Source organism: Pteronotus mesoamericanus, unplaced genomic scaffold (genome assembly GCF_021234165.1).
Source record: "Pteronotus mesoamericanus isolate MK-2021 breed Mesoamerican mustached bat unplaced genomic scaffold, CSHL_Meso_final contig_246, whole genome shotgun sequence".
NCBI classification, from domain to species: domain Eukaryota; kingdom Metazoa; phylum Chordata; class Mammalia; order Chiroptera; family Mormoopidae; genus Pteronotus; species Pteronotus mesoamericanus.
The window spans coordinates 12,809,838-12,873,993 of record NW_026555104.1 but is presented as its reverse complement, the minus strand read 5'-3'; the positions used below and the strand labels follow the sequence as shown (position 1 = coordinate 12,873,993).

The window sequence follows — 64,156 nt, the reverse complement described above, 5'->3', positions numbered from 1 at the left end:
AGTTCTTTTAGAATATAGACCCCAGAGGCAGCAACTGAAGAAGGCAACTAACAGGAGCAGGGTCCTTATGAATTCTCTCTGTGCATTATAGTGAAGGGGCATGACTCCGGGCAACTAGCAAGGTAGGCTGGAAGTTGAGAGAACTGGCCTGAGTCTTGGGCCCAAATCCTTTTCCGAGTCTTGTGATATACTATATTTTGCCGTTCAAAATGTGCACTTTTTTGCCCAAATTTTTGAGAGAGAAGGATGCGCATTACTCATGGGTACAGCAATTACATAATCCCATGTATAATGCCCAAAAATGTGGGTGCGCATTATACACAGGAGCACATTGTGCATGCAAAATGGGTGACAAGATAAAGGAGAAAGCCAGACCCTATTCCCAAAAAAGAATGTAAGAAGAGGAAGTGGTTTGTTTAAATTTTTTGGCCGCATCTTTTCTCCCACTAGAATCAAGTTCTTCCTCTACTTTCACTTTTTTTTTTTAAATACTGCCCCAGTTTCTCATTTCCCTTGTTAGCCATGCCTGTGGGATTAGGTTTATGTCTGGACCAACTAGTTGCTGCTTGTTCCCTAAGCTCTGCCATATGATCAAGGGCAGTATTTTTTTGTTGTCATGGCAACCGACGTTTACATAAGCAAAAACTCTGGGGAAACATTTGTTTTGGAATGATCTGTGGTAAATTTCATCGTAATGGAAAGATACAGGACCAACTCAATGGGCTAGCAGCTAGAATTTGAAAAAACAGAATGGACTTCTGTGCCTTTGAATGAGATCTATTTGATAGGTAACACCTTTGGCTATCAAACTACAATACCTAGAAAAAATAAGAATGAGTGTGATGATCTTTAATTCTGTTCTTAATCACATTTTCTCTAGCAATTAGGTTGTGGTGTGTGTGTGTGCACGCCTGTGCCTGTTCTAAAACAAAGGTTATTGGTCCAGAATCTTTTCACCCGTATGGGACCAACAGATAGACCTCATAAAGGATTGCTTGTTCAAATCCCTGTTTTCTTCCTGTACCCACTGCTCACCTACATTCCCCGTGCTCCCTTGCCATGACATACAACTCTGTGACTGAGTTCAGCCGAGAGACTGTGCAGAAGTGACCACACCGCTTCCAGGCCTGGCCTGCGGAAACCTCCTGCAGGTGCTCCTCCTCGCTCGTCCCATCAGGCTGGAATGCAGAGGACACCCAGGACAGGGCCTTCATCCACCAGAGCCCCAAAGGACTGCATACTGCATGGAGAAGAGCCTCTCCAGCTTAGTGACTGGATTGGTTAGCAGAAAAATAAAGTATTCAACCATTCTGTGTTTTAAGGTCTAATAGTTCCAGCAGCTAGCATACTCTTGATTTACTGTACATACAAGGGAGTTGAGTTAGAGGTGAGAGGGTAACTGACTAGCAGGTTATGATCACATGATGCCAAAGCTTTGTAGAAATCAGCTGCTTCAGGCGCCTCAGATAAACTTTTTCTTTTTTTAAGTGTAAATATATCCCATGTAATACCTGACATGGGAATTTAACTGGGCATTCTGCATTTTCATTTGCTAAGTCAGGCAACTTTATCCCTGGCCTGCTTTCTCGAGAAGCATGGCTGCAGGGCTGCTGCTCTTTCCTCCAGTGGAATTGAATCCCTTGTGAAGCACAAACAATCCATACGGGGACAGCTGGGGCGAACCGGCTCATTCCATAGCTCACATTCCTGTCATCTCTGGTGACTGCCCCAAGTGTAAGTCCTCCTAGTCACCTCTCCTTTTGTTACTGGCATCCTCAAGCTGTTCCGAGTCTTCTCTTCCCTGCCCGTACATACCTCCATTTTTGGACTTGCTTCCATCTTTGAAGCTTGTGCCATCCATCCTGTCACGCCCCCTCCCGTCTTCACCGTCACCAACCAATCGTCCTCTCATTAAAGATTTTGACATCTGGTTCACAGAGTTTCTTCACCCCAACATCTGCTGTGATCTGGGATGACCCACTCATCAACTTGGCCTCTCATTTTTTTGAGCATCTCGGATTCATTGTCTAGTGCTGTTGCATCCCTGGAATCTTAAACATCTTATTCCCTGACCACCACCTCTATTCTTCCAGTTCTCTCACTGTTTTCCCAAAGTCTTTGTTCTTACATCTGGAGGAAACTTCTAGTTGCTAACTTCTCAATATTCAATCACCTTTTATCTTTTGGTTTTTTTCAGCTTGATAATAAATATATAAAATATTGTCAGGTCTTAGGTATAGCCAACTGCCTGCTGGACATCTCCATTTGGATGTCCTGAAGACACTCAAATTCAACATATTCCAGAGAGAGACAAATACCATAGACAATTTAATTAACCAGTGTCACCCCCAATAAATTCAATTTAAAATTTTTTATTTTATTTTTAGAGGGGAAGGGAAGGAGAAAAAAAGGGAGAGAAACATCAGTGAGTGGTTGCTTCTTGCACACTCCCTACTGGGGACCTAGCCTGCAACCCAGGCATGTGCCCTGACTGGGAGTAGAACCGGTGACTTTATGGTTTGTAGGCCAGCACTCAATCCACTGAGCCACACCAGCCAGGGCCCAATAAATTCAATTTAAAAAACTCAACATGTTTCCAACTGAATTCATCATCTCTTCCCCTATCTGTTCCTCTCCAGAGATTCCCTATTTCAGTGTCTATCACCATTTGGCCAAGTCAATCACCTGGGGACCATTCTTGGTTCCTTCCTTTTTTTCATCATCCCACTTCTAGTCATTTACCAAGCCCTAACTCCTAAGCATCTAAAATCAGCCCACTCATCTCCATCCCCACTGCTGCTGCCTTCATTCAAACTGCAAACTTCTCATTTGGATGATCTCAACAGCCATCTAACTGGTCTCCTGCCCTTAGTTTTGCACCTTCCAATTCTTCCATCAAATTGAAACCTTAGTGATCTTTCTGTAATACTTACTGGATTAGGTTCTCCTTCAGCAGATACCTAAACTTCCTGCAAAGGGATACAGAGCTCTTTATGTTCTGTATCCAGCTTCACCTCCCTACGCTCTCCCTCCTGTACTCTGAGCTTTAGCCGTACTAAATTTGTTTTCTTTACCTGAACCAACTAGTTTCCCCCTCCAGCCTTTTGTACAGTCTGTTCCTCTATCTGGCTCACGTTCTCCTTCACTTTATATGATGCTCTAATACCACTCTTATATGATGCTCTAATTTGGATTAGATGTCCCATAGCCTCTCTCGGCAACATGTGCTTACAGTTATAATATCACACTGAACTGAAATTGCCTGGGCATGTGTCTGTCACTGGATCAGGACTGGTTCATTGTTGTATTTCCAATACCCAGCCCAGCTTGACACAGCAGGTACCCAGGGTATGTATTTTAAATAAAAGAATGAAAAACAGGATAGGTGGGCTAGAGGTCACTAAAAACAAACTGAGAGCAGTGGATAGTAATAATCCTAGGGACTTAAGAAAATTATCAGTTAGCTTTTGCTGTAAAATAAACCAGGGCAATTCTTAGTGGCTTAAAACAATAATCATTTATTCATTTTACAATTCTGCAGTTCAGCACTTTAGGTTGGGCTCAGCTGGGCAGTTCTGGCCTGAGCTAGTCTCAGAAGTCTGAGGTCAGCTCCTTATTGTCTTGGTGCTGACCGGTCTTGGATGGCCTTCAGCTAATACAGTTATCTCTGGTTCTGTGATCCTCCAATCTCCAACAGGGTAGCCTGGATTAGATCTCATGGCTGTTGACAGGATTCTAAGAAAACAAAATCATGCAAGGTCTCTTAAGGCCTAGCCTTAGAACTGACACACTGGCAATTCCACTCTGTTCTATTGATCAAGGAGTGAGGAAGTAGATTCCACCTCTTGATGGGAGGAGCTGTGCAATCATATGTACAGCAAGAAACTCAAGAAGCACCACCTCTGAGACATTCAAATAAAAAAAAATCAAACCTGACTCTAATTCCGCTGTCAGTTTACAGGATATATGAGGAATAGAGGAACAAGTTAAATAAGTAAGTCAAGAAACAAATCTAGGATGTGAGACACACAACATAAATGGCTTAAAAAAGAAAAAGGGAGATTTGTTGTGGGTGAAGGAAACTTACGAGACCTATCAACTGATGCACGGTGTGTACTTAGTTTTTTTCCTGAGTCAGGTAAACCAGTTGGAAAAAGACACTTGAGACAATTATGGCAAATTGAACATGGACTGGATATTAGATAATAAGAAGTAAATGTTAATCTTGTTTGGTGTACTAATATTATGGTTGTATAGCAAAATCTGTTAGTGATACTATGGGAGACAAAATAATGGTCTTCCACCCTGACTAGTGTGGCTCAATTGGCTGGGCATCAACCTGCAATGTGAAAGGTCTTCAGTTCAATCCCCAGTCAGGGCACATGTCTGGGTTGTGGGTTTGGTCTTGGTTGCGGGGGGCAAACAAGAGGCAACTAATCGATATTTCACACATCAATGTTTCCCTCTCTTCCCTTCCCTCCAAAAATAAATAAAATAATAATGGTCTTCCAAAGATGTCTACATTCTAATTCCTGGAGCCTGTGAATATGTTACCTTACATGGATGGCAAAAGGGATTTTGCTGTTGAGAATAAGAGCTTTTACATGGGGAAATTATCCTCACGGGCCCATTGCAACCACACGTGTCTTTATGAGGGACGCAGGAGGAGTCAGAGTCAGAAAAAAAAGATGTGACCGTGGAGGCAGAGGTTGCAATGGGGCGCTGAGGGGGTGGAGGAAGGCACTGTGAGCTGAGGAACACAGGCTGACTCTAGAAGTTGGAAACAGCAAGGAAATAGATTTCCCTCTAGCGCCTCCAGAAGGAGTACAGCCTCGCTGACACCTTGACTTTAGACCTTATCCCCCGGCACTATAATAGATTTGTGTTGTTTTAAGCCCAAGCCACAAAACTTGTGGTCATTTGTTATGGTACTAATAGGAAAACATTACAAATTCCTTCATGAATATAGCCTCTTGGTTCACTGAATTATTTTTAGCACAATTTCCAGGAGTAGGATTACAGTGTCACGGCTATTACCACATTTGAATATACTGCTTTCCAGAGAGTGTTTATCAGTTGTCAACACTGCCAGCAGAGTAACCTGGAAAGTACGGACCATCATTCAACTTTTTAAAAGATAATTTAGAATATCTAACCACTCTGCTGTGCACCTGAAACTCAAAATTATATTGAGTCATGCCCCGGCGGGTGTGGCTCAGTGGACTGCGCGCCGGTCCATGGACCCGAAAAGTGGCCAGTTTGACTCCCAGTGAAAACACATTCTTGGGTTGTGGGGCAGGTTCCCAGTCGGGGACAGGCGAGAGACAACCAATCAATGTATCTCACATATTGATGTTCCTCTCCATCTCTTTCTCTCTCCATTCCCCTCTCTCTATAAATAAATAAAAATCTTTAAAAATTATACTGAGTCCTGGCTGGTTAGCTTGGTTGATTAGAGCATCATCCCAATCTGCCAAGGTTTCAGGTTTGATCTCTGGTCAGGGCACGTACAGGAAGCAACCAATGAATGCATAAGTAAATGGAACAATAGATAGATGTTTCTCTCTCTCCCTTGCTCTCCCTTAAATCAATTTTAAAAACATATCTCAATCACTTTATTTGTATATTTTTGTTACCAATGAGAATGAAGATATTTCTCTTTATTTACCCCTTAAGTTTCCTCATGAATGAGTTATCAGGTTATGTCCTTTGCATATTTTTTGGACTTACTACATATTAAAGTAGTCAGTTTTTGAATTTACTGATCTCAGAGAAGGGAAAGAGAAACTGAGGGAAAGAAACATCATTTATGCTCTCACTGGAGCTCGAACCCAGAACCTTGGTGTATTGGGATGTTGCTCTAACCAACTGAACTACAGGTCAGGGAAATAATCCACTTTTACTTTTATTGCTGCAAACACGTTCTTGTACAGATTTGACAGATACTTGATTCTATTTTGTACCAGTATTTCTCTAAGTTCTTAAACTTGATTAAATTAAAAGAATAATTGGCAAATGGCCAAAAGTGTAGACCTAAGTTTCTTTTTTGTTTTTTGCTTTCCAATATAAACATTTATTTATTTCCTTACTTTTAAATTTTATTTTTCAATTACATTTTAATTATTTTGTATTAATTTCAGGTTGTATGGCATAGTGGTTAGACAACCATGTACGTTACAAAGTGTTCCTCCTGATATTTCCAGTTCCCAACTGGCACCATACATATGCATAGTTATTACAACATTACTGGCTCTATTTCTTATGCTGTACTTTACCTCTCCATGACTATTTTGTAACTACTAATGTGTACTTCTCAATCCCTTCACCTTTTTTACCCAGTCCCCCACCGCCCTCTCCTCTGGAAACTATCATCAGTCTGTTCTCTATATCTATGGGTTTTTCTTTTTAAAAATTATTTATTAATTGATATTTAGAGAGAGAGAGAAATAGCGATGTGAGAGAAAAACATGGATCGATTGCCTCCCATACTAGCCTTGACTGGGGATTGAACTCGCAACCTGGGTATGTGCCCTTGCTGGAGATTGAACATGCAACCTTTTGGTGTGCAGGAGGACAATGCTCCAACCAACTGAGGCAGTTGGCCAGGGATATGAGCCTGTCTCTGTTTTGTTTTTTCATTTTTCATTTATATTCTTTAGGTTCCACATGTAAGTGAAATCATATGGTATTTATCTTTCTCCGACTGACTTATTTCACTTAGCATAATACCCTTTAGGTCTATCTGAGCTGTTGCAAATGGCAAGATTTCATTACTTTTTATTATGGTTGTGTAATATTCCATTGCATATATGTACTACAGCATTTTTATCCACTCATCTGTTGATGGAAAGTTGAGTTGCTTCCATAGTTTGGCTATTGTATAGACCTAATTTCTTTCTAATTACTATTGTCTTCAAGCCACTTATTTACAATCTTATTCCTATGTTATGGAATCTTGAGAGGTTTGGAAGCAATGGGTTTTACAAGAGCTTTGGAGAACAAGAGAATCTTAATCTAAGTCAGCCAGAAAAGTAGAAGGATGCGGATGTGGTGGATCGCTCCTGTGCCCGTGTATCCCCCGGGCACCTGACAGGAGGACTGAGGAGAGATGCAAGGGCCGAGAGGAGGCGCCGGGGGAGCAGTCTGTACTCCCATCTTTCAGCTTGATAAGAATGTGGGTATTTTTTTGAGTGTCAAATGGACAAAATAATAAGTTGATGAGCTGAATCTGCTTGCCTGTAAGCTACCTAGGAGGGAAGCCATGCAGAACCCTCCAAAGAACTCACACAGGTGCCCCCCGATGAGCCAGTCACTGGCTGCCTGCCATATATTTGTATATATGTATATGTGTGTGTGTGTGTGTGTGTATGTAACTAAGAAGAATTTACTCCAGCAATGCAAATATGATCCAATATTGGGAAATTTATTAATGTAATTAACTATACTCACTCATTAAAGAAGAAACCATAGTTCATAAAAATAGAGCCTGAAACAGCATCCAGTAAAAGTCAACATTAACTTTTAAGGAACACTCTTACCGAATTAGAAATAGAAGGATCTCTTTAACTTATGAAACTATCATAAATAAAATCTTAAAAATAAAAAAAGAAGCCCTGGCTGGTATGGCTCAGTGGATTGAACGCCGGCCTGTGAATCAAGTGTTGTCAGTTCGATTCCCAGTCAGGGCACATGCCTGGGTTGTGAGCCAGGTCCCCAGTAGGGGGTGCACGAGAAGCAACCACACACTGATGTTTCTCTCCCTCTTTTTCTCCTTCCCTTTCCCTCTCTAAAAAAGAAAAAATCTTAAGAAAGAAAAAAAGAAAATAAAGAAAGAAAAGAAAGAAAGAAAGAGAAAGAAAGAAAGAAAAAGAAAGAAAGAAAAAGAAAGAAAGAAAGAAACTATCAGCATCCTGGCCAGGTGGCTCATTTCATTGGAGCATTTCCCCATGCATCAAAAGGTTGCGAGTTTGATCCCCAGTCAGGCTGCATAGGAGCAAACAGTCGATGTTTTTGTCTCATATAGATGTTTCCCTTCTTTCCTTCCTCCCTCCCTCCCTCTCTCCCTTAAAAAAAAACCAACATAAAAATAGATTTTAAAAAATCAATAGATATAAACTTGGGCAAGAACAAACAAACAAACAAATAAATAAATAAATAAATAAAAAGTTCAGTAAGGCAATTGGATGCATAACTGTTCAAAAATCATTAATTCTCATATACAGGGTCTGGCAGAAGTTACACCTGCTTGAGTGCCGTTGATAGGGTAATATGGTGTAATAATTTATAGTTTTAATTTGAACATTTCACCTAAAATGTCATATGGTGTGCTTAAGTGTGATATTGTTTTTACAGAATTACTTGCTTATGACTTTGTAATAAAAGATTCTATAATAAAAAAGGGGCAGTATTTGTGCTGGACCCTGTATGTCAGCAATAATACTCCAAAATAAAAAGCAAGGGGAGATCCCATTCATAATATCAATAGCCTCCTAAATACTTGTAAACAAACTTAACTGGAAATACGTAAGACCTCTATACATCTAACTATACAAATATAATTAAGATCATACAAAATAGACTTGAAGAAAGTTACAGAGATGTATTTCTGAGTCGGTAGACTCATTTGGAGTCAAAGGTTTCCAATTCTCCCCTAATCTGTAAATTTTGAGCAACCCCTATCAAAATACAAAGTGGACCCTGTGGGAACTTTCAAATTAGTTCTCCAGTTCATATGAAGGTATCATAGCACAAAATGGGTGGAATTTTGCAGAAAAAAGGATTCTACTACATACGAAGATATTCTATAAAGCTATTGTAATAAATAATATATTGAAATAAGAATAGATAAACAGATTGATGGAAATAAGTAAATTCTAGAATCAGACAGAAAATTTGGTACTTTGTAGACATGGCCTTTCATATCAGTTGAAAAATGATGGATTTATTTTTAATGGCAATAAGCCTGTTGATTGTTTTCTGTATTTTTCTTGTTCCTTTGTTCTTTTCTTAATCTCTCATATTGGTTTTAAAAAAAAGAAAAGAAAAGATTTCTCCCCTGACCAGTGTGGTTCAGTAGGTTGGGCACTGTCCTGCAAAGCGAGCGGTTGTTGGTTTGATTCCTGGTCAGGGCACATGCCTGGGTTGTGGCCCTGTCCCAGGTCAGGAGTGTGTAAGAGGTAACCGATCAATGTTTCTTTCATATGAATATTTTATTTATTTATTTTTAGAGAGACGTGAATGAAGGGAGGGAGGGAGAGAGGGAAAGAAATATCAACGCGTAGTTGCCTCTTGTGCCCTGCCAACTGCGCAACCCAGGCATGTGCCCTGACTGGGAATTGAACCAGTGAACCTCTGGGTCATAGGCTGGTACTCAATCCACTGAGCCACACCAGCCAAAGCAATAAATAAACTCTTTAAGAAAAAAGAGATTTCTACCGAACACACAATTTCAAATACATTAAAGATCTAAATGTTCAAAGCAAAACTATAATTGAACAAGAAGAAAGTACAGGAGGATATTTTCATACTGTTGAATGTCTGGAAGGTTTTGAAAGCATGACAGAAAGTGGAGAGGCCCGAAAGGACAAAATTGAAGGATTTGACTACAAAATATTTTCAACTTTAATTTAAAAGGCAGCATAAAGTTAAAAGACAAATGACAAAGGAGAAGAAAATGTTTGAATCATATATAACAGCCAAAGGGGTAACATCCATAAAATATAAAGAATTCCTACAAATAAGAAAAAAATTCAGTAGGAAAATGAACAAGCATAATAATAGATAAGTTACAGACAAATATGCATGATAAAATCCTCAAACTCATTAAGAACCAAAAAAATGCAAGTTAATGACACATGACTCTCATTTCACTTATCAAATTGTTAAAAATTAAGAATATGATAATATTCTGTGTTGGAGAGGATTTGGGAACGTGGAAGCCTCAAATACTATTTGATTACTCATATTAATTGGTTTACTGTTTTTGAAAGAATTTTACAGTGATCATAAAAAACTGCATACACAGGAGGCTTCTGGGGCTTGAGTAATGTTCTGTTTCTGGAATTTGAAGCAGTCAACACGAGTTACCTTCATTTTGTGAAAAGTTCATCTGTGCACTTAGGATTTGTGCACCTGTCTGTTTGTATGTTACAATTCAATATAAAACTTAACAAAAATGTGTGCACACTCTTTGACTTAATAGTTTCTCATCTGGAAATACCCTTGTATATGTATAAATGTGTTTCTAGCGGTATTATTTATAATGGCAAAACATTTTAAAGACCTTAAATATTTATCAATAGAGGATTGATTAAATGATGTAAAATCCATACAAAAGAATAGCATAGTTATTAGAAAGACTAAAGTAGCTTGATAGGTACTGTTGTATTAGAAAGAGATTCATGATGTATTAAGAGCAAAAAGCAATCTGAAGAACAATATTGTATCAGAAGTTATTTTTATTTCTTTTAGTTCACCTTTTTACCCTCTATAAGTAACATGTAATTAAAGATATTTATGGCTATGGCAGGCTATCTCAGTTGGTTAGAGCGTCGTTCTGCTACAACCCAAGGTTGCAGGTTCCTTCCCTGGTCAGGGCACATGTAAGAATCAAGTAATGAATGCATACATAAGTGGAACAACATATCGATGTCTCTCTCTCTTAAATCAGTAAAAAAAGTTAAAGATAGTTATGAAAACACACACACAATTCTGAAAATAAAACACCTATAACCCCTAAACAAAACTTATTTAACCTTTTTTAATCATTGTTTTTTTAAATCCTCACCAGAGGCTATACTTTTTAATTTTTTTAGATAGAAAGGGAGGGAAGGAGAGAGAAAGAAAGAGAAAAATATTGGTTGCCTCCCTTTCCAGCTCTGATAGGGGATCGGCGGTGCTGGGGGAGGTGGGGAGGAGGAATGGAAACTGCCACCTAGGTGTGTGCCCTCTATGGGAGGACACTTCAACCAACTGAACCGCCTGGCCAGGGCTATTTAACCTTTTAGTGTGTTTTCTGATTTTTTTTAAATTGATATTTTAGAGAGAGGAAAGAAGAGAGAGAAACATGGATTTGTTGTTCCACCTATTTATGCATTCATTGGTTGGTTCTTATATGTGCCCTGTTCTGGGACCGAACCTGAAATCTTGGTGTATCTGGATGATGTTCTAACCAACTGAGCTACTCAGCCAGGGTCTTCTGATCTTTCTTTCTAAGTATAATTGTATTTTAACAAAGCGATAATACTGAAATGTGATTTGATTTCTAGGTTTTTACACTGAATCATACATTGTGAGAATTTTTCATATGACTACGTATCTTCATAAATACATTTAAATTGTAAACATAGTATATAGTGAAAGATTAAATTCAGAAAGGTATAAAATAAAAATAGCCCTGGCTGGTGTGTCTCAGTGGATTGAGTGCTGGCCTGCGAACCAAAGGGTTGCCGGTTTGATTCTCAGTCAGGGCACATACCTGGGTTCATGCCAGTCCCCAGTTGGGGGCATGTGAGAGGCAACTGATAGATGTTTCTCTGACACATCAGTGTTTCTCTCCCTCTCTTTCTCCTTTCTCACCTCTCTAAAAATAAATAAATAAAATCTAAAAATAACCTATTTTTTGTAAATGAAAACACAATAACTTTTTCCCCTCCAAATAAATACTAAACTGCAAGATCCTGGAGGCAATGACTAATCATATTTTTTTAATGTCTTATTTCCTCTTGTAGTGCTTAGTACACTACCATATATCTGTGGATAGTCTACTCAAGACAGGCCAAGTGAGTTATTGTTTCTTTTAGAGCAAATTCTTTATAAAGTTGGGAGACTTGTACTTAAAAATGTGACCTAATGACCTGGTGATTGTTTTAAAGGATTTTTGATGGACTGTGACATATCCATCAACACAGCAACAGAGAGAAATGCAGCGCCATACCATGAGAGCCGCCTCAGTCCCGCACCATGATTTTTATATCTGCCTATAATCTCAGATGCTATATCCAAAATTTGTGTTTGTATTTCTGTTGCCCTGTCAATGATTTTTGTCCCTTTTAATTGTTTGTTGAGAGAACAGGCAGTACAGTCAGAGAATCAATCTAAGTTTAAGGTTTCTGCCTTCTCAGCTGTTTCCTAGGAATAGTCACCTTCAGTTAGAGTTCAGCCAGTCGTAGGAGACACAATTCAGGAGAGAAGACCCAGTAGTCATGGGACAGTCACCCCTAATATCTGCATGTCTGAAACAGCCCTGTAGTCATCCTGGCAGCAGAGCCAGCTTTGCAGAGTGGGGCGGGTGTTGTGACATGTGGACCGACGCTATTGTTTGGCCGTCCTTATTGGCCATTCATCTCTTTTGACCCCTCTCTGCCTCTGCACTGCTACTCATCTCAAGAGAATCCCACACTTCCACTTCCACTTTCCAGCTTTCTTAGTTCTTCAGCCAAATGCCATCCGGCTTCCAACATGCTTTCAAAACTGCTCTTGAAGGTCACCAATAACCTAATTGCTCTATCTAATGACTTTTCTTCAGTGCTAATCTTGATATCTGTGCAGAATTTAAAGTGACTTTTTTAAAATTCTTCTCACTTGTAGTTTATGACACGAACTTGTGATTCTTGCTGAAGCAGGGACCATAGAAACATTGATAAATACAGCTAACATTCACTGAGTATCAGGTTCTTTACATGTACTTGCCCTATTCTTTTTTGTATGAGGGAAATATCATTCCCAGTCTATAGAAAACTAAGATATGAGAAAACTAAGGCTTAAAGAAATGGAACGATTTGTTCCATTTCACGAGTGAGAAGCAGCCATCCGTTGCAAGGAGTCCAAGAGCAGAGTTCACGACTTTAGCTGCTGTGGTATGTCCGATAGAGTTGGAATGGATTTCTAGAGGTCAGCAAATTTAGCTGCCTCACTGTTTCTGCCAAAAAGTGCTATTGTGATTTTGATAGGAACTGCATTCAATCTGCAGGTCACTTTGAATAATACTGTTATCTTAATGATACTGAATCTTCTAATCCAATGTGAATGCTTTTCCATTTATTTTCATTCATTCTTTAATTTCTTTCAGCAGTGCTTTGTAGTTTTTCACGTGTAAGTCTTTCATCTCCTTGGTTAGTTTATTTCTAGAAATTTTATTCTTTTTGATGCTATTGTATTAAAAATTGTTGTTTTTTTAAAGATTTTATTTATTTATTTTTAGAGAGAGGGAAGGGAGAAAAAGGGAGAGAAACTTCAATGTGTGGTTGTCTCTCTCCCGTGCCCCCTACTGGGGCCTGCAACCCAGGCACGTGCCCTGACTGGGAGTCGAACTGGAAACCTTTAGGGCCGCTGCCAACACTCAATCCACTGAGCCACATCAGCTGGGGCTAATTTATCTTCTTTAATCACTATTTTGCCATACTTATTAATCTTTTTTTTAAGATTTTTTAAAATTTGTTTTTAGAGAGTGGGGAAAGGAGGGAGAAAGTGAGGGAGAGAAACATGATGTACAAAAGAAACATCAATTGTCTGCTTTTCTCACGCTCCCATCTGGGGACCTGGCCGGCACCAGGCATGTGTCCTGACTGGGAATGCAACTGGCAAACTTTTGTTCTGAGAGCAGGCGCTCAATTCAGTGATCCACACCACCCAGGGCCCATACTTACTCATCTTTATAAAGTTCATGTTATTAGATAAACGACGATGGTCATCATCCTCCATGAAAAAATCATTAAAAAAATTGCTTTCTTGTGCTCACTGAATAAGGTGCAAGCTTCTTAGCTTGCTATCCAAGGCTCTGAATAATTTGGTTCTAAGTTTTTTATTCCACATTTATTGCAGACCTTACTACACAGCTTATGTTCTAGTTACCTGAAATTTAGTCCTGCAACCTATATCATATTGAGTACAAGGTGCTGGGAATCCCCTGGATTGCAAAACAGACCAGGTCCTCATTCCTGTCTCCTCAATCCCGATGTGATGTTGGTCCCAGTCTTCTGCACCTTGCTCTTCAGACCAGGCTCCTTTAACAACTACCCTGATTCCTACCGGGGTGGGCCTAAATGGAAAGAAAAGGCCAAAGCGCAGGAAGAGAAAAGAAAATTGCCCAGGGCCAAGGTGAAGCTGAGGTGTGAAAAGGGGAGTTCCTCTTCCCCTACCAATTATAGCGGGGCCCAACTCTTTACCCCAGGGTTAAAAAAATCTGGAAAAGGCCCGGGACTGGGCTCGGCTGAGAAAACAAGGGCAAGGTAGAAGGGGAGATGGTTTCCTGAAGGCAGGCTTGGCATTAAAAAACCGTTACAGCCTTTCGCTTTCTCTGGCTTCGCGAGCAATCCAGGCCGGCCTCGCCTTAGGCCTCCCTCGTTCCCTAGAGGCCGCTCTCCCTTCCCGCAGTCTCAGTTCCCGCCTCGGAGCTCCCGCACCGTGCAGCTGGGCCCCCCGGAGGAGGGGAGCTTAGCTGGTTCCAGCCTCTTCGGTCGCCGAGCTCCCGGACCGCCCCCCGCGCCAGTTGCCAGGGAGCGGTTGCCATAGAGCTGAGCAGTTGTCCGCGTGCGCAGGCGGAAGTCCCGGATTGAGGCGCCGCCATTTTTGCTGCTCGGACGCGGAGCAAGAGGCTGAGAGAGTCGGAGACGCTATCCGCTTCCATCCGTCGCGCAGACCCTGCCGGAGCCGCTGCCGCTATGGATGATCGGGAGGATCTGGTGTACCAGGCGAAGCTGGCCGAGCAGGCTGAGCGATACGACGGTGAGTTGGGGGGTCAACCGGGGGCTGGAATTCTCGGACCCTCTGCCGCCGCCCACAGAGACCGGGAGCAGGAGACAAAATGGCGGCATCGTCTCCAGACCTGGCCCGGGGACGTGGATTCGGGAATCAGGAAATGGCCTGTGGTCTCTGGGAGCGGTGGGAGGCCCTAGGCTTAGGAATTTGACCCCTTCAGTGTCCTCAGTTGCAGACACTTGCCAGCCCAGGAGCACAGGCGATAGGGTGGAGGAGTTGGTTGTAAAATGGCGGCTGGGGGGAGGGCGAGTCCCCGGGCGAGGGAGGGGGGAGGAGATGGCGGGTACTGTCTCCGGGCGAGCAATCCTCCGGGGAGCTTCTGGCCGATCTTGGGAGGTGGAGAACAATTGAGAAGGGTGATGGGGGAAAGAAGCACTCGCCACATGGGGGAGAGTAGCGACCTGGAGTGTAGCGCGGGCGCCTTTCAGGGAAATATGGCGGGTGGGGGCGGTGGCTTTTCCCCGGAGGCCCAATGTGGGGCGGCGGCTGTGGAGTCTCACAAAGGAGAAGCCTAGCGAGCGGAGGTCTTCCGTGGGCTTGTAGTGGGGGCAGTCTTGAATGAGGCGGCGGATGGGGAGAGGGTTGGAATCACTGCAATTCATCCTTGGGCGGAGGCTGAGATGCTGCGATCGTGTATCTCCCCTTAGGCCGCCACACCTTGTAGTGAGGGTTTACGTTCAATCTCGCCTTCTGGGGAGGTCTAGAAAAACCACCCTCACACCCCTTTTCCTTGGACTTATCCCGAAGAGCTCGAAGTTCCTGTAATTATTTTCTGTCTCTGTAAGCTGTGAGTTCTGGTGGGTAGAACAGGAAACAAGGAGACCATGACTCTCAGTCTTTTCCCAGTGCCAGTGTCTCAGTCTACCCGTTAGTGAAAATAATGACTTTCCTGTTTCCACGCACCATTATGACAAATGGAGAAAGACCTGTTGAAAAATAAAGTTATTTCAAATAATGTTTAGTAACTGCATTTTGGTTGACTGCCCGGGCTTGGAATGTGTGTTCGTACCTCATTTGGGATCTTAATTTATCCCAAGCACTCAACTGAGGTTTGGGTTTTGGGATCACGAACAGAGGGAGTCCCGTTCTCACCATTTAGAATGAATGATTTTGTGTATAGATTTGAACAATTTTTCTTTGTTCATTGCTTCATTGGCCATAAAGATTCTTTCGTCGTTTTCCAGAACTTTATCGAATTGTCCATTGTGTCTGTGTGGTGAGTTCAGGCTGCTTCTTTTTAAAAATTGCCCCTCCCCCCATTTTGGACCGAGGTACTTGAATTATCCCCGCATCCGTTAAAATGTAGTATTACAAAAACGAGAAATCATATATGTGGTTTCTCCGGTTTTAATGCTGTTGGGACATGGTTGGAATCAAGTGCCATTGATCTTTAGGTTTTTCTTAATTACTAAACCACTTATTTTTCAAAATGTTCTGTAGGACCATTGCTTTCCTTGAATGCGTGTTCGGCACGTGAATCGCCTCAGGGCTAATATCATACATTAGGATTCAGGAATTTGAAAAGCAGGAAAAAAGGATTTGACCTCAAACTTGGGAAAGATACTGCACTACATTTTGTTTTGTAAATCCTTAAATTGCCATTTGTATTGAACAAGGTTCCTGTTGAGAGGGGGAGGGGGGAATAAGATGGGAAGTACAGCTCAAGGTCAGATTTGTCTTTATTTCAGTGTTTAAAAGTCAAACACAAGTGGGTGTGCTAGTAATGGAAGTTTTTTCTTCTTCTTTTCCCCCCTCTTGTTCCAAATAGGTTCCCCTCTTGATCTGCTAGTGCCCTTGGGAGGAAACTTGAAATTACATTTGAATGCTTTCTGTTCTGTAGGGATTTTAGGCCCTGATGGCCAAAAAGGACATGGAGGAAAGTGTTTTTTTAAACTTGTTTAAAGAACTGATTTGGAAGCTCATGATTGTAGTTTACAAATAAGTGACAGTTTAGTGCTAATGATATTTTTGGAGTTGGATGCTGAGGATTTTTCACCAAATCTATTACTGGTTATTCAGCATAGCACTTTCAAGATAGAGCCACATCATTACATGTACTTTGGGTTTCTCTTTCAGAATCTAAAGGGGGAAGGAGATAGGTTCTACCAGGTAGAGGGGAACTCTGGTGATTGTTGGACACAAGATAGAGAGGGATTCATTGGAAAGGAAGAAGAGGAAGACAGTTATCATGAATCAGACTCTACCTCTGTTCGCTCCTTTATTGGGTACAATAATTCAGTGTTTGCGGTGACAAAAAATGATCCCATAGTTTTAGTCACCATTTCATCAAGTGTGGTGAAAGAAGGTGAGAGAGTGTATTTGAATGATTTCATTTTGGGTACTTGGATATAAATACTGTTTTTTTCTTACTGTTCCTGTAGTACCTTCATCTTTTATTTCATGTGCTCTTCTGAATCTACTACTTAAACTTCTTTGTGGCATCATTTAACTCTATCCTGGCGAATTGGAATCAACTTGTATGATTTATTTAAAGGTACTGAAGCCCTGGCCAGGTAGCTCATAAACCAGAGGGTTGCTGGTTTGAACCTCGGTCCTGTCCGGATGCGCACCGGAGGCAGCCAGTGCATGTTTGTCTATCACATCAGTGTTTCTCTTTCTCTCTCCTTCCCCCTTCCTCTCTAAAATCAATAAACATATCCTTGGGTGAAGATTAAAAAAAAAAAGTGCTGGAGGAAGAGCTAAGATGTGTTCAAGAAAAAGGACAGTTTTGGGTTACAGTTAGGAAGTGCTGGGTTCGGGGCTATGGCTGTTCACCTTGAAAATTAAATCTAGCATCGCATCACTTAAGTCAGCAGTCTGGGGGACAGATTTTATAGCATTCCTAGCCATAGTAAGGAAGTCTGCGACCTTAGAGCATTCCTGAACTAAGTCTTACTGTCCCATCTATATGAACCACAATAGTAAAGAAAAGTGGGCAGTACGGGGGCAGGGGGAAGTGAGTACTTTAACATTTTTTGAGAGTAGAGCAGTCAGCATACATTACATTTGGGTTGTTGAGAAGGTAGTTACTGGTTTTGTCATTTCACCATCTCCCTGTGATGATTGGCTCCATATGATGGGGTAAGGTTTTGGTGGTCCATTTTGATTTACTCTGGGTGAATGTATCAACATGAGGAATACATCTTTTCTGAGTTACTACTTAGAGTTGTCCTTTAACAATACCACAGCCTCACCTCTAACTTACAGTGTTGATCAGTGAGGGGTTTTGAATTGCCTCATTAATATATGTAACGTCAGGAAGAAAACGGGATAGTAAATTAGCTTTAATAATGAGCTAAAAAGGTTATTATCAATTCTTGACTGTAGGGCAGTAATTTTATTGATATTTTATTGAATGATGAAATTAATTTTTATTTCAGTTAATGGAGTTAACTTTATTGAGTGCAGTTTTTTTCTTCTAAATATAAGCAAAATTGGCTAATGGAATTTTTAAAACTTCTCCTACTGGTAGCTTTTAGTCTTCATATTTAAAACAGATGCTTTTTAATGTATATTACAGACTTTTATATAGTATTGTACATATTCCAATTATGTTGGCTTACAACCCTGGAATATAATGTAATCACAAATCATTGCAGTTTGAGTCAAATTCTTACTACAGTGGACATTCTTAAACACCCCTTTTCACCTTAAGATGAAAAGATCTCAATTTGAATTCTAGTAGGGAAAGAATACTTAATAGCAAGTATTAAACTGAGCAAATTGTGGATTCAGTAAGTACAAGGAAACACATTGAAAGTCTATATAAACAGGCTTTTTTAATCATTTCATAGCTTGGTCAAAGGAATATGTTTTAAAAATTTCTGTAACCTGGTATAGCAAGTGAATTTCAGCCCAGTAAATTAATATATCTAATTTTGCAAGTGAGGTTTAAATTTGTGAGAAGCCTATCTGTAAGCATATATATATTTTTAGTATTTTTTATTGTTCAATTACAATTGTCCCCATTTTCCCCCATTACTCTCCCCTGCCCAACCCCCCCACCCCCGAAAGCACATACATACATATATATATTTAAAGAGGGCTGTAAGGCTGATATTGTCAGACTTTTATCTTGTATTTAAGAAAAGTGTATTTAAATAGTAATAACAGGCATAGGATAAAATTTAAAATTGTAATTACGTAATGCCTAATTTATATAGAACTTCACTTTTCACGGACTACTTTCACAAAAATTTTTACTTATTTCATGTAACATTGATGTAGGTAGTGTTACTTCCATTTCATGCTGTAGGATAGTGAATTTGAGAATATTTAGTGATTTCCCCCCATATCACATGACTAGTAAATGGCAAAGCCAGAAATTGTCCGACCTTTAGACCAGTACTCGTATTTCTCTTGAGCCACTCACAAAAGACCTGTGTGTGATTAAGATGGAGCCCTGGGGATGGGGGTGTGGTACTGCATATTTCTTTTGCAGTTACTTCAAATAATAACCTCTTTGTGCTTATGACTGACTAGTAGCTATCGAAATAGTAGATAAAATATCTTCATGCTTTTTCAAAAGCCCATCTCACAGCACAGTGAAGTTAGAATAAGGATTTTAGGTAATTTCAGAATGTGCGTTTACATACAGGTTCGTTGGTTTATTACAGTGCCTGTATTGGGGTATGACTAAGGCCGTGCATTTCTGTAAAGTGCTTTTAAAACATTCCCCCTTCACCTTTGTCTTAATGGATTTAGCCCTTAAGTTACTGATGTAATTGGAAAACTTAGGGGAAGAAAGGTTGGCGAATGATTCACAAACGTTCTAAGTAGTAGCCTAGGTAGCTGTCAAACAGAATCCATTAAGGGTTAGTGAGGAACAGCAACAGAAAAAAGTTGTTTACTGTTTATTTAAAACATTTTTATTTAGCCCTGATTGGTGTGGTAACAGTGGGTTGGGCATCGTTCCAGAAAACCTAAAGGTCACTGCTGGTTAGATCCCTCCCTGCTCAGTGCATATGCCTGGGTTGTGGACCAGGTCCCTTGTTGGGGGTGTGTACAGGCAACCAATGGATTGTTTCTCTCACATACTGATGTTTCGCTCCCTCACTTTTTCTGTCCTTTCCCCTCTCTCTAAAAACAAAATACTTTTTAAAGTTTTTAAAAAATTTATTGATTTGAGAAAGAGACATCTGTTTGTTCCACTTTTAATGTGTTCATTAGTTGATTCTTGTATGTGCCCTTACCGGAGATCAAACCCACAGCCTTGGGGTGTCTGGACAGTGCTCTGACCAACCTAGCTACCCAGCCAGGATTGTTTACTGGTTTTGAAATGGTCAGTTAACAGTCTGATACAGTTAAATACTGATATCCAAGTTTTCAAATTGGTTTGTCAACATAACTTTATGGTTGGAACTCATTAAGTAAATATTCATGCTAGTCATATTCCTAAAACAATTTCAGAAGCTCATTTAAATTTACTAAATTGTATTGTAAAAGTCCATGGTTGTTTTTTTTCTGTAACATAGATACATTTTTCATTTTTACCAATTTTACTGATTTGCATATCTTATGTTGGCTATCTCCTGTGTGGTATAAGGTTGATTGTTCTCAGTTAATGTCTTGATTTGATTGCTATCAACCTGAACTGGTCTGCCCTACTGTGGAGCATCATACAGTGAGAAATCTCTGGCACAAAACTTCGCAAACCACTTGACATGTTCGATCAGGCACAGCACCTTTTCCATACCCTGTGTGTCTTATTTTGCGTTTCAGTTGCGTTTTTACCTTTTTTGAAATAATAAAGCATAATATGCTGATAATGTTGCGTATTTTTTTTCATTAGTATTTAGATGGCTACACAAAAGTTCAATAATTTTAATGTTTTTAAAAAAATGCATGCTGAAATGACAGTTGTCACAAAGTAATCTAACAAAACTGTTTTGAATGAACATGCTAAAAACAACTAGGCGGTTAGAGCCATCTTAGGGAAAAAACCAAATGAACTCTTTGGCCAACCCATGATGACAGCTATAATAATAATAGGGTCATAATTTATTGGACGAATCTGGATACCTTGAAAAGAAGGGGTACCAATTTATAATAGTGCTATATGCATAAACTGGGATTGTCCTGAGCTGCAAACTTGTTTTGTAGTCAGCCTTTTTTAAGACCATTTGTTACTGCTAATTGTCTCATTTACAGATTCATAATAAAAGTTTCTGAAGCTTTGTCCATCCCCCTACCACAGAGATATCTTACATCTAAGTCCTCAGGTTGGTTTTTCTTCTTTCTTAAATGAAGTTAACATTTGGCAGAACTTAAGACTGATGAGAGGCAAAGTAAAGGATTTCCTCCTCCCAGTCCTCCAAATGGGAACTGGAAAAGCCAAGGATATGGTAGTTTGCTGAAAATAGAACTTGCTGGCATATGAAGTAGTCGCTGAGTGATACTGTCAAAGCCAAGTATGTTGGTTTTACGTATGTCTACCTTGAACAGATCTGTGTTTAAAAATACTTGACTTAACCCTGACTGGATGTCTCGGTTGTTAAGAGTGTGTTTTCGCCATAAACCTAGGTTGTGGGTTTGATCCCTGGTCAGGGCCCATAAAAATATCAGCCGATTAATGCATAAAGCAGTGGAACAACACAATAGAGCGCCACACTCTCCCAAATCAACAAATAAAAATTTAAAAAAACAAAACAACTTAGGTTTTAGCAAGTGTCTGTCCTAAGCTCAGAAATTTCCCCTCAAATGCATTTTTACACTCTCACCCACACTTCATTATAGCCATTGTGTTTAGACCACTGAATCCTGTGTAGGTAAAACAAATGACAGTGGTCCTGGTTTATCTTTTTTGACATTTAAGTTTGACTTTATTACCCTTCTTCAGTGATCCATCGCAATAGCTGGCAGATCTGTCATTGGTAGGCCTGATTTGTGATGAGGTCAGGATTTTCTCTAGTTGAAGCAATATGAAACGTGTTAAACTTTTTCGTTTATATGTAACATTGAAAGACACATTACACTGTGAATGAGAGCTATGACTATTTCATATTTTGTAAGATGCAAAGGCCTTGATATCTGAATTCCTTGTCTGTAGAATAGGGATCAAGGATGCCTGCCTTCCCTGCTAATTTACAGGGTTGTCATGAAATTGTAAGGTTTTGTAAACTGTGAAGAATAATACTTGTCAGGTAGCACTACTACTTGTGAGATAGTCCTAGTCAGTGTAAATGATGAAGTAAATGTCCTTGCTACTGATCTATTGTGGTCAAATTACAAGATAACCTACCTTTTTTGAGTTATTCTTAGCAAATACACTCTCATGGGTTTAGTCTCTATAGTTTACATAAATGTAGATAATTCTCAAAATAAAATTAATCTTAATTTATACTGGACATTTGCATATCCAGAGAGTGAAGGTTGTTTAAATTTATTCCCAAGCAGTGTAATCTATACTTTGGACATGTTGAGCTGATATGTAGTTCCTTTGGTATTAATTCTGGAGAATGCAACACCTGTTGTCTATGGGTTTGGAATGAAAGCTTCCATAGTATGAAAGTGCTAAAGTAAATCAGTGTTAAAATATTTGCATATTAGCAGTCTCATATTACTGACTAGGCAAATGATAGTACACCTACCTGTACAGTTGTCCCACTCCCCCCCCAATCTGAAAGCAGTATTCCTGTGAAACCTTTCATAAGCTGAAATGGCTTAAACTGAAGAAGCAATTACCTTAGGACACATTTTGCTAAGGGATGCACAAAATAAATGGAGACAAAGCACTTAATGTTCATAGGCAAGATTCAAAGCTTGTGGCGGTTTGATTCTGAGTGTAGTTCGCAGGAAGGAGCTTGTCTGCCACTCTCCCTGCCCTGGGTGCCTCCTGCCTCTACAGTGGCAAGCGCTGAGTGCTATTTGCTTTTCGCTCTTTTTCCAAAAGTGAAAATCCTTCCATTTTTTTCACTTAGTTACCATACTAATGTAATGTAAGGTACTACTAATGGAAGCCTTTCTTAAAAGTGAAATGCTGTTGCCTTGGCCGAATGACTTGGTTGGAATGTTCTGTACACCAAAAAGATTGTGGGTTGGATCCCTGGTCAGGGCACATACCTAGGATGCAGGTTCAATCCTCAGTCGGGGTGTGTACTGGGTGGGGTAACTGACTGATATTTCTCTTTCTCTCCTTTTCTTTTCTAAAATCAGTAAACATATCCTTGGGTGAAGATTAAAAAATAAAAAGGGGAAATGTTAACATGAACTTTCAAAAAGGGAAGGAGTACCTGTACACTAACTGATTTTGTGGAGTGTGATTCTAAAGGCTTATTTAGTGTAAGCCCTGGGCAGTGAGTGAGTTCTGATTAATAGAAAGCTAACAATTAATACTACTTAATATTTGGTGGTTAGTCATTTAAGGATTTTCTAGGACCTTGGAATGGTTTTTGGTGATTACCTTTGTTTTGTAGAAATGTGTTCTTTATGATTAGTTATGTAAGGACTCCGTAGGAACTTGGAATTGCGAACCCCTTTTGTGTTACAGAAATGTTAAATGTCCTATTTAAGAATTTGTGGTTTTACTTGATCAATATAAATTAAATTATAAACTAATTAGTAAAAATTATAATAGGATTACCATGGAAATTTCAAAACACTGCTCTTTGACTAGAAAATGCCACAACAACTGTGATTTTTGTCTTTATAGATTTTTTCAAAAGGTATTAATACAAAATATTTTTGTGTGGAGTGAGCTTTTTTCCCCCTTCAACTTTTAAATGTTATTACTATGAAAGTACTGAAGTATTGATAGGAGTTTCTTAGTTGTTCAAAGACTTAGAGAAATAAGTAAAATAAATAACATAGAATAGCCCTGGCTGATAAGGCGCAGTGCATTGAGCCCTGGACTGCAAAATCAAGGGGGTCACTGGTTTGATTCCCAGTCAGGGCACATGCCTGGATTGCTGGCCAGGTCCCCAGCTGGAGAGGCATTGATGTTTCTCTACCTCTCTTTCTCCTTCCCTTCCCTTCTAAAAATAAATAAATAAAATCTTAAAAACAAAACATAGAATAAATAGTATAACCCTTCTCCTGAACTGTGTAAGGGTCATTTCTGATCATTTTTTCCTGTTGTATTACAAACAAAAATTTTCAGATTTTTTTTGTTTGTTTAATTCTAATTCTACAAAAATTATGAAAAGAGATTCAGACTCTGAGCTCTTTTTCTTTTTCCCCCCCATATGTCAATGTCTTAGGTCACTTAATCTCTCCAATCTTTTGCTTTCTACCTCATTTCCTCAGCACCTCATCTTTTTGGTTCTACTATAGCTAAACACATTTGGCTGCCTGACAGAATATCTTCATAAATTGTAAGAGGAGAAATCTCTTAGTTTTTTTTTTTTTAAAGATTTTATTTATTATTTTTAGAGAGAGGGGAAGGGTGGGAGAAAGAGAAATATCAGTGTGTGGTTGCCTCTTGTGCGCCCCCTGCCGAGGATCTGGCCGGCAACCCAGGCATGTGCCCTGACTGGTAATTGAACCGACGACCCTTTGCCTCACAGTCCGGCTCTCAATCCACTGAGCCACGCCAGCCAGGGTAGAAATCTCTCAGTTTTGATGAAGTAACAGCAATTTCTTTCCTGTTCCCCCATCTTGAGACTCATGGGGACGATACCTTTCTGCACGCAGGATTGTAGAGTCTGCTGTATCTTAGGACTTTTTTCATTTCAGAATGCTAATGCCAGTCTTTTTTAGTCATTTTTGTCTTTACCTTTTATCCTTGTTTATCACACTGCGTTAATGGTTTCCCAGTTTAATTTTCTCCATTTCTAAAAGCTAAAAATTTTGGGACATTGGCAGTATTCTGTTTAGCAGTCTATTTTAGTTCTGTCTGGTTTTGAAGACATTAGGAGAATGTTTGGTTTGCGTGTTTGTGTGTGTGTGTACACAAATGTTCTCATTCCACTTAGGTATTGTACATGAGATTGGACTTGCTGGGTCATATGGTAACACTATTGTTAGACTTTTGAGGAGCAATCTTCTAAAGCAGTTTACATTTTACAGTGTATAAGGACTCTGTCTTAGTCCATTCTGATTGCTATAACAATATCACAGATGGGGTAGCTTATAAACAACAGAAATTTACCTCTCACAGTTTAGGAAGCTGGGAAGTCCAGGATCATGGTGTCAGCAGATTTGGTGTGATGCTTGGTTAGGACCCACTTCCTGGATAGTAGATGGTGCCTCTTTGTTGTGTCCCCCTCATGGTGGAAGGGGTCTGGTTTGTTCTTCTTTTGAAGGTTAATTCTGGGTAGACCAGGTAGGCTTACTTCACTAAAAGCAAGATGTGATTTAAAGTATTAAAATATACTTTCTTCTCTTATTTTTGTTTGACATTATTCAGGTTTTTAAGCCTAAAAACCTGAAACTGATTAAAAAAATTTCCTGACACTTGTAAAGCACAGAGGAATTTAGGAGGACAATCATTAATAAAAATAGAAGCTGTGGTTAAATTGCATTAAAATGACTTGAGCAACTTGGATATTTTCCATCTATTCAGTACTGTATATTTTCTTTTTAAAATATTTATTTTTAGAGAGAGGGGAAGGGAGAGAGAAAGGGGGGAGAGAAACATTATTGCGTAGTTGCTTCTCATGCACCCCCCACCAGGGACCTGGTGTGCAATCCCTGCATGTGCCCCAACTAGGAATCGAACTAGCATCCCTGTTTGCAGGCGGGCGCTCAATCCACTGGGCCACACCAGTCAGGGTTATTCTCTGCATTTTCAATATAAATGTATGTAGATACTCATGGGAAATTGGAAAAGTCAAAGATGGGAAGAAAACTTAACATTACCTGGTATTTTCCATGCAAAAGTTTTTTGTCTTACTCTTTTGTTGTTTTATATACATCTTTATATATCTGGTTTTGCTTAATTTTGTAGTATGGACTTTCTTCTTATATCATAAACTGTAAATATTTTTGTTGGCTATGTAATGTATTCATTAACCAACTATAAATGAGTTTTTGGCTAGAATATGCCTAGTAATACTGCAGTGAAACTTATATCCAAAATAAAATTTTCTGTAATTTGGGTTGCGTAGGGGAGATTCTGAGAAGTGGAATATTTCTGGTCAAAGTAAGTGAACATAGAGGTTTGGCTTGTGTGTTCCCGTTGTTCTCTTGCATAGTACCACCAATTTATGGATGTATAGTAGGCAATTTTTTTGCTGCAAAAACTCAGGCACTTAAAAATTTTAAACTTTGGTTAAAATGCGTACAGTTTTTCCCACCCATTTTTTTATTACAAAAGTGAAAATTAAGTGTAAAAATGAAGTTACAGCCATGTCAAGTAAATATTGACAAGTATTCTGCCCTTACAGAAATACCTGTTAACTGTTTGAATATACTTTTAGAACTTCTCTTTGCTCGAGTGCCAATGAGTTTATAAACAAAAACATACTTATCATCATCATCCCTTACCTGAGGACATGTTTTTCATTGCTTTTAGTGAGGGAGGGAGGGAGAGAGGGTATCAGGGAGAAGCATCGATTGGTTGCCTTCCATATGTGCCTGGACTGGGGATCAGAATTCCAAAGTAGGTGTGTACCCTCACCAGGAATTGACATACAAACTTTCCGTTAGGGGACGATGCTCCAACAAACAGTGCCACACTACCCTGGGCCATACCTCATATTATTGACTCCAGTATGCTATTGGTATAACAGGCATCAACAACATCATCATCATCATCATCATCATTATTATTCTTTTTTGCTACACTTGCATCAGTATTTTACATAACACTAATAATGATAAATGCTGCCAATTGCACCTTGACACACCATTGACTAAGAAAAAAAGTAGGATTTTAGAGATGCTTAATGTGAATAAGTTTTCTAATGTGGATAATATATACTGTATTCTGTCATAGAAGTAACATACATGTTGCTCAGCAGTATGCCTTTTTCTCTCAGTGATACATTGTGGATATTAAAGAAGGAAACCTTAAAAACAAAAGTGGACTGTTTTAACTAGACTAATACAAGAATTTTAAAATGTGGATTTTTTAATCTGGGTCAGCTTACTTTTTAAAAAACCTTCCTGGGGATTTTAGTGTGCAGCTAGGGTTGAGGACCTCTGGAATAGATCATTGTTTTTCAAATGTTTGCTTGAATTAGAATTACTGTGGGTGCTTATTAAACATTTAGGCTTTTGGCCCTGGCTTGGTGGCTTGGTTGCTCAGTTGTTTGGAGCATTATCCTGTATACCAAAAGGTTGTGGGCTCGATCCCTGGTCAGGGCACATATCTAGGTTGCAGGTTCAATCCCTGGTTGGGGTGTGTACAGGGGGGCAACCGATAGATGATTCTCACATTGATGTTTCTCTCTGTTTCAGAAATCAGTAAACATATTGTCAGATGAGGATTAAAAAAATTAAAATCTTCAAAAAAAATTAGGCTTTTGACCTGTACACTAAACTTTTTATTTTATTATTTTTAATTGAATTTATTGAGGTGACCGTACTGTAAGTTTAATGCGTATCTGTGGGTATACAGCTAGGTTTGCCTGGCTGACCTTGTAAAGGTCCTGTCTAGAGGCCATCTCAGCTATTTTTTTCCAGCAGTCAAGGAATTGCCAGAAACCTGAGTTTGGGGATATTTCAATCTCTGTGGCAGTACTGCATAGTCTTTTCTAGTTTTGTCTGTTAAACTTTCTAACAAACAATGGTTAATGATTATATAGATGTACTTGCCCAAGTGCAGTATTAGAGAGTTACTACTGTTTTGCAGGTGATTAAATATTTAATACAACTTTACATTTAATTTATAAATGTTAATCAGATTTAACCTGATTTTTTAAACTTTTATTTATTTACTTTTAGAGAGGGGGAAAGGGAGGGAGAAATAGGGGAGAAAACATCAGTGTGTGAGAGATCGCAGTGATTACTTGCCTCTCCCACGCCTCCAACTGGGGACCTGGCCTGTGCTCTGACTGGGAATCAAATGAGTGACCTTTCAGTTCGCAGGCCAGCACTCAATCCACTGAACCACACCAGCCAGGACAGATTTAAACTGGTTTTAAAAACATCACTAACTATCTTGGATTAAGTTGCGCTGCCTAACTTACTGATTTCTTAGTGTTTTTGTAGCTTGTTGATCCTGTCACTTTTCCTTTTATCTGCCTCTGTATTTTTATATTCTATTTTGACTAGTTGATATGTTTAGGAATTCCCCTAATTTTCAGAAGCATTCCCAAGGATTCCTCCTATAAGTCCATTCTTGGACTTTTAAAGTAGTAGGTATTTATTTTCTATGTCTTGGGAATGAGTTTCCCTTTGTGAATGAATGATAAAAGAATGTACGATAATAACTAATATAGAGGAGTTGGAAGACTAATTTAAGGAGAACTGTGGCTTAAAACAGGAATGATCCTTACCACATTCTGTGATGCAGGAATTTTAGAGAAGTGTAACCAAGGGCTTTACAGGCTTGTAGCTGTCAGGGAAAACTGTCCTACATCCTTTTGAATTTCTGTGTACGTGATTTTAATCTTGGAAGACATGCAAGCAAAGAAATGCTTTTAACACATTGTTGACTACCTATTATGTGTCAGAAAATTTACTGTGCAATCTCATTTTAACCTTCATAACAGAGGTTTCTCCCAAGTTGTGGGTGAGGAAACGTGTTCATAGAGGTTAAGTGACAGAGGTCAAATAGCATGCAGTTAAACACCTAAGTAAGCAGGAATGAAAATCTAGTCTGAGTCTTTTTGGCTTATAAATCTGGTGTTTTTCTATCATGCTGTGCTTCACAAAGTGTGTGTGTGTCTTTTGGTCCAGGAAGACTAGAAGTGTTAGGTAGATATGATAAGAATAGTGAAAGTGTTACTAGATAGAAAAGAACCTCTTTAAAGAGGCTTCCCAGACCTTTTACTTCACCATCCTGTTTGTTTCTGTCATAGTACTCAAAACAAAATGTACTTCGATGTCAGTTTATTAATTGTGTTCACTTTAAGCCGTTTAAACCGTTGCTAAAAAAAATAAAAAATAAAAGTCCCAGGACTGGTTTCCAAATCTTGCCAAATTATTTAATTCAAATTACTCCTTTATAATACTTTATTTTTAACACTCTTAAGACACATCTCAAGATTTTGTTGATTTTACCTAAACATAGCTAGTGATTACTACTGTGGTATGTTATCTCCATAGGAAAATATAAGTGATACATTTCTCTTAAATCTACAAACCTCAGGTTTTTATTGCAGCCTTAGATCCTTTCCACCTTCATTACTATTGGAAATAAATTAAATACTTTAATAGGTGGAATTAGAATTTTGAGTAATGTAAAATCTTGTTTTAGCATCCCATAGAGCTTAGAGATTTGGAGGCTCACACAAAAGTGCAAATAACCTTTTAAAGTGATGGTATTACAAACTTTGAGCAGATTTAATGCAGTTAAGTTATTCATGATAAAACTAAAATTGTAAGGTTTGTCAGGGATTTAATGTGTAACCACCAAGATAAGTCAGTTTAGCTGAGAATGTTTTGTAACCAGCTTAATCTGATGGGTTCATTAGAGTGTAGCTGTCAGAAATCATGTTCCATAGGGAAATTACTGAATTTCTTTTATGGTTAACTGATAATACCTGCCCTTAAAATTGTTGAAGTCAAATTTCTTTTCCAACTTTTATGGTATAAAACTTATGTCTCCAGGAGACTATTTGTTGGGGTGATAGAGAAAGTACTTTCTTCAGAAGAAATTTAGTTACTATCTATATATTCCTAAATGCTAACAACAGTCTTTTCTACCAAGATATTTGGATCTTTTAGAAATCTGTAAAACAGAATGTTGATTGTCACTGAATTGTCTATGAATCGACACTGTTTAGTGATTTTCCAAATTTGCTTAGCTGATAATTTCACTCATTCCTTCGAGGTTGTCTTAAGTCCACCAGATCATTTGAAAGCAACAAAGCATCTGGACATTAACATACAGAACTTTTCTCAGAAATGTCCTTAATGGTTTCATGAGATGTAAAGTATCCATGTGAAGACTTCTTCTCTTGTGTAAATGTAGTCAAACATTTTTTGACTATTCCTTAAGTAAAGACCTGTATGGTATAAATTTCCTCTTACAATTCACTACCTTGGGAATTTTTTTTTTATCCTCACTGGAGGACATGCTTACTGATTTTTATAGGAGGAGGAGGAAGGAGAGAAAAGGAGAGAAACGTTGATCCGTTGCTTCTTGTACTGCATACCCTGACCAGGGACGAAACCTCAATCTGGGCATGTGCCCTGATGGGGAATTGAACCTGCAACCTTTCCATTCACAGGAAGATACCCTAAGCAATTGAGACACACCGGAAAGGGCTTTAAAATTTTTATTTATTGATTAGAGACAGACATCAGTTTGCTGTTTCATTTTGTTAATGCCTTCATTGGTTGATTCTTGTATGTGCCCCGAGTGGGGATGGAACCCAGAACCCTGGTAAATCGGGGTGATGCTCTAACCAGCTGAGCTTCCCAGCCAGGATGGTATCTTGGAATTCCCCCCCCCCCCAAAAAAAAACTTTAATGCTTTTTAAAATTAAATACAATAAAAGCAGTTTAACTTGGGATATTTTAAGTTGCTGCTTTGATCCCATTAAGCATAGACAAAATTTGTGGAATGTGTTATTTGACCATAGTTCCTATGTGTATCTCTGCTCTTTTAAATAATATCTGATTTTACTTGACAGCCCTCTATTTAAATGTGGTTTCATTGTGTTTTTATTTTTTTAAATATGTTGAGACACTGTAGTGTTTCTTCCCTCTTTTTCCCAACTTCTACTTAGGCATCAGGGTTGTGTTTTGGCTAGTCAAGTGTGAGCAGAAATTATATAGGGATTGGCAAAAGTAAGTTTACAGTGTGAGTACATGAAAGTTTATTCTTGTATTATCTTACAGGTAATGATGACTAGTAATTTAATTAAAAAATAAACGTACTTTTGCACACCCTTGTGGGTGTAACTGTAGAGGTGGTGAAAACCTGTTCTGGATTCTTACGTTTCTTCCTTTGCTTTTTCATTAAAAAAATTGATTTTAGAGAAAGAGAAACACTTATTTATGCATTCATTGGTTGATTCTTGTATGTGCCCTGACTGAGTATCAAACCCCAAAATGCTGGTTTATTGGGATGATGTTTTAACAAACTGAGCTACCCAGCCAAGGCTCTTCCCTTGCTTTTTTGACAGGGAGAGCCTCAAGTATCAAATGGTACAACTCCATGATGCACGATCCTCACTTAAACATTTGAGTGAGAAAGAAACCTTGGCTGTGTCAACTGTCTCGGATTTAGGGGATTAGATGGTTTCCAAGTGCACTTAGTCTATCCTTCAGGCATACAGAGTCATCAGTCACAGGTCACGACTCTTGATTCTTTAGAAAAGGTTTAAAACATGTTTACTGTCTCTTTTGTGCTTTTAATTTTGAGATGTAAGTAAATTATATCCAGGCTTCTCTGCTTTTCATAACCTTAAGGGAGGTAGAGTTGTTTCAAAATTACAAGTTTTTCTAAAGATGCATAAAATCATTTTCTGGTTGGTATGTTAAATATGTGCATGCCATATGAAGGACATTTTGCTTTCATGTCATGCCTTAGAGTATGAATGAATCATAATACTTTCCCCTTCTGTGCATCCTTAGTTTCTGGCAGAGGTCCTTTTTCAGTTCCTGATTTCTAAACTACATCTTTTGAAAACTAAGTATTCAGATTTTAAGGGAGACATTTATCACATTACGTTATCTGGCCATCCTGAGCTCTTTTATCTTGGGTCTGCTTGTTCTCCCTTTGGTCCTCAGTATAGCTGTTCTGCCAGTACTATTGCTGTCACAGGTCTGGGTTTCATTTTTTTTTATTGGGACCCTTCCCCCATCCCCTATTCCCCATATGCAGACATCAGGTGTTCCTTTGCTGCCATACTTCTCTTATTCCCTGTTAGCCCAGAACACACACACATTTTTACTATATACGCTTCAAGAGTCATTCATCTTACTATTATTTTTATTTTGAGGATAGAAGGAAGCAGCAACAAAAGAGAACCTAGGTGAGGCTGCTTTGTCAGCTCCCCGGGAAGTCAGAAAAGAGGCCTTGGAGACAGCTCCAGGGAGTTTAGTATAGGACGAGCTGCCAGTGCCTATTGCTCCCCTGGTTGCAAGTTTCCTGCAGACCCTTAAAGTTTAGGAGAAAGATAAATCACTTGAAAAGGAGATACAAGTGGAGAGCATGCCAAGAGACAGTCATCTTTATGGAGGGATTCTAGCTCTCAGTATTAACAACTTCTCTGATAATCATGAAATGGGAACATTCCTAAAATCTTAACTATTGATACTCCCTTCCTAAGTTTATCTTGCCTTTATCACCAAAAGATAAAATACTCTTTTCCATAGCACCTTGGAATATGGCTTCAATATGTTTGTTCTTTTACTCTTGTGTAAAATGGCTCTTTGCGATGGTGAATCTTTTCTCTTTATTGTGTTTACCCTTTTTAGTTATTTTCTGAAATGTTTATAAGGTAATCATAATGTGATAATGAAAAAAATCAGTGTGAGGGAAAGATGGCAGCATTTTATTGAAAAGTATAGGTCTTACTCTGCCACTTTTAATTTAACAGCACATCCTCTTTCGAAGTAGTACTTTCGTTTACTAGAACTATTACATTTATCTCAGAGGGTAAAGACTCCTCTGTATGTCAGTCCAGGTGTATGCATATAAAATACATTCTGTTAGATCCCATACTAACAGTTTCAAACAACCATGCCTGATAACTAATAATTGGCCTAGTGAGTTTTTTAGTGTCTATAAAGTTAAAAAAAAAAAATTATTACTGGTGACACTGGAGATTTTTACTGAAGTGAGTTTTATAATTACAAGGTGAATTTTATAGAGTTTTACCGTGGCTTTCCCCCCCTGACTTTTCCCATGATAGTGTTGTGTTACCCCTAAGATAATTTTGCATTCTTTCCATTTGACATAGTGATTTGGAAAGCTTGCTTTCATGCAAGCCAGAAATAAATTTATTGTCTTAAGTTTCTTTTCATGTTGGATCTTTGGAGGAATTTCTTTGCAGCAGTCTCCAGCCAACTGAAGATTCCTTTGTCATTATGTCTGTCATCTGGATTACTTTTCAATGACAAAGGGGACTTCAGAGCTACTTAGTTCCTCTTAGTTTTTTTAAAATTGTGTTACAATACACAATTTACCATCTTAACCATTTTTAAGTATACAGTTTAATGGCATTAAATGCGTTCACATTTTTGTGCAGATATCACCACTATATCCCCATAACTCCTTTCATCTTGTAAATCTGAAACTATACCCATAAAACAATAACTCTCCATTCTCTTCTCCCTTCATCTCTAGTCAATTTCCATTGTACTTTGTGTCTTTATGATTTTAACTAATCTAAGTACCTCATGTAAGTGGAATTGTACAGTATTTATCTTTTGTGACTAATGTCCTTAAGGGTAATTCATGTTGTAGCATACTGCAAAATTTTCTCTTTTTTTAAGGCTGAATAATATTCTGTTGTGTGTCTATGTGTGTCTTCCTTCCACATTTATCCATCAGTGGACACTTGGATTGTTTCCACCTTTTAGCTATTATGAATAATGCTGCTATGAACATGAGTGAACAAAGGAAACTTAACAAGTGTGGTGAGAGTATGGGGAAATTGAAATCCTCCTATATTGCTGGTGGTAATGTAAAAAATGGCGCAGCCTCTGTTAAAAACAGTTTGGCAGTTCATCAAAAAGACCCAGCTTTCTTTTTTCTTCTTTTATATACCCAGAAGAGTATATTGCTGGGTTATATGGTAATCCTGTTTTTGAAATTTTTTTGAGGAATCAATACACTGTTTTACATAGCAACTGCCCTATTTTACATGTCCATCAACGTGGCACAGGGTCCATTTTCTCCACATCCTCACCAATACTTGTTTTCTGTTTTTTGGTTTTTTTTGTAGTAGCCATCTTAACAGGGGTGTGGTGGTAGATCATCCTAGTATTTTAAATGGAAAAAAAGAAAGAGCATTTTTTTTCCTTTAACTATTTTGCTCTAAATGAGCCATAGGAGCTCTTGATTGGGAATCAAATCTGGTTATTTTATGAAGTGCCATTTTTCTATCCTTTGTATAGGTTGCTTTGATGGGCTTATTCTGCCCAACTTTTTTTTTTTTTTTTTTTGACACCAAGCAGTCGCTTTTTTTATGTATAAGACAGGTTATAGCCCTGTACTTTTTGCCTGCCACTTATTGACAATATGCAGCAGATGAATTAGACTACAGTATACTAGATTGTCAGAATATCCACAAATGCCTTGACTCTTAAACTGTATTACGAGATTGTGTGTTATGTTTTCCTTTAAGTCACTTCACTTACAGGATTCAACATCAGGTTATGTAATACTAGGTATTTCATATTTTAAGTCTGTAGATGCCATAGTCGTTTGTTAGTTGGGGGTGTTATTTTAATTTGTGGGCATTTTGTTAAAAAGTGTGATGACATAGGGCACCTATACTAAATTCCCTTTATATATTTAATTAACAGAGCTCAGACTTTCAGGATGATTCTTTGGGTCTCAAGAGTTCTTTAGGACAGATATAACAAAATTTTCTGCCAAATAAAACAGGCTGCAGCAAAAGGGCCTGTTGAAATTGCTGAGAAAGAACTATAGAATCTCTGGTTCTATCTAGAGGGGATGTTTCAACAGGTTTTGTTTACTTAGGACATATTCAGTCAAGCCCACCAGGATTTATTTCTCAATCTATTTAACATTGTTTTACCCTCAAGGGAGAGAGAGTGGGAGAGAAACACCACTCTGTTGCCTCTTGCACATCTTCAGCTGGGTACCTGGCCTGCAACCCAGGCATGTGCTCTGACTGGGAATCGAACTGGCAATCTTTTTGGTTCACAGGCTGGCACTTAATCCACTGAGCCCCATCAGCTAGGGCACCCTCTTCATTCTTTAGTCAAGTGTTAGTGTAGTGTTAGTGTGCTGTTTGTGGCATTAACTGCGCTCTTCTGGAAATAGAACGACATGGTTCATGCCCTTTTAAGAAGGTAATATTTGATGAGATACACGATCATGGATTTAAGACGGCAGGAAAGCTTCACAGAATAAGGTGTTTGAGTTTGATCTGGAGGGGTGAATAGTTTCCTGACAAAGAGGAAAAGGTCATTGACCAGCTGATTGATACCTTTACGTAAAGCCAAGATCCCTACAGAACCTGGAGTGGCTGAATTTTTTAGGGCAATGTGTGACACTAAGGCGCCCCCCCCCCCCCCGCTTTGGCCAGATGGCAGAATTTTAAGGTTTTATTAGCAAATACAATGTGTGTACAATCTGTCTATTTGTCTTCCCGGCGCAGCCTGGCATTGGGATTGATGACTCTGATGGCCAGTTGGGCTGCTCTTTTCACAATGGCTTTGCGGTTCTTTGAGGAGACGTTTTGAGCAATCTCAGCAACAGTAAGATTGTTGCACATCAGCAGCACTTCAGGCACCTTGTCCTTGTGGACCAGGAACTTTCGAAAACCACTGGGCAGCATGTGCTTTCTTTTCTTGTTGCTCCCATAACCAATGATGAGCATCAAGATTTAGCCCTTGAATCTTCTGCGCACCCTGTTGTCAATATCTCTGGGTTTCCACCAGTTCCCCTTAATTTTGACATATTGGTCTGACTGGTGCCAGATGAACTTCTTGGTCCTCTTTTTGACAATCCTGGGTTTCGCAAGGGATTTGAGGGCAGCCATGGCGCCAAGTAAGAGATGGCTGCGACCTCCGTAGGCAGCGCCAAGGAAGGTTGCAAGGCCCTTTTCTTCCCATGGGGTGATTACCTTCAGCATTCTTGGACTTAAGAATTTGCACCCTGGCTTGTGTGGCTCAGGATTGAGTGCTGGCCTGCGAACCAAAGGGTCACCAGTTTGATTCCCAGTCAGGGCACATGCCTGGGTTGTGGGCCACATCCTCAGTAGGTGATGCACAAGAGGCAACCACACATTGATGTTTCTCTCCCTCTCTTTCTCCCTCTTTTTCCCTCTCTCTAAAAATAAATACAGTCTTAAAAAAAATTTGTTTCTGTGCGCACTTGGGAAATTTAGTTGAATGTGGTTAAGAGTTCTGGCACTTACGTTTGATTGGCTGGGTTTGAGTTCCGAATAGTGTGACCCTCAGGCAAGTTACTTCTACCTTCAGTTTTAAGTGTTGTAACAGCTGCCAAACATTTTTTCCCCCCATGTTGGGAAAAATTATGGTTATAACCTGGTATGCTTTAGTACAAAGCACATTAATTCTTATTGAAAAGTTCTTATTTTAATTTATAGGTTTTACAGAAAGAGAAACATTGATTTGTTGTTCCACTTATTTATGCATTCATTGGTTGATTCTTGTATTTTCCCTAACTGGGGATTGAACCTGCAACCTTGGTGTATTGGCACGGCACTTTAACCCACTGAGCTACCTAGCTGGGGCTGAGGCACATTAAATCTATCAGCCAGTACAGAGCCCAGACTTCATGTACCAAACTGCCTGTGCATCCACAAGTGGTTTAAGCCATGAGTCGCAGTTCACTTGTTCATAAGTTATAAACAAACTTGCTGTAAACAGGTTTGACAGTCTTTTCTGTCTCAGAAATGCTTCAATCACATTGATGAAATTTAGTTTCTGCTAAGATGATTTCATGAAATTCTAATTGTGTTGCGAAATTTATATGAATATGATTGGTGTTAACCCTTTGCTGATGGGGGTATTGAGAATGTTGTCAGTCTAGACTTTTGGATAAATCAGAGCTTTTAGGGGTATGCTATATAGTTTGTATCATGTTTATGTTGCTGGTGTTAGTTAAAACGAAAAGGATAACATCAATGTTATAATAGCTTCATTATAGTCATAATTGGTATAAAGCACTGGTAGAACTTTTAGGAGTAGAAGGAAGGGTTTTCCCTCTCGTCATTCATGCTACTATTCCTTAATATTCCTTCAGGAATGGAGAAATTCCTGAAGCTGAGGTGCTAACAAGAGAAGTTGGAGATTTAATAGTAAAGAATTCCTATAGTTCCAGTAATGAAAAGGCAAATAATTTAATTTAAAAATTGGCAAAGTGTGTGAATACAATCCAAAGAACATACCCAAATGGCCAATGAGCATGTGAAAAGATGCTCACCATCATTAGCCATCAAGAAAATGCAAGTAAAAATCATGAGCTACCACTTCACACCCACTTGAATGACTTAAAAAAAAAGGAAACTTAACAAGTGTTGGTGAGAGTATGTAGGAATTGGAATCCTCCTTTATTGCTGGTGGTAATGTAAATAAATGGGGCAGCCCCTGTTAAAAACAGTCGCAGTTCCTCAGAAAGTTATCGTATGACCCTGTAGTTCCACTTCTAGATATATTTGTTCAGGAGACTCGAAAGCATATTTATATCAATGTTCGTAGCAGCATTATTTTTAAAAGCCAAAAAATACTGGAAATTCAGCTCAAATGTCCACGAAGTGTTGAACGGATAAGTAAGTTCTGTGTAGTAAGTGTTGACAGGTGCAGCACTGTGGATGAACCTTGAAACATGCTAGGTAAAAGAAGCCAATCACAAGAGACAGCATCATGTGGTTCAGTTTATATGAAGTACGTGAAATAGGTAAATCCATAGAGACTGTAGTTTGTTGGTGTCCTATCACTGAGGGAATTGGGGGTAACTTAGGGAGTGACTGTTAACAGGTATCTGCTTCCCTCTGTCCCTCCTTCCCTTCCTTCAAGAAACACCTTTATTACATGAGCTAAGATAGGAGGGAGTGGGAGTAAAAAAAAAAAAGGGGGGTTTTATTTACTTGCGTTTCTGGACCTTGATATTTCTTAGAACTCCAGCTTCTTGCCCTCTAGCCCATAACCATCTGTTCAGCCACATTGGCCTAGTCTTGAAGCAGTGCGTACAAGTTTGCTCTGCTGATTTTGGCATTCTTTTTCCTTCATGTTTCTTCTGAAAAAAAAATTTTTTTTAATCATTGTCCTTCAGGAGTCAGCTTGGTCCCCTTTGTGTGGCTCAGTGGCAGTGCCTAGTGGGACTCAAAGAGTTGTCAGTGAGCATGATGCAATTCATTATTGGGGTCTTGGCGAGGGCCAGTTTTTGTTGTCGATGCATCAGTAATCCTTGTTTTGTGCGTACAACACTTGGAACCCCAGAAGTTACCCACATCCAACTTCGAGGCACTGTTCTTATTGCCTCCTTGCTTGGAGGGGCCAGTGTTAGTGTTGGCAGCAGCAAGGTGCCCCAGTTCATATTTTTGCTTCTTGAGGTAGTGCTTGCTTTTGCTTCTAGTCTTGTGCTCATTGTCCTGAGAGATGGCGATGGCTTGGTGTTTGCTTGAAAGAGCTGGAGCTTTTCTGTGTCAAGTGATGAAAATTGATTGTGGTGATGGTTGCAAAGTCCTGTGAATATGTTGAAACCCGTAGAATTGTACACTTTAAATGGGTGAATTGTATGGTATGAATTACAGATCAATAAAGCTGTGTAATGAAAGTGGGTAGCTGCTGCTTTTGAAGTTATACCAGTCTTTAGTGCATTGTTTTGCATCTTTCTAAATGCAGGGGATTATTGTATACACAATTGAATCTGGGATAGTAGAATATCAGAGTGTTTTATTTTTTAATATATTTTAAAAATATTTTATTTATTTTCAGAGAGAGGGAGAGAAACATCGAGGTGCGAGAGAAACATCAGTTGGTTGCCTCTTGCTTGCCCCCAACCAGGGGCCCAGCCTGCAACCCAGGCATGTGCCCTGACTGGGAATTGAACCCGTGACCTTTGTGTTCACAGGCCAGCGCTCAACCCACTGAGCCACACCAGCCAGGGCTCATTGAGTGTTTTAAGTATATTTTCACCCCCACGTTGTAAATATATTGAATATCCATTATTGAAAAATTTCAAAGCATAAAAATGTGAAGAAATCTAAACCACCTGGAATAATATCTAGAGACATAGCATTGTTAATTGCTATGATGGTTTTTGATGGTTTTAGATATTTGTGTATAGCTTTCACATATGTAATGTTGCAAAGCCTTACAATTTTAAAGAATGAATGTTCTTTTTGGTGTAGCTAGGCTTTTTCATTGGTTTCTTGGGAACAATTTAGAAAAGTGAATTACAGGTTCAGTTTTTAAAAAAATTAACATTCAGTATTAGTTTTAGGTGTACAGCATAGTGCACTGTTACACATTTAAGTAACTTAAAAAGTGATCCCCCATAAGTCTAGTACCATCACCCACCTGACACCATAGGTAGTTATTACAATGCTGTTGACTATTCCCTGTGCTGCACTTTACATCCTCCTGACTGTTTTGTAACTGGCGGTTTGTACTTAGTCAGTCCCTCCCCCCCTTCCACCCAGTCCCCAGACACCCTCCCATCTGATAACCATCAGTTTCTCTGTATCTGTGAGTTTGTTTCACTTCTGAGGCAAGTTTGATTTGTGTTAGTTTTTTAGAATAAACTAGTATATAAAAGTGAGCTTGAAATCATACACTTTTTACTTTACTGCCCCTAAATTTAGCCTTTTTTCATGACTAGGATTTAAAAAAAATTGGATGTTTTATTTTTATTTTATCTTACCCGAGGACATTTTTTTCATTGCTTTTTAGAGAGAGAGGAAGAGAGAAACATCGATGCGAAAGAGAAGCATTGATTGGTTGCCTCCTGTACGCGCCCGGACTGGGGACCGAATCCGCAACCCAGGCATGTGCCCTGACTGGGAATCGAACCCGCAACCTTTAGGTTACGGGACGACGCTCCAACCAACTGAGCCACACCAGCCAGGGAAAAAAATTGGACGTTTTAAATGAATGCCTTCAGGCTCTTATAAATTAGTGGTCTTATTACCATACTCCCTAATTGTCCTTTTTTAATGCTTCAGAGCTGCATTTTTAAAAACTAGCTTTATTGAGGTATAATTTATATATGATAAAATATACCACTTTTAAATGTACAATTCAGTAAATTTTAATAAATGTATTTATTGTGTAACCACCACAGTAGAACATTTAATTCTATCCCCCCCCCGCCCCTGGCCAAATTTGTCTTGTACTCCTTTGCACACAAGCCCCTCATTTCACTCCCATACCCTGGTAATCACTTAATTTGCTTTCTGTTCTTATAGTTGTGTATTTTCTGTAACACGATTTAAGTGGAATCATACTGTCTTTTTTGGTCTGGCATTTTCAGTTGGTAATAATGTTTTTGAAACTCATCTATGTTGTTATTTTTGAGTATCAGTAGATAATTCTTTTTTATTCCTGAGTAGTAGTTCATCATATAGATGAACATTTGGGTTGTTTTCATTTTTTGGCTATTATGAATAAAGTTACTGTGAACATATGTGTAAATGTCTTTGTGAAGATACTTCTTTTTCTTGGGTAATACCTAGGAGTGGGATTGGTGAGTTCTTAGTGTTGAACTGTATAAGAAAACTACCAAACTGTTTTCCAAAGACTTTGCCGTCTTAATATTTTTATTAACTGATATTCCTGAAAGGATAATTAAAAAAAAGAATCCTCGCCCGAGGATAGTTTTTCGTTGTTTTTAGGCAGAGAGACAAACAACAATGTGAGAAAGAAACATTAATTGGTTGCCTCCTGTACACATCGTATGTGCCCCAGACTGGGGATCAACCAAACCTGCAACCTAGGTATGTGCCTGGACCGGGATCAACCCGAGGCCCTTGGGTTATGGGATGATGCTCCAACCAGCTGAGCCAAACCGGCCAGGGCCTGAAAGGATAATTTTTTGAAATATATTTTCTGGGATTACATGTGATTTAACATAACTATTAGTGTTTAATAAAGTCAAAATTCACATTATTTTCTAAGGTATGCTCATGCTTAGAGTGTTAATATATGCTAGAGGTCCTTGTTAAAATGCAGGTCCTTTCGTCTCATCACCAAAATTCTCAATCAGTCAAGTTGGACAGCCACATGGTAATATGACATTTAGTTTTTCCCTAAAAGCGTAGTTTTCTTTAATATGTGTATTGAGTTAGTGTTTATTGAGCCATTTCTCGTTCTGCGCATTTACCATGCGTAGCATTTCCTTTTCTGTGCTCTACTTGGGATCTCCCAAGGTTTATCTGGGCCCCTTTCTTTGCTCGCCACCTAGTGGTAATAAATAGGAACCATCAAAAGTTTTGCCCCTGAATGAATTCATGAGGGTGGACAGTGCCTTTATAAGAGGAAGAGACCATTCAAAGGTTTTTGCTATATGACTGAATTCCCCTTCCTTCCGTGACTGTTGTTTGGGAAATATAATTTATTGTATTTAGAAATTTTTTGAAAGGAAATATACTTTAGAGCCTATAAATTTTTAATCTTTGCCTTAAACTTCCAGCTCAGTTATTTTTACTGGGAAATGTGTAGGTATGCATTCCTAGTTACTTACCTTTAAAAATATTTTTTTGAGTTTATTTTTAGAGGGGAAGGGAGAGGGAAAGAAACATCGATGTACAAGAGAAACATCAATAGGTTGCAGGCTTGCTCTCAGTCCACTGAGCAACACCAGTCAGGGCTATTTATTTATTTTTAGAGAGAGGGGAAGGGGGAAAGAGGAGAGAAACATTAGCCAGCTGCCTTGGGTGCGCCCCCAACTGGGGACCTGGCGCACAACCCAGGCACGTTCCCTGACCTGGAACTGAACCAGTGATCTTTTGTTTCACAGGCCGGTGCTCAGTCCCCTGAGCCACACCAGCCGTGGCTCTAGTTACCTTATTTAATATGAGAGATCACTCTAAACCATACTGTGCTAGGTACTATTCAAAATCGTTCTGGCTCCATACAACAGAGTCTCTTGTTCTAAGTTCTTAGTTTAATTTTCTTATACATGATTTTAGTTTCTCACGGTAATTTTGATAATTGCAAAGGTATTTTTATGTTAAAATTTTAGTATTTTGTTTTACATTAGCTTGACAGAAAAGACATATGGAAAGGATGTGTTAACAAAACTTTTAAGGTCTCATTTTTACTTTTTTGTTACAGAAATGGTGGAGTCAATGAAGAAAGTAGCAGGTATGGATGTGGAGTTGACAGTTGAAGAAAGAAATCTCCTATCTGTTGCATATAAAAATGTGATTGGAGCTAGAAGAGCTTCCTGGAGAATAATCAGCAGCATTGAACAGAAAGAAGAAAACAAGGGAGGAGAAGACAAACTAAAAATGATTCGGGAATATCGGCAAATGGTGAGATTATTATATTCTAGACATCTTTCAAGAAAGGTGTCTTAGGTGTTAGATACTTTAGATCATAGCTTAGTATATCCATGTGTTGTATACATATGTAACATACATTTTACATTTTAATGGGCCTGCATCTTTTGCTTACCTGGATTAGGAATATACACTATACAGTATTTCAGGACAGAGATAAACTCTTTTTTTGGAAGCTACAGAAGGTGGTGTTCAATTTTGAGCATCACATAGAGAATTAAGTTAATCTTTGTTTTTATTGTGGTAACTTATATAGCGATTTGCAATTACTACCCAGGGCAATTTAACAAGTATTTGTATGCCTCTTCTGCATCATATAATTTGCTAGGTGCTGTGGGTGCAAAGATGAGAAAGATAGTTACTATCCTTATGGATCTTTGGTGTATTTTTTTTTTTTAATAGAACAGTACCAGAGGGCAAAAGGTATTGTTTCAGATATTATATATGCGTGTATATACATTTATGTAGTTCTATTTTTACTGTGAATTTTGGTCAGAAAAGTTTGGTAGCCATTGATACAGTGGTTGTCAACGAGAGAGTGATTTAACGCCTCAGGACATTTGGCAATGTCTAGAGACATTTTGGGTTATCACAACTTGGAGGGTGCTACTGGCATATAGTGGGTAGAGACAGGGATGCTGATAAACATGTGCTATGCATAGGACCACCTCCTACAACATGGGATTATGTAGCTCAAAATATCAGTGCTGCTGTTAAGAAACTGAACCTAAAAATAAAAAAAAATTCTGCCTGGTGTGACTCAGTGGGGCATTGTCCCGCAAAGTGAAAGGTCTCTGGTTCAATTCCTGGTTAGGTCACATGCCTAGGTTGTAGGTTCGGTCCCTGGTCAGGGTGTGCATGAGAGGCAACCAGTTGATGTTTTTCTTTCTCCCTTCCCTCCCTCTCTAAAAATAAATAAATAAAATTTAAAAAGTGATCCTAATGGAAGAGATAGGCATATAACAGTACAGTGAGAGAAATTACAGAAGCAGGCACAAAATAGGATTGGGGAGTGAGTTTAATAAGGGGAGGGCGGGGGAATCACATTTATGGACTATTTACAGTTCTACTGGGCACTGTTCTGAGTGGGGAGATACAGAATGGTGTAAGATAATTGTGTCGTATGTTGCTGTGTATAACGCGCACTTTGTTGCCCAATTTTTTGAGGGAAAAATAAGGATGTGCATTATAATCCAGTGTGTAATGCATATAAAAATGTGGGTGTGCATTATACATGGGAGCACGTTATGTGCAGCAAAATGTTACTTAATAAATGATCCTCTATAACGGGTATTTCAGTTTATACCTGGGAGAACTGAGGGTGTTCTGAGTGATTAACATACCTGGGGTCACGTAAAAGAAGGTGGTGAGCTGGTGTCAGTATGACTCTTACCCTCAAATGTGTTGGAACAAAGAATACGTATGGATTGTCAGTGGACAAATTTGGTACATCAGAGGGGTGAGGAAATGAGAAATTTGAAAGTGGAGAGAGAAGTCTTATGTGCTGGAATGAGGGTTTGGGCTAAGTAGGAAAGGAATCAGGAAGCAAAAAGGATTGATAAGTTGAGAGAAGATGAAAGATTCAAGATGCTGAATGTCATGGTATGTCCCTAGTATGAATAACAGAGAGTAAAGGAACTAAAAAAGGAAGTTAGAAGTCTAGTAGTGAAATACTAGAATTTAAGATGTCTGGGATAGAGCAGCTACAGTTAGTGGTACTGAAAAGTGAAGGCCATGGAGTTGAGATCAAGGAACTATGTTGAAAGGAACATGGGTAATTAATACTTTGGTGTGACAGTAGGAATTGGAGGGGTAGGCTGCATATACTCAGTGAATGTGAATGACAGGGCTACAGATTTCTGTTGATTACAGAAATGGAGAAATAAGAACTGAAAGGGTAAACTTGCAAGGAGGAAGAGTTTGGAGTAGCAGGAGAGAACAGTCATACCAAGTCAGTGAGGACCTAATGAGGATTCAGAAATTCCTTCTAGAGTAGTCTCTGTATAAAAAGCCAGAAGGGGAGGCATTCAGGAAACAGCTAGTTTTGCTTAGGATCAGGATGAGATTATAGCAGAAAGCGGGAGAATTATTTATAGTGGAAAGGAGGTTACAGAGGGTGTGAGAAGAACTTAGAAAGGTTGGCATGGCAGTGTCACCGGGAATTAATAGAAAATGGAGAGTAAGATACGTAGTTGTGTTGAGGATGTCGTGCTTTTTTGGCATGGTAAATGAATTGAGAGGCAGTATTATTTTTGGTATACAGATTTTTGATGCTGTTAATTGGCTGTGGATGTTTCCCACTATAGTGATTGGCTGTTGAGCCCAGGAATGTGAGCACTGGGGTCAAGCAAATTGCCTCGGTTTCAGTTTTTATTTTGTTCTTACAAAGTGTGGTAGGCGTGCCTCCAATCATATCCTAGCTCTGCTTCTTTAAGCTCTTTTGTTGAACTTTGGGCAAACATTGTAATCTTTGTTTTCCCATGTTAAATGAAGACAGTAGTTGCTACTTGTTAGAGAAGTTAATTAATATAAATGTGCAGCACTTAGTAGTAATCAGTGTTATGCTTCTGTACCTGAACTGTGAGCTCATTTTTGAAAAATCACTTGATTAATAGCACATAGAAATAAGATAATTTCTATAACCTGGAGAAAACTGTTTTCTGCTTTTTGTATCAAGAGGGGAAAGGGGCTTTGAAGAGGGATGTATATTATGTTTAATATAGCTTTCTTCAAAACCAGAGGTAGAATGTGTTGTAATTTATAATTTCTTGGACTTAAACAAGTTTTGACCTTTTTTTCAGGTTGAGACTGAACTAAAGTTAATCTGTTGTGACATTCTGGATGTACTGGACAAACACCTCATTCCAGCAGCTAACACTGGCGAGTCCAAGGTTTTCTATTATAAAATGTAGGTTCTATATTGGAAGGGAAAAATGTCAGATTAAATGTTGGCCCTCTTAGAATCATCATTTTTTCTGTGTAGGTTTTCAATTTTTACTGAAGAATAATTGTTTAATGTTGGAAAGTTAGATGGGAGGAGTGATTTCTCAAAACTTAATTTTATTTGCAAATTCACTGCTAATGAAATACTGGTGTTAACTGCATTTAAGATGGTCAGACTATTACTGTAAAAATGTACTAGGTTTTGCTTTACCTATTTACATCTGTTTGCTTGTGTGGATTTTTCCCCTGGCTAACAGCAATGCATTATGTCGTTCAGTCTTAACATTTTTACATGGAATTTTTATTTCATGATTAACAAACTCGATTGTGCCATTCTTTGGGAACCACTTTTGGTATTTAATTCTAGTCTATCAAGTGATCGATTTGTTTATATTTTCTTTTTGAGGTTTTTACTCACAGCCTCTAGGATTTTGCTTATATTTGGTAATATGAAACCTGTAAGGAGGGAGACTAAATAGATGAGTCAGTCATTCCTGAAAGAGACTTTTAAAAATGATTAAAGTATACCAGTTATTGTTTAATATATTTTTCACATAGAAAAATTTTAAGTTATTTTTTATTTAAAAAGCATTATTTCTAATTCTGTCTTTTTGTTTGGTTTTGTTTTAGGAAAGGGGACTACCACAGGTATCTGGCTGAATTTGCCACAGGAAATGACAGGAAGGAGGCTGCAGAGAACAGCCTAGTGGCTTATAAAGCTGCTAGTGATATTGCAATGACAGAACTTCCACCAACGCATCCTATTCGCTTAGGTCTTGCTCTCAACTTTTCCGTATTCTACTATGAAATTCTTAATTCCCCTGACCGTGCCTGCAGGTAAGTTACGGTGGAGAACTAAAGCTTTCCCTTACAAAATTGAAAAAGGTTACAAAGGAGAATAACTACTTGGTTTTCTGTTTTGTTCGCTGGGACTGCCTTTTGTATGCTTGGTCATGTAATAAAGCATCCTTTTGGCTCTCAGTGAAAATGCTTTGTAATATAAAGCCACATGTATCTCAATTCAAGACAGACCTACTTCATTTTACTAGGAGAGCTGTTAGGATAATTACGTTGATGGGGAAAAGTTTAGTTGGTAGATTAAAAAAGAATCTAACCTGTTAGAGCATGGGAAAAGGAATGAGAAGAATTATTTTTAAACTATCTTCATTTTTATGTATTTGTTTTCAGTCCTTGTACATAATATTGTTAATACAGTTGTGCTTCTGCTCTCTGTATACCATTTTGTATTTTCTATTTTTTTAGATTTTATTTATTTTTAGAGAGTAAGGTAGAAAAAGAAAGAAACATCAATGTGTGGCTGCCCTCTACGCGCCCCTTATTGGGGGACCTATCCTGCAACCCAGGCATGTGTCCCAGCCAGGAATCGAACTGGTGACCACCTGCTTCGCAGGCTGGCATTCAGTAAACTGAGTCACACCAACCAGGGCAGCTTTTTTATCTTCAAAAATTATGGTGAAGTAAATGTAACATGAAATCTATCGTTCTATAATCATTGTTAAGTGTACAATTTAGACTTGGCACCAATATTTATTCCCAAAACTTTCTCATTACCTGAAATAAACTATAACCACTAAGTGATAACTCCATATCCCCTGCATAATCTCTAATTTCTGTCTTTATAGATTTGCCTATTTTGGCTAGAAGTCTTACCAATAACAAACAGTTTATTAATACATATTTCCTATGTGATATGTATTATATACTGTTTTATTATAATAAAGTAAGCTAGAGAAAAAATGTTATTAAGGAAATCATAAGAGAAAACACTAATTCACAATATATGTAACTTTATTCTGATATTTCTGGGCTGTTCAATTTGCAAGTTTTTTCAAACTCGCAAATTTCCAATTTTCCTTTTTTTTTTTTTTTTTTTTTTTTTTTTTGAAAAAGTGGTAGTGGACCTACACAAATCAAACCCATCTTGTTCAAGGGCCATCTGTATTTGTGTTTTGTAACTTCAGTATTCTTGAATATGTAGAAACCAAATGTTCCATTAAAGGGGAGATTTTCCTGCTGTGTAAGGGTGGGTTGATTTGAATGCAGAGTAATACTCATCTTAAAACACTCTAAGTGCCTCCTTGTGTTTGTTGAAACAGATATGTCTTAGCTGAAGAAGTTAATAGCTGTCTGTTCAGCTGATAGAGTATTGGTTGAATCTTTTGTTAGTCTCCAGTCTCGCTGTCCCATATACATGGCTTCAAACTAAGTTATCTCCATGCCACTTCTCCTGTTTTTGCTTTAGTCTGGACTGTGCCATTTGCTCTTTCCCTACCCATGAAAATTAGTTCAAATTGGACTTCCCCTACTTGCTCCTCCTCATGGGTCCCTGTGGCACTTTCTCTAGAATAGCACATCATTCTTTTTTATTTTTTTAAATAATGGCTGTTTACGTGTCCTATTCCTAGATGTTTTCAGGTTTATTGTGTACTCAGATTATGTCTCTTCTGTTTCCCCACCAGTATCCAGCATCACTTGGTGTACGTAGTACACAGTACTCAGTAAATGTGGAGTTTTTTCTTTTAAATTAATAGCAAATGACTTTTATCATTATATTTCTATGGCTTCTATATTATCCTTTTTTTGGGTAAGATACTGTCCAAAATAAATAAATAAATAAATAAATATATATATATATATATATATTGCATTAAAGGGTTATTAAACAAGTGAGCTATTAACTGAAACTTGGAAATACCTTTATTATACATATGTTTTGGTGGTGTTTTAGTTTGGAATTTGGTCTATACAGTCTACTTACTGATAGGCTTATTGAAAGCACAGTAAGAGGTGAGGTTCCAAAAGTTCCCTTAGCTCCCAAGTTGCTAGATTACAAAATTAAGTAGGGAGTTAATTTTCATCAGTTACATGAGCATTTCCTTTATTTCAATGCCTAAACCCAAGTACTCAGTGTCACTGTTATATACTGTTGGATAACTGAAGAAAAGAGCAATATCTTAACATTTCTAATTCTGTTTTTGGACTTGTTATTTTTATAATACACTTATGTAAATACTTGTAGGTTGGCAAAAGCAGCTTTTGATGATGCAATTGCAGAACTGGATACGCTGAGTGAAGAAAGCTATAAGGACTCTACACTTATCATGCAGTTGTTACGTGATAATCTGACACTATGGACTTCAGACATGCAGGGTGACGGTAAGGAAACTCAAGTTAAATGTGTGTCTTTCCGTTGTTGGATCTTTTTACTCTTAGAAATTCCTTGGTATTTTTTTACATCGAGCTACAGTTTCTTCTATTCTCCAAACTATCAAAGTTTAATTACTACCTTTCATGAAAAGATACTGAAGTACAGATTTCTTTTATTAGTATTTAAAGGTTTAAACGTTTTACCTCTAATTAATGTTTGGTAAACCTAGTTTACCTCTTTCGCTGTTTTTTGAAAGATGGAGAGAGAGAAGTTCATTTTATCTTACTCAGGTTTAATTTTAGAGGTCTCAGGTTAATGGTATTTGAATGTCATGATCATTGCTTTGGCTAAGTGGTGTCCTCACGTTAAAACTAGATGGCATCAGTAGATATTTATGAAACATCTTCTCTGGAAATCTTTCCTCTAAAAAAGGAATGTTTCCTTATGGATTCTGTGCAGTAAATGGAATGCCCTGTCCTTCAGTCCTGTTTAAGAGGTCTGGTGTAGTCTGTTTTTTTTAGAGTTTTCAGTAGCAACGGCCAATAGAGTAGCTTATAGAACTTAATCTTATGATGGAGTGGAGGGTTTACTCTTTATTCTAAATGTAGTTAAGGTTAAATTTGTCACTTTTATTTTAAAGGAGATTTTATTGTGCCTGTTTCCGAAGACTCATTTTCATACACAATAGATCATTGAACAAGGGAGGACAAACTAGTGTGATGTGACCGTACATAGTTTCACAGTTGGTGGGGATGTAGGGAGCGGAAACAAAAAGTTTGTTGTCAGTTTCAGCTGCAGACCCTTTAATGGTGTGTTCCCCAAATTGAAGCATATGTTGCATTGCCTGATGCTAGCTGTAGTCTTGGGCAAACCATACAGTGTCTTTAAAAGCATTATACTTTTTAAAGATGCTCCTGAAAATGGGTATCAAGACATGTAAGTTCTCATTTTCCTTACTCTAGTTCTAGTAGGATAGATTCAGGTTTTAGACTTATCTTGGGTTATATGGTGCTAAAGTGAGAATTGGATGATTCAGCTTCTAGAGCTCATTAGCTCTGTGAAGTATTTAGATATTTGATGAGGACTGGCTTGAGCTACATAGCACATGTGACCTATTTGCACACCTTTACAACAAATTCAGATGGAGCCACTGATTATTTTTTGACGCCGCACTTCGGGCAAAATCAGTCCCACCAAGCAGCAGGACTCAAAAACAGTCTATCATCTTTGAACTAATGATTTAAGGTTCCTTCCAGCTGTAAAATTCTGTCATATTCTAACAGTAATTACTAAGAATTGGCCAAATAGCTGTGGACTTTTCATAGTCACCCTCAGCTCTGGGAAGACTAATAAACCTGCCTCTTTGAGGGGATAAAAGGAAAGCATGTAGAGAGTTCAGTAAGCGGTATTGACCTAATAAGTAAACTATATCCTCTGCCCTGGGGACATTTTTTTGAGGGTACAAATAAAAAAAGGTGACCTGGGTAGAAAATGCTATTATTTTAGCCATTTGATGCTGGCTTTTACAACTGAGTTGTTAGGCTAGCTTCCGTTTTTTAGTGCTACTACTGTTCTTTTAATTTAAATCACTGATAACCATTTTTATACAGAACCAAAGGTAACACTTTTTCTTGGTTATTGGGTGTCATTTTATGAAATGGATCATTTAAAAATAAGACGTCTCTTTAAACTGCTTATGTTTTCATAGTTGGGAAGGTTCTTTATCCCAAGATATTTTTAATTACATTAGCATAGATTAATCCTAATAGTTTATTGTTTTTTAAATATTTACTTACATTTTTTAGAGAGGGGGGAGGGAGGGAGAAAAGGAGAGAAACATCGATTGGTTGCCTCTTGCATATGCCCCAGCTAAGGACTGAACCTGCAAGCCAGGCATATGCCCTGACTGGGAATCGAACTGGCGACCTTTCTTTCACCTTGCAGGACAATGTCCAACCATTGAGCCACACTGGTTTGGGCCTAAAAGTTTTTTTAATCTAGTGAATTCTAGTTGCTTGAATTATTTTTTTTATTTTTAAACTGAGCAGTTAACTTGGGTTGAAACATACATTTTCATTTAAGAGCTTTGTTGTAAAATATCTGGAATTATGAAACATGATAAACACTGAAAAATCCAAGTAGTATCTTGGCCTTTTCGTAAAATTAACAAACCATCTGAATTTATAAATTGTTGTGGACGCTCTAGGACGTTGTTTCCCAGTTTTGCCAAAAGGTATAGTATTACATAATGTTTTATTAAAATTGGTTTTGTGACTTAGAATCAGTGCCAAATATAGAAGAAAGATGATCATGGAATTCGCAGTTTTTCAGGAGGTAACTTGAATTTAGTTTTAAGAATTACTGGTTTGGCCAATAAGTTCTTTTACTTTTTCCTGTACGATGGCACTAGTAGTGCTAAGTTGTCTTTAACTTCATTTGAAAGGATTTTATTAGATTGTATTGTGACAGCTGTCATCAGCGTACATTTTAATAAAACATCAAAATGGTGAGGGTTTTGTGTTGCCGTTTTAATGTTGAAGGTGGAAGAAAATAAGCAACATTTTTGACATAATTCTCAAGAAAGGTGAAAAACGCAACTGAAGCACAAAAAGAGATTTGTGCAGTGTATGGAGAAGGTCCTGTAACTGATCAAATATGCCAAAAGTGGCTTGTGAAGTTTCTTGGTACTGTTGACATTTTGGCCAAATAATTCTTTGCTGTGGGGCTGTCTTAAGTACTAGAAGATGTTAGTAGCACCCTTGGCCTCTACCATTAGGAGCCAATAGTGGGAGGTAGCTGACACATTCAAAATACCCAAATCAATAAAGTTTTTGGTGAAAATGAAAAATGTGCCTTTTATTTTACACGGTAAAAAACCACATGGATGTTTTGGTCAACCCAGTATTTATTTAGTTGGTTTTCTCCTTTTTTACTTCACTAACTTGAAAAATAGTATCATAAAACATTTGAATTGAGGGTTTCTAAAGGAAGAAATGTATGTGGTTCACAAGCTTTTACTTACACACTTTTATGTTTTTTGACTGCAGAATATGTTAGTGTCTGTCTGTTGGAACATAATTCCTTAAAGGGATCGCAGCTTTTTCTCATGAAGTGATTTCAGTCGTTTTCTCTTAACCTATGATCTGTTTCATATGCAAATCCACAGAGGAAATGTGGTTTCCCTACCTCCCATTCCTCCTCCCCCAAAATCTGCAAACAGTGGGCAAAGAAACAACATACCCAAGGAAAACTTTTTTTCTTCTATATACCTTTTAAAAGGATGTTATTTCATCCTCTTAAAGGTAAAAGGAACAAAGTCTTTCTTATAGTGAAGTTTATACAAAATAAAAAGACCAAAATCTGACTCCCCTAAATCATTGATGTGTTTTCCTTTGTCCTCCTCTCTTGGTTTATTTTTCTTGTAATGTTGCTTTCATGTGATTGTTCTCCCTCCCTTTCTCCTTGCAATATAGATTCCTAAAGGAAAACCCAACTCTTCTTTCCTAAAAACTACTTTGTAAGTCATTACCATGGCACAGTGAATTCTGCTTTTAGTTTTGGTTCTTCACTAATCATGCTTGCATATCATCATTATCCTGTCGCTTACAAAACTGCCTGTTCTACATTCCAGGATGCAAAACCTTCTGAGACATTTATGATTTGCTACCCTCTGTCACCTTTGGTTGGGTGTGTTTTATCTGACAATATTTTTTATGCCAAAGTTACTTGGAACTTTTGGCAAATCTAATGTTTGCTTATGAGTGAATTAGAGTGTGCTCTTTTGTATGTTAACTATATTTTGGCACAGTATATTGCTGTTAAAAATAAGAATGAAGTGTTCCTATTACTTGAATACATCATTGTTCTTTGGGGAAGAATAGTTGTGTGGTCCATCATTTCTTTCTTCAGTAAATGGGTATTTTTGTCTTTCTTTGCATGTCTTTTTCTATATTTGAGTCAAAAATCTTTATGTACCTCAAAGTATTTTTTAGAGTCCCATGTGAATGTTAAACATTTTTATCACAAAGGAAATTTTAAAATGACAAACTAATCTTTACTTAACCTTAACCTTTGTTGTGGCAGCATCTATTGTTTATCATATCAAGGTCTTTAAGACTGTTTATTATTATTTTTTTAATCCTCACCTGAGGACATGCTTACTGATTTGAGGGAGAGAGAATGAGAGAAACACTGATGGGTGAGAGAGACATTGATAGGTTGCCTGTTGTACGCACCCTAACCAGGCACCAAATTTGCAGCCTAGTCATGTGCCCTGACCGGGAGACGTGCCCATGACTTTTTGGGTGCTTCAGCCAACTGAGCCACACTGGGCAAGCCAGGACTGTTTAAAAGCATTCTTCAGGGAAACTGCTTTATGTCTGTAGAGAGCCAGTCTCAGTGTCATTTGTCCATCCTAGTTAACAAATGTAACAAGCAATATGAATGGATGGTCTGAACTGTCATATTATGATTGTTGGATTAAGTCATTGATTTTTTTCAGTTATTTTGATTTAAACTAGTAATATGTAGGAATTACAAGTGTTTTGTTACAGCACAAAAGAATGTAACTTTTACTTGCTTTATTTTTTAGTGAAAGCCTGCATGCTTCTTTATTGTGGCTGACTTATTTAATGCTTATGAATAGGTAGATGAATATGCTGGCTTTCTATTGCATGTCATAGTGCAGTTGAAACTCTTCAGGCTAATCGTCATGTTCAAAGGGAAAAGAAAAATGGCATGAGAAAACTGGTCTAAATGCCCTTCTTTAATAACCTCAGAGGCCTGATCTTCTTTGAGTGTGTTGTTTCACTCTGGAGTGAGAAATCTGGTTATGGTTTGGTGTCACTGGCCAAGATACAAAATATAAAATATTTACAAAAGCAGAACCCTCTCTCCAAAACTAGAAGTCCCTTGGAGCATTTTACTGCTCAGTTCTCTTTATTGAAGTATTCCTGACACAAACGTGGGTAAATTAGATTTTGCAAAAAATTGTAAAAAACTCTCAATTCTTGATGAGGTGAGGTTATTGAGAAAAGGGTATTTTGACACAATATACATGAAAGCTTGAAAATCATTTTAATAATATGGTTACTAAAAACATTGACTATGTGTCAGTTTTATTTTTTTCATCCTGAGTATTGACCATTTAGGACCTTAATCCAGCAGCGCCTGCCCTCTTGGCTTAGGCATCTCAGATGTCAAGGGTGGTAGAAGTTCTTTGCTTGTCTTTGTTTAATACCAATTGTAGCAAATATAAGGAGTTTTTATGCTTGGAATGATGCCTTTGTGGCCTTGACAACCTCATTTAGTCAGTATAAAATAATTGTCATTCTTCTTTGCAGGTGAAGAGCAGAATAAAGAAGCGCTGCAGGATGTGGAAGATGAAAATCAGTGAGACATAAAAGCCAACAAGAGAAACCATCTCTGACCACCCCTCTCCTTCCCATCCCACCCCCTCCCCCTTGGAAATTCCCCCATTGTCACTGAGAACCACCAAATCTGACTTTTACATTTGGTCTCAGAATTTAGGTTCCTGCCCTGTTGGTTTTTTTTAAAAACAGTTTTCAAAAGTTCTTAAAGGCAAGAGTGAATTTCTGTGGATTTTACTGGTCCAGCTTTTAGGTTCTTTAAGACACTAACAGGACTGTGTAGAGGCTTTTTCAGCATTACTGTATTGTCTCCTGCCAGATGTGGCAAGGTAACCATTAGAAATGGAAATTACATTTAAAAGCCAGTAGACTTCTAGGTGAAGCAAGCATCTCAGAGAGGTTATTGACATATAGAAACATATGTGGTATCATTTTTCCTTTTTCTAATTGTTCAAATTGGATTTTGTACCAATGTTTAAAATTAATTGGGTGTTAGCTTGAGGTGGTTAAAGGTTGTTTGGGGAGTTTGTTGTAATGGTTTTGCTGTAAAAAGTGTTTCAAATTCTGCTGAAATGTTGCTGAAAAGCATGGTGCTGGTAACAGTTCAACAATCCGTGGCTGCTCATTCTTGCCTACTTTTATTCTCCCTCTGAAGCAGGTTAGCATTGAAGATGGTATGGAAAAGCCTGCATGCGTGTTCAGTTCTTTGTTTCTTCTCCTTCCCTCTCCTGGCCCCCCCTCCTTCGCTCGCTCAACCTCTTTTGTTCAGTATGTGTAACTTGAAGCTAATTTGTACTACTGGATATCTGACTGGAGCCACAGATACAGAATCTGTATTGTTCTTACTGAAACACAGCATGGAATTAACATTAAACTTAAATAAAACAAACCTAAATTAAAAATGCCAAATATTATTGCGCCTCCATCTTTTATCTTTCTAAAATAAAATCTCTAGTCTAAACACACTGATGGTATTATTTGCCTGAATGTGAAAAGATCTCTCTCTTTTTTTAATAAATTGCCTGTCTGTTTCTCAATGATAATGTATTATTTTTGGAAAAAAAATGACCTGTAAACCTGGCTGTGAAGAAAACTAAGTAGTCCAAGTCAATCCATTGCCCATCCTGTCTTCTAAACCAAGTAGCAGTATTTATTTTAATCATTAAAGTACAAATGTGTATTTAATACACGTGTAATTATGGATCATTTTCTAGCATGGAGTTGTGGGTTATATAACCAGATGTGGCTGAATATTTTAGAATAATCCTCCTCAGGCCAAGGTAAAATTACCCCCACCCCAACTCCTACCACCAAGGTCAGTGGCAGGGACAGAGAGAAATATGAAATTCTCAGTTGTACACATGGTTAGGCAATAGTTTAGCTATGGTTCCCCTAACTAGGAACACTGAGTTTTCTTCTAGAGATTGTATATCAATGTGTATAGAAATTTTAGTTAATACAGATCATTCTCTATCAGGAATTTTATGAAAGGTTTCCTTAGCTGTGTTGACTTTATTCAGCAAATAGGATGCAACGAACATTTTTAAGTTTGTGACAATCTTGGTATTGAGAGAAAACCTGCCACCCAGAGAAACCAGTGAGGTACTTAGAGTGAGTGAGGATTGGTACAGGTCTTTAGAAAGGTCCCTATCAAAGGTCCCCAAGAGGAAATCAGAAGATTGCAGAAAGGAAGCCACGCTGTAGGGACAGTGCGACTCCCACCTCCTGTGACTGGTCAGGAAAGGGGGCGTTTTCCAGCTCTGGGTTTAGCCATCTTTGAGGATCGATTGCCATAGAAACCTGAGTTATCATTACAGCTTGAAAGCACTTAATTTGTGTTTTTAAATATAATTCTTAGTGCTTTGTTTTGTAGAAAGTGTTAAACCCAGATATTTTCTAAAGTGTTGCCACCAATAAGTGGGTATTGATACCTGTGCTTGGGTTCTGGGATGGGAGGCCATAAAAGCAAATCTCTAATGTATTTTCTAGGAAGATTAGAGTGAACTTAGAATAGATTGTTCGAAGGGGAAGTTAAGAAATACATCTAACATGGCCTCTACCCCCAGACAAATGCCACTTAAGAGTTTATAAATTAGCTATGTTACTGATTCTAGGCTAGTGGACAGGAGAGGGAGCTGTGCTGAAAAATTGTCAAAGATTTTTGTCTTGAAAATTGTTCACAGGGATTTCTCGAAATTCTGAGATGGATGATTAAAGAAGCGGTGGTACTGGATCCGCAAAATCCAACCCTATCTCGTTTAGTATCTTTCTTAGAGTTACTAGGCTTGTAATTCATACTGACAATATGAGCTAACGTTGATAATCAGCTGTGTGCCGGGCACTGTGCGTTTTCAAAATGGATCTGCAGTGGAGCACACGGGTGATACTCTATTAGGTGAGCTGTCATTTGCATTTTGCACAAAGGGAAACAAATAGGTGAACTTGCCCAAAGTCACGGAACTGGTAGTATAAGAGCAGGATTCAGAGTCTGGTTACCTTTATCAAAACTTGGTGTTTTATTGAAACTTTCTATCCCCAAAGCGATCATTTAGGATCCATATATTTTAACATTTCTGTGGTAAGCTAAGTATATGTTTTAGAAGGGATACACCCCTTCAAAAGCTGTAATGTGTATTAATCACAAAAATTACATTAGAACATAAATGATAAGCCTCTGAGGTGGCTGCTGTCTGAAAAGGAAGGGTCATAAAGGCTTATCACCTAGATTTTTTTTGGCAGTTTTTAATCTAGCTTAATTTATAAATTCAAGAATTAGTCATCTGTACAGTTAGAGCAGTTATTTCCATTTAAAGTAGGTAAGCTTGGACAAGCAGGTAATTGGGTGATTACGGATTGTCAAATTGCCACAGTGCTGTGACTAAGTTTTCTGGAGAACCAAGGTCTTAATACCTTAAGGTCAAACTCAGTTTTAGCCACTTTAGGTGGAAATACTTCTAAAATTCATTACTTTCCAGCTTTGTAAGAAATGCCCCCTGGACTATGTCAGTTACTGTTTCGGGGGAGATCCCAGGTTGATGTCTGGCGCGATCAGCTCACCATGGGGTGTTCGGGACAGCCCTGCTATGTATAAGGAAGGCTGCATGCAAATTGTTTTCCTTAAAGTTCTTGCACTGCAGACGTTTGTATATCAAGTAATTTTAAAGTTTTTAAAAAACTTCAGTATCAGAAGTACGTCAGAAGTGTGCAATCTTAATAAATTTTAACAGAAGGAACACACCATTGAGCACCACCCACATCAAGAAATAGAACAGGACCAGAATCGAATACTCATGCTCCCTCTTCAGTGATTACTCCTGCAACTAAAACAGTATCTTGATCGCCATCGGTTAGTTTTGCCTGTTTTTAAACTTGATATTAATGGAGTCATATACACCTCCCCCCCCCCCAACATTGTGGGATTAGTCCATGTCATTCCCTAAATAGTGTGTTTTCATAGCCCTGTAGTAGTGTGTGAGTATACCACTGTGTATCCTGTGTGTGGAAACTGGGTTTTCAGTTTTTGGTTATTGCAGAAAACACGACATTTCTGTACATGTGTTTTGGTATGTACATGTATGCACTAATGTAGCATGTATACTTAAGAAAGGACTTACACTGGGTCCTAGGGAATATGGTTCAGCTTCAACAGCTAGTATGCCGCTTTACAACACAACGCTGCTCGTATGAATCCAGTTGGCACCACATCCTCACTGGCGATTCATCTGGTCACTACTTTTAGCTGTAGCATTTGGGTGAGTTCACATAGTAGTATCATTCTGAATTTAACTTGCATTTCCCTGATGATTAGTGAGACTGAGCACTTCTTTCATAGCTTTAATGGACATTCGGATATTTATCCCCCTTCTGCCAATTTTCCTGTAGGGTTGTCATTTACTTGATTTTTAGGAAGACTGTGTCTCTAGAGTTAAATATCTTCCATTCTGTGCCTCCCCCCCCCGCCTTTTCCCCTCTTAATGGTGTCTTTTGATGAACAATTCTGAATTTTGGTATAGTTTAGTATCCATATTTTCCTTTAAGGGAAATGCTTTATATGTCTTAGAAAATACTTGCCCACCCAAGATCATTAATCTTTGACCTCTCATATCTAGATGTAGAATCCTGTTGCGTTTTTGTCCATAATAATAGGGAGATATTAAAAATATTTTTCTGTATAGGTACTCAGTTGATCTAGCATCATTTATTATTTCATTGGTCTGTTTGTCCTAGTGCCAATGTGACACTAGGTTTGAAATAATTCATTATCTGGTGGTGTGAGTGCTCTAGTTTTCTTTTTTGTTAAGATTGTATTGGTAACCCCTGACCCTTCCCACTTTTATACACATTGTACAATCAACTTGTCAATTTCAGTAATTGAACAGCAATAAAACCTGGGATTTGGTTAGAATTTTATCAGATCTATGACAAATAGAAGAAAGAACATCTTTATATAATCGTGTTCTTAAATTTATCAATATAGTGTACCCCTCCACTTAGATCTTTAATTTTTTAAAATGTGCTCTGTAGAGGTCTTGTGCCTTTTTTTGGCCATATTTCTAGGTATTTGAATTTTTGGTGTTATTTTAAATAGTACTTAAGTTTTATTTTCAAATTGTTGCTTACAGTAATATATATTGATGTATTCATGACCTTGCTATATTAATTTAGTCTAAGTTTTATGTAGGTCCTGAGACAAGTTTTTTTAAAAGGACTATGATAATACGAAAATTTTAAATGCATGCACCCCTCACTTGCGCGAGTGTGCCCACAAGTGTATGCAAAATATTTGCATTTCAGCATTATAATGGCAAATTAGAAATAACCTAAATGCCCATCAACCACGGTACATCCTTAATATGTATGCTATGTTGCTGTTACAGAAAATGAGGTAAACCATTTCTGATACAGAAAGATATCAGCATATAATGTTACGTGAGAAAAATAAGGTGTGTGTGTAACAGGAAAATATTCTGTGTACTTGCCTATCTTTAGAGTTTCTGAAAGACATAACTTTCATTTAAAAAACAGCTTTATTGAGGTATGATTGGCACATAAAGCGTGTATATATAAATTATACCTTTAAGTTTTGGAATATGATACATACCTGTAAAACCATCGTAATCAAGACAATCAGCATTCACCCTAAAAAATTTCCTTGTACTTTGTAATTAAGCAACCACTAATCAGCTTTTTGTTATTTTACCTTAGTTTGCATTTTTTGGAGTTTTATATAAATGGAATCATACAGTTAATTCTTTTTAGGAGTGGTGTTTGGCTCCTTTTCACTTGACATGATTATTTTGAGATTCATTCATCTTGTGTGTATCAGTAGTTCATTCTTTTTATCGTTGAGAAGTGCTCCATTGTTTGATACACCACAATTTGTTTATTCACCTACTGATGGACATTTTGGTTTTCAGTTTCTGTTACAAATAAAGCTGCTATGAGCGTTTGTGTACAAGTCTTTATGTGGGCATATATATTTTTTTGAATAAATAGGAGTGGAGTGATTGGGTAGTATGGTAGGTACATATTTATCTTTTGAAGAAACTCAAATTACCTGACAAAGTGATGGTACCATTTTTTATCTCCACCAGCAGTATCTGAAAGTTCCTATTGCTCTACATCCTCTCCAGCACTTGGTATGGTCAGTCCTTTAAAACTTTCCATTCTAATAGGTGTATAGTGGCATTTCGTTGTGATTTTAATGTGTATATTTCAATGACTAATGATCAGCATCTTTTTATGTGCCGATTTGCCATCCGTGAAGTGTGTGTGATAATAGTCTTCTGATTCATGAACAAGGTGTATCTAATAGTTTAGGCTTTTTTAATTTCAGCAATTTGTCATTTTTGTCAGATTCTCAAATATTTCATAATTTTTGATGTTTATGTAAAATTCCTTTTAAAAATTGAGTTTTGATGGCTTAATAATGCTAGTATATAGAAATAAAATTGATATTTGTATATTAACCTTGTATCCTGCAAACTTGCTAAACTCACTTCTTAATTCTAATACTGGTGTTTTGTTTTATAGATTTCATCTGGGTTTCTTCATAGAGAATCATATTATTTGTGGATGTAAAGTTTTAACTTCTTTTTTCTTCAGTCTGGAGACTTTTTGTTTATCTTGCCTGATTGCACTGGTGGAACCTGCAGTAGTACGATGTTGAACAGAGGTGGTAAGAGCAGACATCCTTGTATTGTTCCGGATCTTACGGAGAAAAACATTGTCGTGCACTATTAAGTATGATGTTAGCTGAAAGTTTTTCATAGATGGCCATTATCAGGTTGAGGAGTTCATTGGTATTTTTAGTTTGCTGAGAATTTTTTTTGGTCAGGAATGGAAGTTGGATTTATCAAATGCCTGTTCTATTGAGATGGTAATATGGGTTTTTGTTTTTAGTTGATAATAATGAATTATATTGATTGCCTTTTGAGTGTTAAAATCAATTCTGCATTCTGGGATAAACCCCAGTTATGCATTATCCTTTAAATTATTACTGAATTTGATTTACTAAAATTGTTTATTTAATTTTTGCATTTATATTCATGAGCCTATGAACATAATTTCAGGCCTATGCCTGAAATTTCTGGGATGAGGAAATGTTAATATCAAAAGTTTTTCTTCAGTGACACTAAAGGTAGAACAGTTGACATTCATAATCTACAAGAAGGAACGAAAGAACGCCTGAATGGTAAATATGAAGGTAAATATAAAAGACTCACTTCTCTCCCAATTTCTTTAAAAACCTTATGACTGTTTAAAGCAAAGAAGAGATCTATATTTTGGGATTAATATATGTAGGCACATCATATATATGGTAACTATAGCATAAGAGGCAGCTAGGGAGTGGTAAATGGATCTCTTCGCTTGTGAGTCTTTTAAATATTGAAGTAATAAGATAGTAACTCTAAGATGTTGAGAGATTAAGGATATATGGTAATACTTAAGGCAAGCACAATATAAAAATAATGCAAAGAGTTACCACTAAAAATCTGGGCACAAATAAATGGACTTCTATCTAATCCAAAAGCAGGGAGGAGAGGACACAAGTGTTCGTGCAGACAAATCTTCCAAGGAGCTGGAAAGCTCAAAGACCTGTTTTTGGTAGTTGGGAACTTTGGTGTTTTGATGGCTGTCTGGAAATGGATCCTCTGAAGAGTTCGTAGAATTGTTCTGCAGATTATGCCATGTGCTTTGAAACATTAAGGTCCAGTATTTTTTGCAAATAGCTGAAAAATGAAACAATGCAAGTGGTCATCCACGGATGATGAATGAAGAGAACGAGGCCTATCCATGCAATGGAATAGTACTCAGCCATAAAAAGAAACGAAGTTATGATACGTAACTATAACCTGGAGGAAACTTGAAAGTACTATTTTAAGTGAGATAAGCCAGATGTGAAGGACAAATAATACGATTCCAGTTACATGAGGTATCCAGAATAGGCAAAATCAAAGAGAAAATGGCCCTGGCGGGTGTGGCTCAGTGGATTGAATGCTGGCCTGCGAACCAAGGTTGCCAGTACGATTTCCCAGTCAGGGCACATGCCGAGGTTGCCAGCCAGGTCCCCAGAAGGGGACACATGAGAGGCAACCACACGCTGATGTTTCCCCCTCTCCCTCACCTCTTTCTCTAAAAATATTTAAAAAAAAAAAGGTACTTAAAACAGGGTACCAGGGTGGGGGTGACGGGGAATGGGAAGTTATTAATTTGGGTTGATAAAAGTTCTAGAAAGTGTTGATGGTTGCATTACATTATGAATGTACTTAGTGTCATTGAATTGTAAACCTAAAAATGGTTCAAATGATGCCCTGGCTGGTGTGGCTTCTTGGATTGAGTGCTGACCTGCGAACCTAAAGGCCGCAGGTTCGATTCCCGGTCAGGGCATGTGCCTGGATTGCAGGCCAGGTCCCCAGTCGGGGACAAGCAAGAGGCAACCAGTTGCTGTATCTCACACATTGATGTTTTTCTCCCTCTCTTCTTCCCTTCTCTCTCTAAAGATAAAATCTTTTTTTAAAAAGTGGTTAAAATGATATTTTATGTATATTTCACCAATATATATATAACATTGAGAATAAAAAGGATTGCAGTGTACGCTCAGTCCTTTGTTCACTTTCACACCTTGCCAAGGTACCTTGCCATGTTCATAATTAAAAATGGAAATAGCTGCATGACTTTCTAAACTTCATGTGGATCATAATGGAATTTATTCACTCTGTTGATCATTTAGGTCCTTTTTTTTAAAGTGTTTTGCTCTTGGCTGCTTACTGGCCTTTGCTTTTTGAATGGTTTCTGCCCTAGTATACTTACGGCGCTGGCCCTTGGCTGGCTCCTCCATCCTCCTTTCCCACTGGCTCAGGAACCTTTTGAAGGGCATATTTGATCTTTTGTGTCTTGCCCACAGGCATGGTTTTACCATGTGACCTGATCCTCTGACCCGTTGACCCAAGGAGGTGAGTTGTAACCTGGAGCCAGCCATTGCTCTTTGGAGAAACTGAAAATAAGAAAACATTCCTAGGTAGGTGTGGGGAGCCAAGCAGAAAGCCACCCATGCTGGGGGCTGAGGCCAGCATTTTGGGTCATTGATGTGCTGATGAGCCAGCTGAGAAAGTGTGCAGAGAGGTAAGAGTGGAGGATGGTGCAGAGCAGTGGAGAGGAGAGCTCAGGAGGCTCTGAGAGCTTGGATTCTCAGTTTTCTGATTCCTTAATGTGATAAATTTACACTGGCTCACACGGGGCTCCTGGGAAGCCACACACACGCTTCCATGTCTCCAGATAAGAGGTCTGGTCCAGGGGGCACAGAGGGGAGCCCGTTGGGCAGAGATGAGTGCTGCCGTCGGCCCAGACTGACAGCAAGGACCCTGAGGGGGAGCCTTTGGAATCTTTCCTGGCAGAGCAGGACCTTGGTAGTCCTCGGAGTGTGGGGGCAAGTGGGACTGAGCCTGCAAGGAACTTGGTAGGGTCTGAGAATCTTGTTAGGCCTGGCACCACCATCTGCCTCATCCAGCAGCATATCATAGAAATTAAAAGTATGGATTCTGAAGCCTCAAGACTTGGGTTCAAATCCCAACTCAACCCCTTAATTATCCTTGAGTATGCTATTCTGTCCCTCAGTTTCCCCGTCTATAAAGTGGGGATTAAAACTATCTTATGTGAGGATTGAGGACGCTCAGAGCAATCTACGTCTCTGAGCTCTTATATGTGTATTGTTGCCAGTAATACTGTAATGTTGTCATCTTCTCTCAGGTCCCTGTTACTTTCTTAGAGTTTTTAAGGATTCCCTGTGGAAATAGCACAGGAACTAATTACCTGCCCCCAACTGGTCCTCTCGTTTTCCTGCTCGGGGGCAGATGTGTGGGGAGGCTGCCTTCACTGTGGTGGAATATTTGCGGGGGAGGGGGCAGTCTCGGGAGGCGGCTGCGCACCACAGCCTCTGTGCTGGAGCACACTGGGGTGTCGGGGGCTGCTCCAGGGTGTCCTGAACAAGCGTTGCCCCGGCCAGGTCTCAGTGTCCACAGAGGGTGGTGTCACTCCCGGAAACCACGTGTGCCCGCCCCCTGCTCCTCGCCTGTCCCTGCCTCAGGCAGCTCAGGCCTGAACTCAGCCTGCTGTCAGTCGTGCCGTCAGTGCGCCATCTCGTTTGGCGTCCATCTGTAGCCTTGTTCTGTGCAGTTCCCCTGGGCTGAGAGTCTCAGAGAGCCTAGCACAGTGCTGCTTCGTGCACCCAGGAAGCTTAATGGCCATGATTATAATACTGTAACATTGTATTGTAACATTACTCCACTGGACAATGAGTTGGCTTCCCCGTCCCCTTTGCTGCTGGCCCTGGATGCGGGGACATGCCCCTCCTGGTGTGCTTTGTTTCTAGCTCTCCCTTCAGCGCCTGCCTGACGCACTCTCCCTGGGGACTGGACACTACAGAAAGCTGTCTCTTTGGCCATCCTGGGCTGTCACTTCCCCTGGACCCCTGAGTGTGCCGTGGAGAGCGGTGGTGGGACTCCCTGACCCCTGCCTGTGTCTAGCTTTTCCCAGGCCCCTTCCTGCCGTCCCTTCACTTCCTTTCCTCCTCAGTCCCCTTTCTTTCTCCTCCTTTCTCCCTCTCATCCTCTCCTTTTCTCAGGATAACTCTGTGGTACGTGGGGTCCTTTCTCTTCTCTTCTGTACCCCAGGAGTCTTCGGCGCTAACAGAAGTCTCGTGCACGTATCTGGGTTTAGGCCCAATAAAATCACATACTCCAAACACATGGATTTGGCTCATTTCACACTGTCCGTGCTAGCAGCTTTCATCTATTCATTCAACAAACACTTATTAGAGGGCTACTTGGTGCTCAGTCCTGGGCTGGAGTTACTGGGGTAAATAAGAAAAATGGGTCAGGAAGGTCAGTGAAGGGAGAAAGAAATGAGCAAAAAGTGCACAAGATGATTTTGTTGGTAAGTGTCATGAAGAAAAGAAAGGATGGTGGGGGAGAAAGTGACAGGTGGTCAGGGCGGGCCTCACAAGGGGGTAACACTTGAGACCTGCATGATCGGAGTGCATCAGAGAGCCAGGCAGTGCTCTCTGTCAAAAATAACCAGGTCTGACTCTGGTTAACGTAAGCAGAAAAGGAAGGCACTGGAAGGGTATCCTATCAGGTAGTTAAGAGAATGGGTGGGACACCTGGGAGAGGAGGCACAGAGATGGTTGCTAAGGA

At 38.6% G+C, this 64,156-nt stretch overlaps 1 protein-coding gene and 1 pseudogene across 2 annotated transcripts; one reads left to right on the top strand and one right to left on the bottom strand.

Moving 5' to 3' along the window:
• The first annotated feature begins 14,523 nt into the window (after positions 1-14,523).
• YWHAE (tyrosine 3-monooxygenase/tryptophan 5-monooxygenase activation protein epsilon) lies at positions 14,524-54,364 on the top strand. 2 transcript variants are annotated; one of them, XM_054573292.1, is made up of 7 exons: positions 14,524-14,724; positions 41,755-41,954; positions 44,783-44,889; positions 45,555-45,761; positions 47,965-48,101; positions 51,567-51,610; positions 53,436-54,364. In XM_054573292.1, exons 1-6 carry the CDS (start codon positions 14,661-14,663, stop codon positions 51,572-51,574), a joined length of 723 nt encoding a protein of 240 aa, XP_054429267.1. In that variant the 5' UTR covers positions 14,524-14,660; the 3' UTR covers positions 51,575-51,610; positions 53,436-54,364. The 2 variants fall into 2 exon arrangements, with proteins under 2 accessions (XP_054429267.1, XP_054429265.1); XM_054573290.1 differs by lacking the exon at positions 51,567-51,610.
• LOC129070172 (60S ribosomal protein L32-like) lies at positions 35,088-35,543 on the bottom strand (annotated as a pseudogene).
• Positions 54,365-64,156: the final 9,792 nt, after the last annotated feature.

Excerpts from the sequence above, each read along its gene's own strand:
- YWHAE (XM_054573290.1), top strand. The coding sequence starts at position 14,661 with ATGGATGATCGGGAGGATCTGGTGTACCAGGCGAAGCTGGCCGAGCAG. Across the intron at positions 14,725-41,754 it reads GCAGGCTGAGCGATACGACG|AAATGGTGGAGTCAATGAAG; the intron begins GTGAGTTGGGGG and ends TTTTTGTTACAG. Across the intron at positions 45,762-47,964 it reads TCCCCTGACCGTGCCTGCAG|GTTGGCAAAAGCAGCTTTTG; the intron begins GTAAGTTACGGT and ends AAATACTTGTAG.